The following is a 63,230-nucleotide window of genomic DNA, read 5'->3' on the forward strand; positions in this document are numbered from 1 at the left end:
GTTCAAACTCTGTTCGCCATGCACCCCGGAGGGTATGGGGAACAAACTCCCTCAAAAACATCTTTGAAATCTGAGCCCAAGTGGGTGGCATTGCATCGGCTGGTCTACCCTATTCATAAACTTGCCACCATTGATACGCTGCTCCTGACGACTGAAATGTAGTAAAGGCAACTCCGCTCACTTTCACAATGCCCATGGTGCGGAGAATACGATGACACTTTTCTAGAAATCCCTGAGCATCCTCGGTAGTTGTGCCACTAAAGGTAGGTGAACTATACCTTTTGAACCTTTCAAGCCTCTTTTGTTCCTTTTCTGATGCCCTTGCCTAGCCTCGGGCTGAACCGGAATAACAGGCTGTACCGGTACTACACCTGGAACCTAACTAATGTGAACTCGTTGCTCTGGAGTACATGCGGTAGTAGTATGATCTCCTCCCCCTATATGCGAAGTAGTTGGTGCAACAAAGATCAATCCCGCCTGAGCCAATGTGCCAAATATGCTCAGGTACTGTGTTAAAGTCTCCTGAAGTCCGAGGGTAACAACAGGTGCCTCCGGTACCTGTCCCCAATTGGAGCTACTAGCGGCTCCTCAACTATTTCTCTGACAGCTGTCATGCTCCTTGGATTATTTACAAGTGGTATTCAAGCTCTTATTTTGGCAAGATGATCTAGCTGCGACACGTGTCCTTCTTCGGCCTCTACCTCAGTCCCGACCTCTCGCGACTCTAGCAAGGTGTCCGAGTGTCTACTCAACTGACCCCGTAACGCGTGTCCTCACCATCTGTGGGAGAATAAAGACACAAAGGCTCAACTCTAAAATCAACAAATTCGCACAATAGGAATGAAAGTAGTGAAAATTTTCCTAATAGTTCTGTAGCCTCTCATAGATAAGTACAGACGTCTCCGTACTGATCCGCAAGACTCTACTAAACTCGTTCGTGACTCGTAGAACCATGAACCTATAACTTTGATACCAACTTGTCATGACACAAAATCCCACCACAAGCGTCGTGATGGCACTTAGTATCTAAGACTAGGTAAGCTCATTACAATAACATTTCAAGCCATTTTTTTTAAAACAATGGTATAATACAAGTGACGAAACCAAAAGCGGAAACAATTATAACAACCTCCCAAGCCTGGTAATACAGAGTTACGAACTCTAACTGAATATATGGAATGATATCAAGGATCGAAATACAATACTGTTCAAATAATAGATGACAGTACAATATAAGGAAAGACTCCAAGGGACTACGACGACCAAGCAGCTCTACCTTGAATCCTTGCAATCAACAAAATAACTCTGCCCGAGTCCGATATCTCCAATACCTGGCTCTGCACAAAAATGTGCAGAAGTGTAGTATGAATACACCACGGTTTGTACCCAATAAGTATCAACACTAACCTCGATGGACTAGTGATAAGGTACAGTCAAGACACTCACTAGTCAAATATCCTGTACAGTATAACAATATACAACTAATAATGGAAAATGGGAAGCAGTGGATGGCAACAAGAATCAACCAGTGATATAAACAATAAAGCAATAAGAACACCGTTAAGTATCTTTCTAACCAAATAAGGAACACAAGGATAGACAATTAATCAAGTCTTTCTAACACAAGTTTTCACAACAAAGTCACTCTGTGGTACCTCATCTCATATTTACAAATCACGAGCCTCAACCCACCATCATATACTCACGGCACCTTGTGCCCACATCTCAAATCACAACCGCATGGACAACTCACGTGCCAATAATATCAATATGTGAATCCGCACGGATAACTCACGTGCTGCATGGATAACTCACGTGCTGCATGGACAACTCACGTGCCAATAATACAAATATATGGATCCTCACGGATAACTCTTGTGCCAATAAAACATCGACTTTAAATTGCTTTCTTCCATTAAATTCGCAATAAATAATGAATATAACCATGGAATTATGAAATATAATCCCTTTCGGATATAGAATACTTACCCTAATCAAGCTCGTGAAGATCCCCTCCAAATATTTCCAAAGCCGAAACTTTCAATCTCAAAAGATATGAAGAAACATGGCCAATTTTGACCCCTTAACATTATGCCATAATCGCACCTGCGACGTCGCTTTTGTGACCACATTTGCGCATCTGCGAAGAAGCACTAGAGACAGCCCTTCACACCTGCAGACAGAGCTTCGTTTCTGCGAAATCGCATGTGCCAGCCAAACTGCTGCTTTTGTGATGCCTTTTGTGCCTGTGTTCAACTTTTCGCTCCTGCAGATGCGCATGTGTGCCCAGTGTTCCGCTTGTGCGGCTTCCTTCCTTCTAGTTCAATGTCGCATCTGTGACTACAGTGTCGCACCTGCGACCAGTGGTTCGCAGGTCTGACCACACCACAACTCAGCCAACCAGCCTTAACAAAAAATGATCCAAACGATCTAAACCTCGACTGAAACTCATCTAAGCCACTCCGGACCTTGTCCGAATATACCAACAAGTCCCAAAACCCAAAACGGACCTACTCGAGGTCTCAAATCACATCAAACAATATCGAAATTACGAATTGCACCTCGAATCGAACTTATGAATTTTCAAATCTTCCAACTTCTATAATTTACGCCGAAACATATCAAATCAATCCGGAACGACTTCAAATTTTGCACACTCATAAATGACATAATGGACCTGTTCCAATTTCCGAAATCGAAATCCAAACCCAATATCCACAAAGTCAACTCTCCGTCAAACCTCTAAATCTTTCAAAACTTCAACTTTTCAATTTTCACCAAAATGAGTCGAATTATCCTACGGATTTCCAAATCTAAATCCGGACGTATGCCTAAGTCCAAAATCACCATATGAAGCTATTGGAATCCTCAAAACACCATTCCGAAGTCGTCTACACAAAAGTCAAACTCCGGTCAACTCCTTTAACTTAAGCTTCTAAAATAAGAATTCGTTCTTCCAAATTTATCCTGAATCACCCAAAAACCAAACTCGATCACACACGAAAGTCATAATACATACTGCGAAACTACTCGAGGTCTTAAACCGTTGAGCGTGTCGCTAATTCTCAAAATGACAAGTCGGGTCATTATATTCTCCCCCTCTTAAACAAATATTCGTCCTCAAACGTGCGAAGAACCATTTTGAGGACATCAAATTACTGAGTGTATTCATCATACATATACTTGCAGGTGATCCCACGTTACCGCAATCGACATAAGTACGACAACTCCATCTCAATTGATGATTATTTCTCTAGTCCGCACTTATAAACCTTAAAACTAAATTTCTTACACTCCAATCATTTTCAAAAGGACCGATTCTCACATCAACACAGGGTATCAGCCTCATCCGGCTGTAGCAACTCGGGCTTACACTCATCATAAATAACCACACGATGTAACACATTATACATAGGTCCATAATAATAACTCTGGTCATCATGGCTATCCATAATCGATTACAGCACCACCAATGAACCTCATATAAGTTAAAACCTCATTTCAAACCTTCACAACACTGGAAACAACGCAAGGAACATGAAGACCTCATAACTATTCAACCGAATCATCAGTTCATATTTAACGCCACCCGGGCACACACCTCGTAAGCTAAAACCCAATAAATAGTATGTGATTATGGCTAAATATGCAAAGAGAAACACATAAGAAAACTATCAAATAAGCCCAGCAGGCATAACTCCTTATTAGTACTATAATACAAACTAATTTTACAAGGGAATCAAAACACATGAATTTACCACAAGGATCTTATCCTGATATAACTTCCACCGCGGCACGTAGCCCTGTTTTAACATATTAAACCCATGGAACGCGAGGATCCCATCCTCCATTCTGAATCACAAGTAATATACACATCATGCCAACCGAAACCTTCATTTTTCTTCTTTTAAATAAATTTCGTTAAGCAAAATCACAACACATAATGAACCTCTATATCGGTAGGGCATCTAATTCACAAATTGTAACCAAACTATCCCGAAATTACATCAAAACTCATTATACTAAGTAATAGAAAGCTATTTTTAACCTCATAGCTCTCAATATTGAACAAAACAAAAATGATAGACACTGGCTAACACCATAGAATCTCCCAATAGGGATAAACACATAAGCGGAGTACAAAATCACGAAGCTCCCCATATATGAAGCATGATAGAAGGTCTCACCTCAATAAGCGAAACCGAATCAAAATAGGGATAATGTTCCTCTATAACTAATCAAAATCATACCTGTAATGACACCATCGGTGTAACGGCCTCAGTCAAACCATTGCAAATTCATCAACGGGCCAGGCCTCCACCTCTAGGCACCATCTACCCGCCTGTCCTCCACCCCTAACTCGCTGTGCAGGTGGAGTAGTAACTAGAATAGAGCCTGTAGCTTGAGTGCTCTGATGAAATCCGCCTCTACCTTGAATCCTTGCGATCAACAAATTAACTCTGCCCGAGTTCGATATCTCCAATACCTGACTCTGCACAAAAATATGCAGAAGTGTAGTATGAGTACACCACGGTCTGTACCCAATAAATATCAACACTAACTTCGATGGAGTAGTGACGAGGTACAGTCAAGACACACACTAGTCAAATATCCTATACATTATAAAAATATACAATTAATAATAGAAAACAGAAAGTAGTAGATGGCAACAAGAATCAACCAGTGATATAAACAATAAAACAATAAGAACACCGTAAAGTATCGTTCAAACCAAATAAGGAACACAAAGATAGCCAATTAATCAAGTCTTTCTAACACGAGTTTTCACAATAAAGTCACTCTGTGGTACCTCATCTCATATTTACAAATCACATGCCTCAACCCACCATCATATACTCACGGCACCTTGTGCCCACATCTTAAATCACATGCTGCACGGACAACTTACGTGCCAATAATATCAATATGTGGATCCGCACAGACAACTCACGTACTGTACGGATAACTCACATGATGCACGGATAACTCATGTGCCAATAATATCAATATGTGTATCCATACAGACAACTCACGTGCTGCACGAATAACTCACGTGCCAATAATATTAATATGTGTATCCATACGGACAACTCACGTGCCAATAATAACAATATGTGGATCCACACGGACAATACGTGCCAATAATGTCAATTTATAAATCCGCACGGACAACTCACATGCTAAACAGACAAATCACGTGCTAATAATATCAATATGTGGATCTGCATGGACAGCTCGCGTGCCAATAATATAATCCGTCCGGCATAGTCACAGGCTCACAATTTCAAATTGAAACGGATAATACCAGAGTACATGGACATAATTAATAAATGTCAAGTTTTGTACTCATGAGCTAGTATAAGTTATGTTACAGTGTATGTATGTTCAAGTGTACTACTGCAGCCTAAATCAACAAGAAATGTTAAGTACATCAAATAGCTCATCAAAACAACAAGGCAAGTTACTCAAATATATAACAAACACAATGAACATGCATTTCATAAAAATAATTCCAATACCACAACCACACCAAGCCTTCGGATCAACCACACTAATTACAACAACAATAAAAATGACAACAATAGGAATGAGACGATTAAAAAAATACACCAAGAATAGCTACACCGAACTAAGGCAATTAATGCATCATAGAAGAAAACAAGGGATATTATAACACGGAAAAAAACAACCAAACACAAGTGCACCAATAGAGAAATATCAACAAGAGTCACTTCCAATCGCCTCGTAGTCTCAAATCATAAATAAATTCACAATCTTTCCTTATATCAACGTGGGAGCCTTCATATTTAGTTTTAAAAAATATTTTTTCCGAAATAGCATCTCACATTTTAGCGCACCTTATCACACTACATGGCTTCTAGTAGTTCCCCTACTAGCCACACGTATCAAGCTCACTTTATCTCACCACATCCATTTCAACATCCAGACCTTATACCACCGCATGCGTATCAATATCACAACGTATCACAAGTCGCACCTCAAGTGCCCAATATCATAATTTGCCAGAGAAACCAAATAATAGATTTTCACAATAAGGAGCCAACGGCTCAGCCACAATGTACTCAAAGTCCCAATAATAATAACATGAATGGAGAAGTAACTCAGCAAGGAACAACATCTCTTTTAAACATAACTTCAAGTAAAATAAGTCAATGCCTCTTGATAACTTAAATTCCTATTTAAATATTTAAGATAAAATCAATAATGAAAGTGTCTCCACGAAATGGCAAGGTAACAATAAAAGAATTCACGAAATGGTTAAAGGTAATAATTCCAAATAAGCATATAAGACATTTCGGCAAGTAAAGAATATGACATAAAACAACAATTTCCAACAAGGCATGTAATGGTGAACATGGAGAATAAAGATATAACAATGTGCCAATAATTTCCAATTAAATACATAAAGATGCCTTAGATTTTAAACCTATAGAATTTTCTACATATAAGTCCGAGTACGTATTCATCACCTCGCGTACACGGCTTTCACATTATACAATTTTTACATTCAATGCCTAAGGGGTAATTCCCCTACACAAGGTTAGGGAAGATACTTACCTTAACGAAGATAGGCCGATACTCTAAAATTGCTTTCTCGCGTGACACGACCTCCGGACGACTCAAATCTAGCCAAAATAATTTCATAACATCATTAAAATTTATCAAAAATAAATTTCGGATAATAAAACGTCTATTTTAAATTATACATTAAAAAGTCAACCCGAAAAGTCAACGCGGGGCCCGCACCTCGAAACCTGATAAAATTTTACGAAATCCGAACACCCATTCCAATACGAGTCCAACCATACCAAAATTATCAAATTTCGATAACGAATCATCCTCCAATTCTCCATTTTACATTTTTGAAAGATTTCACAATTTTTCTCTATTTCTTCCATTAAATTCACAATAAATGATGAATATAACCATGTAATTATGAAATATAATTATTTTCAGATATAGAACACTTATCCCAATCAAGCGAGTGAAGAACCCCTCCAAATTTGCTCAAAATCGAGGATTTTGAACAGTATTTTTGTTCAAATTTATTCTTACTTAAAAAAATGGTTAAATTCCGATTAATTTTAAAATTGTGGCTATTTTTTCAATTACTACTTGTAAATATGATTTTTTAATTTCACCCCAAAATAAGCTTTCCAAATTGGTTCACAATTTTAAATGGGCTAGGGTTAATTCCAAATTAATCCCTAAGATCTTTATATAAATAGTTAATCCAATTATTTGTTTGCTTAAATAGCTGGACGGAATAAATATCTAACCTTTACAAGTCATCCACGGAATCACAAGAAACGAGGAGACTAAAGTCGCCAAAAGTCTATTCCCGTCGGCAAGTTTCTTCTTTCTCTTCAACATGGCGCCGATTTCTCAGAAAGGTGATGGTTTAACTTCTTTAAAATAATACAGTATTTTGTTTGTCATATGATTTTCTTTCTTGTTCTTCTTCTATATGTTGGATTGTAACGTTGTCCTTTATGTTCAAAACGGGCAGAAGTTAGCGTTGGAAATAGAGATGCATCAACAGCTCGTTACTTGTTGAAGTTTGAATCTTTTTCTGTACTCTCAACGAATGGTATAAACAAATATGAATCAAGTGTGTTCGAGTCCTGCGGCTACAAATGGTACTGCTTATCATTAGCTTCTCAAATTTGTTAAAATCATATTTTATATTTATTTTTGAGGTTTTGGTGTGAATAATCTTCACTGGGTACCTTGACATATGGTGTCAATGTACTGAATATGGGTATGGTGTTTCTTGAGCACAATGACATGCAGAGGTAGATTTTACGGAATATACGTATGGGTTTAATCTTTAAGATATTTAAATTGAACTTATTACACTTTTGATCGATGCATAGTTGAGGAGACCAATCACGAACACTACATGTTTGGGAGCGACACTGGTCAGGGAAGGCTAAGACGTGCCTCTCATATGGGTAACAAGAGGGCTCTTATGCCCTGACAGTGGGGCCTTATGGGGAATGGCCTAGCCCAATAGGGACAGCACATCCCCACTTCAAACGAACCTTTGTATCGACTGAATCACTCTTTTGGTCTAGTCGGTGGAACCGGTGAACCACCACACGCGAGATATCAAAGTTAACTAGTTACTAAATATAAAAAGGTGGTTAATGATACGAAAAATAAAAAATAGGAAGTCGCTAATCTTTTTAGGAAGGACATAAAGGAGGAAATAGTGCTTACCAAATTGGCGCGGAGAGGTATCTCAGTAATGTCCTTATGGGGAAGGGCCTAGCCCAATAGGGACAGCACATCCCCACTTCAAACGAACCTTTGTATCGACTGAATCACTCTTTTGGTCTAGTCGGTGGAACCGGTGAACCACCACACGCGAGATATCAAAGTTAACTAGTTACTAAATATAAAAAGGTGGTTAATGATACGAAAAATAAAAAATAGGAAGTCGCTAATCTTTTTAGGAAGGACATAAAGGAGGAAATAGTGCTTACCAAATTGGCGCGGAGAGGTATCTCAGTAATGTTTTATTCTAAATGAATAAAAAGTACAAATAATTTGAAAAGACTGATAATCCCGCACATTCTGTTGTAGTTATGAATTTAACTATTCACTACATTTTGGACAGGAAAATGATCATCTATCTAATTGATGGAGATGGAAGTGAAGATACTTTTACACAAGTGCTTAAGTTCCCTCCAAAGAATACTAAAGTTGTTTTGTCTAACATAGCGTATTCAAAATTCTTTGAATTAAAGTATAAATTGGCTGATGCATAATTGTATACACACACGTATATAGTTGTCCTTGAATCCATGTTTACCAAGAGTTTAGGTTACACGACAAGAATATAGATGTTGTTTTCCAAAGAAAACATCTAACCGTATATAGTTGTCCTTGAATCCTTGAAATGCTAGTAACATTCTTATATTTTAAGGACCTTTATGAGGTTTCCCAGGCTACAACTTGTTCTGCATCCTCCTATCTTAGCTTCTTATTCTAATTTAATTAGCTTTCTGGGGAAAATAAGCTGGAGGCATTGCCCTTCAGAAGAACTTAAGAACTAGTACAGTTACAACATCTACTCCTATTGTTTGACATAGTTTCATTGGACATAGGGTTTAAGAACAAAGAATTATACTTTATAACACGTACGATAAATATGGATAACATATCAAAAGTACTGTTGTACCAAATAATTTTGTTTGTATTCATTGAGGCCTAAAACGATTATGTCAATGGTGAAATGGGAATATCGAAGCTAACTGGTTACTAAATAAAAAGAGGTGCTTAATGATACAAGAAAAATTATAAGGAAGTCGCTAATCTTCTTAGAACGGACAAAAAGGAGCATAGTGCCTAACAAATTGGCGTGGAGTGGGTATCTCAGTTATATTTTTCTCTAAATGAATTAGAAATACATAAGTATAAAAAGACTGATTTTTTTCATTGCATTTTGGACAGGAAACTGATCATATATCCTGATGGAGATGTAGAAGATGGATATGATCATATTTCTGTATACTTGGCCATTGCCGAGACAAGCTCTTTACAGGCTGGTTGGGAGGTGAATGCCACATTTAGCTTCTTGATATTTGATCAAATTCATGACAAGTATATTGTAATGAGAGGTATAGTTTTCCATTCTCTGGAAATTTTCTTCTTTGAAGTTTTTTGAAGTTCTCAAAACATGAAAGTAAAATAAATAAATACTTAATTTCAACTTTTCCAAAAATAAAATATAAAAGTAAATCGATCATTTCAGTTTTAAATGAGAAATTCTTAGTGCATCTGTTTTTTGTGGTTGTTGTTGTTAAGACCGAGCACCTAGGCTTTCACTTCCTGTGGTGCTGGGGTTTTTGGCGTTGACCCTTACCTTATTTATTAAGATAGGGAGAAATTACAACAAGGAGGGGACATAAACCTTACCTCTGGAGTCCTAGCATAACTAAGGACACGGAAGCACCTACTAAACAAAATACAATGAAGATGGTCTTCTTATGCATGTAGGTATGGACTAACTTAGAGAGCACCATTTGAAATAGAATGGGTGGAAAGAGGCACTTAATTTTGATAGCTTTGTAGAGGCTAGAACCGGCCCCCTAAAAGCAAATCTTAATGTATCTTAAAAGGACTTTCTAAGACAGTACTTTATTGCAGGAATGGCTCAACGATTTCACAATATCAAGACTGAATGGGGTTTCTCGAAATGTATATCTCATGAAACATTCAAAGAGCCCTCTAACGGCTACCTTGTTAATGACAAATGTGTATTTGGAGTAGATGTATCTGTTATCAAGAACCAAGGATTAGGTGAATGTGTGTCCTTGTTGAATGAGACCAAGTCTTATAAGCACGAATGGAAGATTTCTGGATTCTCAAAATTAAAGGATAAGTTGTATTCTGAAGAATTTCTTGTAGGTGTTTACAAGTGGTATGTTATTCTTGTCTTCTTATACGTAACACGTATATTATATTTTCACATTTCCATTTTCTGTTTCTCTTTGTAATGCAAATTAAATTTCTTAATTATGTTGGATGTAGGAAGCTTTTGTTTTATACTACAGGTAATGCTGATCAAAGGAACAATAGCATATCAATTTACCTTGTATCAGTTGATGCTGGAAGTTTTGATCGCCAAAAGAGGGTGAAGGCAAAATTTAGCATTTCTGTTAAAGACCAGATTAGTGGTGCACGTAATAAGCGCGGTGGTACATTCTTTTGTTCCTTAATTAATTTGTTCAACTTTTGTTAATTCCTGTATTGGTAGGTAATATCTTTTATAGAAGGAGCGTTATTTACCTTATGAGTTCATCTTGGAGGAACTTCCACAAGTTCCTTATTTTGTTCAGGAAATGAAAAATAAAACGTGTACGCACAATTAATGAAGTATTTATTTTCAGGGTTGAGTTTGATTGAATGATTTTAATCACTATACTCAAACTTTTGTAAGGATTCAGGCTCATCTAGTAATAGCTAACAACTTTTCTACTTGTACTGGTTTAGTTTTCGTCGATTATTTAGGTAACTGGTTTATGAATGATCAGAAGCTCTTCTCTTTTTCTCTTTTGAGTAGTTTGACGTTTTTTTGCAGATTCATCACATTGGTTTTTGGCTGCTGAAGTCGACTGGGGTTGGGCAGCATTCATGCCGCTACATGAATTCAAGAATCCTAAAAAAGGCTACCTTGTTGAGGACTGCTGCATTGTGGAAGCAGATGTTTCTATAATTGGTGCTGTCAATAGTTTAACCTAATCCTTGATTTATGATCCAAAAATGCTCCTATCTTGTGAAACATCTGTTGGATTCCTTGGGATGCATGCAATTAATTTCTTTCTTGGATTATTCAACTCATTGGTGCCGTTCTTTAAATTTCCACAGCAAGTTGATATTAACTTGTTAAGCTGCATAAATGGTCAAATCTTGTACTATAAGAAGAGGGTTGTCTATTCGAGGGTCTATCAGAAACAACCTTTAGGTAGGGGTAAGGTTTGCGTACACATTACCCTCCCTAAACCCACGTGTGGGATTTCACCGAGTTTGTTGTTTTCTTAAGAAAGGGTTGTCTATTCGAGGGTCTATCGGAAATAACCTTCCCATCTTCATAAAGTAGGGGTAAGGTCTGCGTACACATTACTTTTTCTAGACTCCACGTGTGAGATTTCATTGGATTTGGTGAAAGGATGGCAGGAACTTGGCCTAAGCATCTGATATACATGCAGTTTGGCTATTCTCTGCGTAAAAACTTTTGACCCTTTAAGCCAACGACCTTAAAGTAATAGGTGGGGGTAAATCTGTATCATTATAAACTCCTTTGAAATTTTTTACACAATCAACATGTGATATACTCTCCAACTTTATGTGTCATTTCATTGTCTATAATATATGTTCTGAGTTTGATTTATGACACCTTTGTTACCTGTCTCACTCAAAGTTTTTCCTTTTAGATTTTAAAGCATTTTAACCAAATTGATACTAATAGATAATTTTCAACTATAATATCGTCAGTAGAATTTTTCCAATATTTTTATCATACTATGAAGATCAAAAGTACTTGCAAGAATTGGATGATGAAGATTTGCCTCTTGTATTAGTGATAATTAGTATTAGAACCCATGCGACGTGCGGTCAATATCAAAAGTAACTAATTGTAGTATATTTGTCACGATCCAATTCCCACTATAGGTTGTGATGACGCCTAACGTCGCCGCTAGGCAAGCCAACGGTGAACAATCCATTTAATTGTTCATTTTAATATTTTTAAAGTTGTTGATTTTATTTAATAACGAAATAATTAGTAGGTGATTGTAGTAATGTAAAGCATAAACTAAACATGAGAGTAAAGTAATGAATTTAATAATTAAAAAACCATGAGTATCTACTAGAATTTCTCAAAATCCGGTGTCACAGGTACACGAGCATCTAGTTGAATATACAAAACTCTCTACAACTACTGTCTAAAACAAAATAGACAAGAAATAATAAATACGACAAGACGATGCTCCGCGTGCTGCAGAACATAGCATGGAAAGCAACTCAACACTAGGCCTCCGGATAATGCGGATGCATGCTTGGACGAACACTAGATGCGCCTGCCTCAGAGCCTGCGCAATTTGTGCAGAAGTATAGTGAGAGTACGTGAACAACGTGTACCTAGTAAGTATCTAGTCTAATCTCGAAGAAGTAGTGACGAGGGGTCGACATCGACACTTACTAGTGGTCAATATACATAATGTGCAAGAATTATAAATAGGCATGAAATACAACAGTAATACTGGAATAAGAGTCAATAAATAAGTGATGCTTTAACCAAATAACAAATTAAAAGTCCCCAAATATCACATGTTAATCTCAACAAGTAAGGGCCAACAAGTAATTACAACTTCTAGACTCATGAATAATATATCGAGAATAATCGGACTCCTAGAGACAACACGCACGAGTTATGCCGAGGTCGTACGGACCGATCCATAACAATCGTGTACATACACTATCGAGGTCGTATGACCCGATCCATGATGTATCACATTATATATAAATATTGCCGAGGCGTTCGGCCCGATCCATAGGAAAAGGGAAACTCTCCGAACTACGAATTAAGTGTTTGCAACTCCAAGGTAAGTCCATGGAAGAATATAAATTTCCATAAATAATTAAACATTCTGCCAAATCTCTAAGTAATGAAGCTCGGTCTAACATAATCTTTAACCAAATTTTACTTATTAATACAAGTAATTAAACTAGCAAGTTGAGTTCAAATAGTGTAAGTATTGCTTAATAAAGTCCTATGTCTATCCGTACATAACATGAATTGTAGTTCCGTACGGACTCTTGTCACTTCATGTGTAGGTAACACCCATAATTAGTAGCAAATAACAATTTAAACACCTAGGGGGTTAATTCCCTCTTACAAGGTTAGGCAAGAGACTTATTAATTCCTTCTTACAATGTTAGGAAAGAGACTTACCTCGTTCTCAAGTCCACTTTCCGGTCCACAAATCACACTAAAAGCCTCAAGTCGGTGCCGAGCAATCCGAAATTAGACAAAGATTGTGCAAACTAATCAATATTTGCTCAAAAGTTCATAATTTAACTATTAGAGTAATTATCCCACCCAATTTGGAAGGTTCCTAAAATTCACCCCCGGGCCCAAATTTTTGCAAATAATTGTTGCCCATAACCTCACGAGCACAAATATATAAAATCAATTCCATAACCATTTTCGTAGCCTAATCCCATTTTTATCAAAACCTATGTTTTTCAACAAAATACTAAAATTTCCATAATTTACATGTTAAAATCTACTCATAATCTATGTATTAAACTCACATTGGGTAGGAATTACTTACCTTATGATGTTAGATGAAAACCCCCCTTCCAAGAGCTCCAAAATCGGCCAAGGGAAATGAAAATGAGAGAAAATAGCCTAAGTCCCATTTTTAATAAAGACACTGCCCGGATTTTCCTCCTTCGCGATCGCTGAGGCAAAATTGTTCAGGCCCCTAAAAATCTTCTTCACGATCGCGAGAAGACACACACAAACGTGATGCACTGAGCCACCATCTCATCGTGAACGTGAGCCTCCCTTCGTGAACGCGAAGGGCAACAGACTTGCCCAACCCAGACTCAGGCCTTCTATGCGAACGCGAGGAGGCCATCGCGAAAGCGAGGGCCACTGGTCCCAAGCCTTCGCGAACGCGAAGAACAAAATACTCAGTCCCCAAATCCTTCATCACGAACGCGAGAGTCCTTCTGCATTCGCGAAGAAGGAAACCAAAATAGCATATAACAGAATTTTAAACTCAGCTTTGGGTGGTCCGAATCTCACCCGAGCCACTCCGGACCCCATCCAACTGTACCAGCAAGTCCATAAACATAATACGGACCTGCTCGAATCCTCGGAACACGTAAAATAACATTGAAACTAAGAATTGCACCCTAAAACCAAATTGATCAACTTATGAACTTTAAACTTTTCAACTAGCTACGTCGAATCATACCTAGACAACTCGGAATGACACCAAATTTTGCGTACAAGTCATAAATCACCATACGGATCTATTATCAGGCTCGAAATCCCAAATGGACCTCGATAACACCAAAGTCTAATCCAAACCAAATTTAAAGCACTAGAAAACCTTAAATGTGCCAACTTTCAACATTAAGCGCCGAAACGCTCCAAGATCACCCGAAACCCGATTCGAGTACACGCCCAAGTCCAAAATCATCATACAAACCTATTGAAACCGTCAAATCCCGATTCTGAGGTCGCTTACTAAAAATGTTGACTCAAGTCAAACTTGGCCATCTTAGGCTACTATTAAGGAACTAAGTATTTCGATTTTAACCCGAACCCTTCCAAACCTAAACCAACCATCCCCGAAAGTCATAAAATAGTAAAAGCACATATGGAGAGTCTTACTTTGGAGAACAGGGATCTAGAAAGCAAAATGACAGGTCGGGTCGTTACATTCTCCACCTTTAAAATAAACGTTCGTCGTTGAACGAGTCTAGAATCATACATGGAGTGCTGATTAAGTGTGGATATCTGCTCTGCATGTCCTCCTCGGTCTCCCAAGTCGCTTCCTCAACTGGTTGACCCCTCCACTGGACCTTTACCACAGAAATCTTCTTAGACCTCAACTGGCGAACCTGTCTGTCAACAATGGCAACTGGATTCTCTTCATAACCAAACTCTCATCTTGCTAAACCGTGCTGTAATCTAATACATGCGACCTGTAGGCATGGTTCCTTCGGAGCATAGACACATGGAAGACCAGATGAACACCCGATAAACTGGGAGGCAAAGCAAGCTCATAAGCAACCTCCCCAACTCGCCTCAACACCTCAAATGGGCCAATAAACCTCGGACTCAGCTTACCCTTCTTTCCGAACCTCATGATACCCTTCATCGGCGAGACTTTCAAGAGAACCTTCTTGCCTACCATAAATGATAAATCATGCGCCTTCTGATCCGCGTAACACTTATGTTTGGACTGTGTTGTGCGAAGTCAAACCTGAATCAACTTTACCTTCTCCAAGGATATTTCGGTACCCTAAAGAGTAACTACGAGCTATTCCGATCATTCGTGATTTGAAGCATGAAATAGAGGTGCACAATAATGCAGTTGTCACGACTCGAAATTCCCACCTTCGGACCGTGATGGCGCCTAACATTTCACTTGCTAGGCAAGCCAACGTTAGAATAATATTATTCATTTTTAAAACAATTTTTAAATTTATTAATAACAGAGAACAATTGCGGAAGTAACGTCTGAAATATAGTGAATAATCCATAAAAATAACGGTGTCTAAATACCATCCCAGAATTGGTGTCACAAGTGCACGAGCTTCTAGAATTATACAAATAAAGGTCTGAAATAAAATAAAGTTATCTGAAAATAAACACACAGCTAAAGTAAAATAGACGGGGACTTCAAAACTGTGAACGCCGTGCAGTTATACCTCAAGTCTCCTCTGAGTAGCTGAAATTCGAGCAAGTCTATGGTACGTCGCTGGGACCAACTCCAAAATCTGCACAAGAAGTGCAGAGTGTAGTATCGGTACAACCGACCCCATGTACTGATAAGTGCTGAGCCTAACCTCGACGAAGTAGTGACGAGGCTAAGGCGGGTCATTTACATTACCTGTACGCAATATTAGTAACAAAAACAATAATAGAAATAAATCAGGTAATTCATTTACAAATATTTGAAGCCAACTCAGCATTCATAACCAATTGTCATTTCCATCAATTCTATTGCAGCGTGCAACCTGCTCTCACAATATATTCACATTCAATTCTGTTGCAGCGTGCAACTCACTCTCACAATATATTCATTTTTAATCAAGTCAGTTGCGGCGTGCAACCCGATCCCCCAATATATATATAATATGGACTTTTAATAAGTCTGTTGTGGCGTACAACCCGATCCTCCAATATGGACTTTTAATAAGTCTGTTGCGGCGTGCAACCCGATCCTCCAATATAGACTTTTAATAAGTATGTTGCGGCGTGCAACCCAATCCTCCAATATAGACTTTTAATAAGTCTGTTGCGGCGTGCAACCCGATCCTCCAATATATTTATTATAATTAATTTTTTTGCGGCATGCAACCCGCTCCTCCAGTATATTCATGTACCAATTCTTATAGAAGGAATTTTTCCAATAAATGCAACAATTAATATAAAATTATAAGATAACAAGCACACAATAATTATGATTTAATTATGAAACAGACAATGCCAAATAGCAAATTATTATAGAAATCAGGGAGAAAATAGGCAGTTTAATATTTAATATGCTAAATGTCAAATAACAATTAAAATACATAATCTAAATAGCATGTAACAATTAATGCAGGAATTCAAGAATTAATATTTGGCAAAGAATAAGAGAGACATAATTATTATAATAATTAATTCATGATTTAAAATAATTTATGATTTTTCAAGTAATTATGCAAACAATTAATTTGACGACGTATAGACACTCGTCACCTCGCCTATACGTCGTTCACGTGCATTTTACATAGCAAATAATTTAAGGGTTCTATTCCCTCAAGTCAAGGTTAACCACGACACTTACCTCACTTTGCAAATTTCAATCAATTACTCAACCACAACTTTTCCTTTTAAATTTACCTATGAAGGCTTCAAATCTATTCACAAACAATTCAATATATTCAATACTAATCATAGGAATTAATTCCATATGAATTTACATATTTTCTGGATAAAAATCTAAAATTCATTAAAATATTCGACAGTGGAACCCACGTCTCAAATCCTGAAAAAACTCACGAAATCCGAATACCGGTTCCGATACGAGTTCAACCATACAAAATTTATCCAATTCCGATATCAAATGGACCTTCAAATCTTAATTTTTCGTTTTTGGAAGATTTTATAAAAAAATTCCGATTTCTTCCATCTAAATCCGAAATAAATGATGAATATAGGCTTAGATTTATGAAATACAATCACTATATGATAAGGAACACTTACCCAGTTTGAAATCGTGAAAAACTCCTTTAAAATCGCCCCTAAGCCGAGTTATAATTGAGGGTTTGTAAAAAATGGAAAAAATCCCGTTTTGGTTTTATTTTAAGTCACAGGGGTCAGGCCTTTTTCGCGTTCGCAATGAGTAGCAGCCCGTGGCTTTCGCATTCGCGAGTCCTCCTTCGCGTTCGCGAAGGCTTTTTTCCCCTGGCCTTCGCGTGCCAGTGTTCGAGTTCGCGTAGAAGGACAACTGACCCCTCCCTACGCCTCTAAAGCTTCGCGTTCGCGAAGAAGGAAAATGCGGCCAGCTCAGTTTGCTCTTCGCGTTCGTGAGAGTACATTCGCGAACGCGATGAAGAAAATACCAGAAGCCCAAATTCTGCAGAAAACCAGATTTCTTAAGTCCAAAATCATCCTGTAGTCTACCCGAAACTCACCCGAGCCCTCAGGGCTCCAAACCAAACATGCACACAAGTTCTAAAACATCATACGAACTTGTTTGCGTGATCAAATCGCCAAAATAATACCTAGAACTACGAATCAGACATCAAATCAAAGGAAGTTTTCAAGAAAACTTTAAAACTTATATTTTTACAACCGGACGTCCGAATCACGTCAAATCAACTCCAATTCTCACCAAATTCGGCAGACAAGTCATAAATATTATAGTGGACCTACACCGGACTTCGGAACCAAAATACGGACCCGAGGTTAATAAATCCAATATCAGTAATTTCTTAAAAATCATTAAGCTTTCAAGCTTTTAATTTTTCTTCAAAATTCCATATCTCGAGGTAGGGGCCTCGGAATTCGATTCCGGGCATACGCTCAAGTCCCAAATCACGATACGGACCTGCCGGAATTATTAAAATACCGATCCTGGTCCGTTTGCTCAAAATGTTGACCAAAGTCAACTCAGTTGAGTTTTAAAACTCTATTTTACATTTTAATCCATTTTTCACATAAAAACTTTCCGAAAAATTTTACGGACTGCGCACACAAGTCGAGGAATGATAAATGGTGCTTTTTGAGGTCTTAGAACACAGAATTACTTATTATATTTAAAGATGACTTTTTGGGTCATCACAGCATCTGAGTTCGATTATGTGGATAGTATGCATTTTCATGATGATCCACCCATCGGAGGGTTTTGGGAGGTTGATATCTCTCATGTTGTTCACGAAGATGTGCTTCAAGATATCTATTCTAGTGGCAATCTTGTTTATCTAGGCAAGAGGAATTCATGTCCAAGGTTTTTTTTGGTTATCTACTACGCTGGTAGGTCTCGTCCTGAAATTACTAATCATGTGTACTGTACATGCACATTTGACTTGGAAGTGAAACGAGATAAAGTAGCTCAAGTTGGAGAGAGTTCAATTGTATCATTTAGTGCCAAACCAATTTCCTGCAAGTCCCACCATATAAATGTGGGTATATGCATGTTTTCCTGCAAGGAGTTATGTGAAGTCAAAGATAATTGAACAGTCGTCTAATTTGCGGCAAAAATCTATCATCTATTTGATGGCAAGAATTATCCATGTCTAGGCTAACAGAATGTCTGAAAAGAAGACAAGTACATGAGCACCTAAGAACAAATATCTAAGTATTTTCTTTTTGTGACTTTACTCTAATCTCCCCATTTGTTATACTGGGTCGTTTCTACTTTCACTGAATTCTAGCTCCCTTTGAAGTATTTATTCAGTGGTATTTACTTAGGTTTGTATGCGGTCAAAATCGAGTTTGCCGTTCGTATGACTAATCGAGATTGGAACATGATGGTCTGAGATTCGTCGTTGTAATATCGAGCCATGATACGAAGTTAGGTTATCGAGCTTGAGCCACAAAGACCAATCAAGATCGAGATCGAGCCAAGAAATAAAAAGCCGTTATAGCCGCAATTAGGGGGAGAATTTCGGCGAAAATCACGGCGAAAATCAAGGAGAGACTAATTAATTAATCTGTCATGGGATCCCCACTATATATTTTTAATTATATTCGAAATAAAATTTTCCCACTATATTAAGGGATTGTTATCATTTGTAGAGGGGAGGACAGATTCAGTGAGATTTGTAGAACATAAAGCAAATACTATGCTTTACTGGGCTTTGATATTTAGTGGAATTGCTCCTCTATCAATCTCTCTCCATTCAATTCGAAGGTGATAAAACTCGAAGGCTTAGGCTAACTAATTTATTCGGTTTGCATTCATTTTTCTTTTACAGCTAATTTCGATATTCATTTACTTATTTTTCCCAATTTGTACCAAGTTATACCACGTATCCTTAGAACTACGTATAAATTCAATTGCTATCAGTTTTTCGGATAAACAGTTTGGCGCCCACCGTGGGGCTAAGGATAATAGTGGTTATTTGATACAAATCTCTGTAAAACACACTATTTTACACTTGCTCTTGAGGCTAAAAATGACGAACTCTCAATTAATGGCCCTACCTATCGATAACGAATCTGGCCATCAAGATGATAATAACAATGTGACGCCCGTGGATGAAAGGCCACCCATTGACCCCGTTGGGACTCGGGTCATGTATCCAATTGACGTTAATTCGCATATGGCCATTGACGCGAACCAACATTTCGGCCCCGAAAACAGCATTCATGGTGGAACTCGATCTGCAGTTTGAAATACCCAAAATATTGGAGAAGACGGGATCAGCCTCTGATTTTTGAAATGTTGCAAGCTCAACATGTAGTGATAGCTCAGTTGCAGAGCCAAACCCATGTACCGAGCATGCCTGAGCCCGGTCAACCCCAAGAATTCACCCACAGAACGGGGCCAGCTATAGTAAGGTCAAATGAATAGTCTCCCCGAAATTATAAAGATGCTCGAGGAACTGACAAAACGGATAGAATCAGGAGAAAAGAGGATTGAAGCAAATGACAAGAAAGTAGAAACTTATAACTCCATGGTTGATCAGATCCAGGGGGCACCACAAATATTGAAGGGTTTGGATTCCAAAAAGTTCGTACAAAAGCCTTTCCCCCCGAGCGCAGCTCCCAAACCAACCCCAAGAAGTTCTGCATGCCCGAGATTCCTAAATATAATGGAACGACCGACCCCAACGAACATGTCACCTCTTACATGTGTTCCATTAAAGGGAACGATCTAGAGGACGACGAGATTGAATCCGTATTAGTAAAAACATTCGAGAAAACCCTGTCAAATGGAGCAATGATATGGTGTCATAATTTACCACCTAACTCTATCGATTCTTTTGCCATGCTTGCAGATTGTTTTGTAAAAGCACACGCCGGAGCCATAAAGGTCGAGACTAGGAAGTTGAACCTTTTCAAGGTTAGGTAAAAAGAGAACGAGATGCTAAGAGAATTTGTATCTCGTTTCCAAATGGAATGAATGGATCTACCAGCGGTCACAGACGATTGGGCCGTTCAAGCTTTCACCCAAGGACCGAATAAACGAAGCTCAGTGGCTTCACAACAGTTGAAGCAAAACTTGATTGAGTACCCGACTGCTACCTGAGCCGATGTACATAATCGATATCAATCGAAGATTAGAGTCAAAGACGACAAGTTGGGGGGCCCTTCAGGATCCGTTACCAAAAGGGACACCGACTGAGAATCGAGGTTGAACAGGGACCGATACCAACCGTATAATAGAGATCGTAGGGGTAGCGGACCAGGGCACAACTCCATACGAGGTGAAAGGAGAAGTGATCGAGGCCAAGGGTCTTGAGGGTTGATGATCAAGAATGGTTTCGACAGGCATACCGGGCCTAAGGAAGCACCGCGATTGTCAAAGTATAACTTCAACATTGATGCATCCGCCATTATATCGGCTATCGGACGCATCAAAGATACTAAATGGCCTCGACCTCTGCAATCCGATACAGCCCAGAGAAATCCCAATCAAATGTGCAAGTATCATGGCACCCATAGCCACAGAACGGAAGATTGCAGGCAGTTGAGAGAAGAAGTATCCCGGTTGTTCAATGAAGGGCACCTTTGAGAGTTTTTAAGTGATCGGGCCAAGAATCACTTGAAAAACAGAGAGCTCAATAGACAACGAGCAAGAAGAGCCGCAACACATTATTCACATGATTATCAGAGGGATCGATGTTCCCCAAAGGCAAGTGTTTAAATGCACTAAGGTGTCAATTATAGGAGAGAAGTGATCTCGGGCTCAGGATTACATACCAAAAGGAACCTTGTCCTTCAATGACGAAGACGCAAAAGGAATCATACAGCCCCATAATGATGCACGGTAATATCTGTACTCATGAATAAAACTCAAGTTAAGCATGTGTTGATTGATCCAGGTAGTTCGGCCAACATCATTCGATCGAGGGTCATAGAGCAACTCGGTCTACAGGACCAGGTCGTGCCCGCGGCCCTGGTACTGAACGGATTCAACATGGCATGTGAAACTACTAAAGGTAAGATAACTCTGCCAGTAAACGTGGCCGGGACCATCCAAGAAATGAAGTTATACGTGATCGAGGGTGACATGAGGTATAACGCCCTATTCGGGAGACCATGGATCTACAACATGTGAGCAGTACCCTCAAACCTACACTAGGTTCTAAAATTCCCGACACCAAAGGGAATCAAAACAATCTACGGGGAATAACCCGCATCAAAGGAAATGTTTGCCGTTGACGAAGTGACTCCGATATGGTCACTCTCATTGGCAAAGGGGTCAGATTCGAAGGGAAAACAAGAAACCAAATAGCAATCACAAATGCCGGCCTCGGCCCAACTAGAGAAGCATGAGATTGATGAAGATGATGCTTATGGGGTCCCTCGATACTTCATAACCCCCAATGATTCTGACACTACCAAATCAACGGTAGAAGAACTAGAGCAAATCACACTAATCGAATATCTGCCCGAACAAAAGGTATACCTGGGCACGGGGTTAAATCCTGAGCTCAGGAAAAAGCTCATTCAACTTCTTATAGCTAACATGGATTGTTTCGCTTGGTCCCATCTTGACATGACATGGATCCCACCAGAAATCACCACCCATAGACTAAGCTTGGATCTGAAGTTCCATCCGGTGAAGCAAAAAAGAAGACCCTAGTCCGAGGTCAAACATGCTTTCGTCAAAGGCGAGGTAACCAAGTTTCTTAAAATAGGGTCAATTTGTGAGGTAAAATACCCTGAATGGTTAGCAAACGTAGTAGTAGTCCCTAAAAAATGAAACAAGCTTAGAATGTGTGTAGGTTACAAAGATCTGAATAAAGCATGCCCCAAGGATTCTTTTCCTTTGCCTAATAACGATCGCATGATCGATGCTACAGCCGGTCACGAGATTCTCAGTTTTCTCGATGTCTATTCCGGGTACAATCAGATACAAATGAGCCTGAATGATCAAGAAAAGACCTCATTCATCACTAAATACGGTACCTAATGCTACAATGTAATGCCATTTAGATTAAAAAATGCTGGTGCCACTTATCAACGCCTAGTAAACCGGATGTTCGAAGATCAAATAGGAAAATCTATGGAAGTTTACATTGATGACATGCTAGTTAAGTCCCTGCGAGCAGAGGACCATTTAAAGTACTTGCAGGAAACTCTCAGTATATTGAAGAAGTACAATATGAAGCTAACCCCAGAAAAATATGCATTCGGGGTCGGGCCAGGAAAAATATGAATTCCGGGTCGGGTCAGGCAAACCTAGAAAATATGCTATCGATGGCATCACGGTGGTAGACAACGTAAAGGTCGTACAGAGGTTAACCGGGCACATGGCCGCCCTGGGGCGATTCATATCAAGGTCCTCAGATAATGGCCACCGATTTTTCTCGTTGCTAAAAAAGAAAAATAATTTCACATGGATCTCGGAATGCCAGCAGGCCTTGGAAAAGCTTAAACGATACTTATCGATCCCGACGCTGCTTCACACACCAAAGGCGGACGAACAACTTTACTTATATTTGGAAGTATCGGAGGTAGCGGTAAGTGGAGTACTAGTCTGGGAAGAATGAGGTACACAGTTTCCCATTTATTATGTCAGCCGAACCTTAGGCGAGGCCGAAACTGGATATCCCCCCCTAGAAAAATTGGCGCTCGCTTTGATAAGCGCCACTAGGAAACTAAAATCATACTTTCAATCTCACCCCATATGTGTCTGTAATAACTTACCCACTTTGAAATATTTTGCATAAACCCGAACTTTCGGGATGGTTAGCCAAATGGGCCATAGAAATCAGCGGGTATGATATCAAATATCGACCCCGAACAACAATTAAGTCTCAAATTTTGGCAGATTTTGTGGCTGACTTTACGCCGGCACTAGCACCCGAGGTCGAAAGAGAACTATTGATAAATTCGGGTACGTCCTCAAGAATCTGGGCCCTCTTCACGGACGGTGCTTCGAAACACAAAAGGGTCCGAGCTCGGCATCGTATTAAAATCAGCCATAGGTAATATAGTTAGACAGTCTATCAGAACTACAAAATTAACTAACAATGAGGCCGAGTATGAGGCCATGATTGCAGGTCTCGAACTAGCTAGAAGCTTGGGAGTGGAGGTCATAGAGGCTAAGTGTCATTCCCTCCTCATGGTAAACCAAGTTAACGGAACTTTTGAAGTCCGAGAAGACCGAATGCATAGGTACTTGGATAAACTACATGTAACTCTACATCGATTTAAGGAATGGACCTTGAAACATGTACCTCGAGAACAGAAAAACAAGGTTGACGCTCTTGCAAACTTAGGTTTATCGGTCGAAGATGAGGAACTCAACTCAGGGACCGTCGTATAACTCATGAGATGGGTAATTAAAGAAGGTCATGCCGAGATAAACTCCACAAGTTTATCCTAGGATTGGAGAAACAAATATATAGAATACTTAAAGAACGGGAAACTTCCATCAGATCCAATGGAGTCGAGATCTCTGCGCACAAAGGCAGCACGGTTCACTTTGTCCGAAGACAGAATGCTATTTAGAAGTACGTTTGATGAACCATTGGCAATATGTTTGGGACCGGGAGATACCGACTACATCCTACGGGAAATTATCGAGGGCACTTGTGGAAATAATTCCGGTACCGATTCGCTGGTCCACAAAGTAATCAGAGCAGGGTACTATTGGACTGAATGGGCAAGGATACAAGAGAGTTCGTTCGAAAATGAGACAAATGCCAAAGGCATGCGCCCATGATTCATCAACCCAGGGAACTACTCCACTCGGTCCTGTCCCCATGGCCCTTCGTAAAATAGGGAATGGACATAGTTGGCCTTCTCCCGTCGACCCCAGGTAAGGTTCAGTTTATTTTGTTTATGACTGATTATTTCTCTAAATGGGTTGAAGCACAAGCTTTCAGGAAAGTCAGAGAAAAGAAAGTGATAGACTTCATTTGGGACCACATCATATGTCGATTTGGGATGACTTCCGAGATTGTATGTGATAATGGAAAACAATTCATCGGTAGCAAAGTAACTAAATTTCTCGAGGATCACAAGATAAAAAGGATCCTATCAACACCTTATCATCCCAGCAGGAACGGACAAGCCGAATCGGCTAACAAAACCATAATCCAAAATCTTAAGAAGAGATTGACCGACGCCAAAGGAAAATGGAGAGAAATACTACACGAGGTTCTATGGGCATACCGCACAACATCGAAATCCAGTACCGGAGCAACACCGTTATCATTAGTTTATGGCGCCGAAGCTCTGATTCCGGTCGAGGTCGGAGAACCTAGCGTTAGGTTTCGATATAAAACAGAGGAGTCGAATAACGAGACCATGAATACGAGCCTAGAATTGTTGGACGAAAGACGCAAAGCCGCTCTCGTCTGATTGGCCGTCCAAAAATAGCGGATCGGAAGGTACTACAATCGAAGAGCCAATCATCGATATTTTAACATCAGGGACTTGGTGCTAAGAAAAGTCACCCTCAACACCCAAAATTCGAATGAAGGGAAACTGGGTCCGAACTGGGAAGGATCGTAGGTGTTCGACCAGAAACAACGATGGATTCTTCGACACGAAGGCTCTAGGTCTGAAAGCATGCGTTGCACTCTTTTTCCCTTAAACCAATTTTGTCCCAAATGGGTTTTCCGGCGAGGTTTTTAATGAGGCAACCATTGATCGTACTAACTTAGAAAAATTCAACAGTATCCGAGGCCCCTTTACAATCAGCCTCGAATACTGGGGGTCATTGCCTTCGAATATCAACTTTGATGCGAGGAAGTCTTCATGGCAACAGGGTCTCGATAGGAAAAATTTGTAAGGGCCAAACGGTCAAACGAACCATGCCCCCGTAGTTTGCTCGAGCCCTGGCACAGAACATGTACGCATGTATAATCATTTATAAAGAGAAGTATTTTTCTTTACCGATATCTCGTGCCTTAGAATTTGTTTTTCTACTTTACAATTTCATACTCTCGATCTATTATGTAAACAGGCTTAAGGGCCGACCATGACCAGAGTTCGGATGATTACCCCCACGCTCGGGGAATGTCGTCCGAAAAATAAACAAGATCAAATTATTAAAATTCCGAGATCATAAGACCTTTTAGGCAACCCTCGATTTCTATTGGCCACGGCCACCCCACTCGGGGACTGATACTTCGGGCAAGCTCGAAGTAAAACAGGAAAATAAGCCTAAGGGGCAAATCCCGAACTAAAGAGTCTACGACCGAATTAACACGGGTCGGAGACGTTCGAATTCCGTAACAAAACAGGCCTTCGAATTCTTTCAAAAATCGGTTAAAAAGGCTACCCCGACAAAATCATAAAAGGCTTCGATAATATCAAGCCTCGAAAACTCTAATGAGTACAAAATTGTTCGAAGTCTCGAACAATTCCTTATTTCATGCTAAGGCATTACAAATGTTTTGCAAATACAAATGATAAAAAACTTTTTCAGGCCTAAAAGGGGAGAAAGTCATAAACAATCTTTTTACAAAAGCCTAAGGGCTGCTTTTTTTTTTTGCTTTAAGTTCGAGAGACCATCCTCGCTCAAATAAAAAATTTGAGGGCTACCTTACTTTGAGTTCGAGCAAGCACTCACTCGATCAAAAACCCTAAGGATTATACTAGTTCGGTTCCAATCAAATTCTCTAAACCTCGAACATAATTTTATGTTAAGGCATTTTCAACCTTTGTAAAATACAGAAAAGCAAAGGAAAAACACAAGAGCCAAAAGGGCAAGAAAAGCCTTATATATATTCAAAAGTTTTTATAAAAGTCTGAATCGGCCCCAGAATAGATACAAAAGAAAAACAAGAAACCTAATATCCTAAGTGGTTTGGTCTTCATCGGAGGTTGCGTCCTCGGGATTTTCTCCGTCCTCAGATTCGCTCGAGCTCTCGGAGTCTTCCTTAGGGAAGGCCAGCCTTCGGGCTCTAGTTTCCTCTGCCTTGGCCTTTTCAATTTCGGCCGCAACATCGAAGCCCTGAGCACTGACCCCCTCGAGAGCTTCCCTCCAAGCCTACGATTTAGCATGTTCGACCATGCTCTTGGCCTAGGCCTGGTTGACCTCAACATCGATCCTGAACTAGGCCACTTTAGCGTCAACTCTTTTATTAGCCTCGGCCACCTCAGATCTGGCTACGACCACTCCAGATCTGGCTATGGCCACCTCGGATCTGGCCACTTCGAGTTCATCATCCAAGCTTGCCTTATCAGAAGTGGCCAAATCCAACCGATGCTGAAGCTCCTTAATATTATCGATCTGCATCGAGGCATTTTCTTTTGCAACCCGAAGCTGGGCCTTAGTCAACTCTAATTGCACTTGAACGACCTCCTTTTTCGAGGCGAGGATGTCCATATTCTTTTTGAATTTTTCCGCCTAGGCCAGTAGCTTATCTACCTGCGAATTGAGCCATCTGATCTATTCGAGCCTTTCCGAACCTGCAGAATCGGATCATTAGTGGTTATCTCCATTTCATCTTCACTATCGTAAAGAATTCAGAATTCCTGCTCAGCCATCTCCTCGTGCTCATCTCGAGCCATTGCCAAATCTGCCCGAAGCTTCTCACTAAGAAGTTTGTAGGAGTCACTCTTCTAATGCTCCTCCCGGATTCGGAGGAAACCTCGTGATGAAACACCGAAGCCTACAAACATGGAAAAAGATGTTAGAATTATCTACAACTATAAATGTTAAAGAAACAATAGAGATACCATCGAAGTTACCCGATTCAGAGCAGGTTGGGCCTCGTTGAAAAGGCAAGGAGGTCCTACCGCATTCATCACGGTTTGATCCTCTTCGGTCACCAAGGACCGAAGGTAACTAGAAATCCCCATGAGGGGAGAGAAAACTCGGGCAACCTCCGGGATGGAGAGTACTATTTTCTGCCTGCGATCGGGGTCAACACTCGGGGTCGGGAATTAGTCCACCAATTTTGGTCCCGATGAGGATTCGACAGCACCCTACCATGATGTTTTCTTCGGTACTAGTAATCTACCGAACCTAGTAATATCCTCTGAAGCAGCGGACTCGAGCCCATGCAAAAAGCCATGGATATCAGTCGGCTCCTGAATACTATCGTAAGATCGACCTTCCAACATGTTGGCCTCACGGATCATAACATCCAAAAACTGAGGGGATCTAGTAATATCGATTATCCTCGAGCTCGTCCCTCGAAATATCTTCTGCTGCCCGAGAAGTATTGCCCTCGGTCTCTCCTTCAACCATCTCAGCTCGAGACGGGAGTCTCGGCCTTTCCTTGTTTAGGAATTATGGCCAGGGTTCCCTTATCTACCTCTGCCGATTTGGAGGATTGTTGTATCATAACATTAGCCCGTACATAGGCTAATTCCTCTTCTCCTTCTTCGAGCTTATCCCTTAATCGGCGGATCGAGTCCGGAGGCATGATACCGGAGCCCCCCTTGGGCTTGCGAGATTGCTTCACCGATTTTTTCCTTTCCGAGATTGGATAACTCGGAGCATCTTTTCTCTTCTTCTCTTTAACCTGCTTCGGGGCAGGGACCTCTTCATCACCAGATGGGGGCCTCATGGAAACATCCTTCCCAAGTCCTACAAAGGAAAAAAGGGGGGTAAGCAAGTGAAGAAGATAAAATGACAAACAAACTAAGAAAGAGACTTACCATGACTATGTGTCTCTCATCGACCCTTTGATAGTTCCATCCAAGCACGCTTGAAGTACGGTCTCTGCAACACTAGACCTTCAACCCATCGCTTAAGTTCCGAAATCGGTTCCGACATCCAAGCCACAGCTGTAACAAGAAAGAAAAAGTGGATCAAGAAAATGAAAGGCAATCACAAATTAAACGCTCGAAGGGAAATAGTACTCACAGTTCATATTCCATTTCTCAGGAAATGGAATATATTATCAGCAGGGATCAGGTCCAAGGTTTTTACTCGAACAAATCGGCCCATCCAACCTCGATCACGAGTCTCGTCTATACTCGGGAACGACGCTTTGGTGGCTCGGCGAGCAAGCATGATTAACCCTTCTCGATAGAGTCGAGGACTATAAAGGTAAAATGATCGAGGGTGAAAAGACACCCCTCGATTTTGCTTGAGAAGAATCAGAGGAGAATCACTATTCTCTAAAAAGAAGGGTGGATCTGGCCAAGGGTCACGTCGTATCTCTTGCAAAAGGCAACGACGACAGGATCTAATTAACCCAACGTAAAAGGATAAGTGTAAACACTTAAGAACCCTTCCACATGGGTAGAAATCGACTCTTCAGGCGATGGGACTACCACGTGCTTGTCGCCCCAGTTGCATTCCTGTTTTACTTTATCGAGAATTTTCTCAGTAATTGTATATTGGTACCTCAAAATCGGCTCACATCGGCCCGGTACCGAAGAAGGTTTTTCAACCTTAAAATCGATGACATTTGAGAACCCTACCGGAATAAATTCCTCGGGGCGAGGCTCCACCGCATCCTCGCCGCCGGCGGGTCGTGATGAAGAAGCGGCCTCTTTTAGCGGCACTATTGTAGAGGTTGTCTCCATTGATGAACAAAGGAAAAAATAATTAGGGTCGTATGTGATGTAAAATGTATGAATCAAAAAGATTTTCTGAAGAGGATGCAAGAGTAGAGAAGAAGCGTTTGAGCAAAAAGTTTGGATGAGTTTGAATATTTATAGCCTGGTGATGACGGTTCAGAACCAGTAATGGCCGACCAATGACAGACATGCATTTAATGCCTTGATAACTGGACCGACGGGACATTTTGTCACATACGTCATAATCGGGCTCATCGCTGACATCACCATCCACCAAGTCGGAGTTCGGAAATTCATATTGTTTCTCGTCATCTTCTTTCCGAGAAACGAGGGGACTATCTGTATACGGTCAAAACCGAGTTTGCCCTTCGTATGACTAATCGAGATTGGAACATGATGGTCCGAGGTTCGTCGTTGTAATATCGAGCCATGATATGAAGTTAGGTTGTCGAGCTCGAACCCAGAGACCGATCAAGATCGAGATCGGCCAAGATCGAGATCGAGCCAAGAAACAAAAAAGCCGTTATAGCCGTAATTAGGGAGAGAATCTCGGCAGAAATCACGGCGCAAATCAAGGAGAGACTAATTAATTAATCTGTCATGGGATCCCTACTATGTATTTTTAATTATATCCATAATAGAATTTCTCCACTATATTAAGGGATTGTTATCATTTGTAGATGGGTGCAGATTGAATGAGATTTATAGAACATAAAGCAAATACTATCCTTTGCTGGGCTTTGATATTTAGTGATATTGTTCCTCTATCAATCCCTCTCCATTCAATTCGAAGGTGATAAAACTTGAAATCTTAGGCTAACTAATTCATTCGGTTTGCATTTATTTTTCTTTTACAGCTAATTTCGATATTCATTTACTTATTTTTTCCAATTTATACCAAATTATACCACATATCCTTAGAACTACGTATAAATTCAATTGCTATCCGTTTTTCGGTAAATAAGCTTGTTGAAAAAGAAAAAACAAATAGCGGACCTGGAATAACTGAAATAAAAGAAAAGAAAAGGACCATATCCAATTTATATATAATCACTTCAATTTCCTTCTTTCTTAAAAAAGAAATATTTACCCAAATGTTAGCCATATTCATTATTTACTTTTCTTAGCCATCATGAGCCGATCCGATAGTTTCATTCTGGGTTCAATTAAACCCATAACTTTTATTTTAGACCTGAATTTTTATTATAAAATTTACTAAAATTATTGAAATATTAAGCTATGAACTCATAATTCAAACAAAGTGATGAGTTCAGTAGTTGAAACTGGAATCTTGAACTCATATAATTAAAATTTTGGATCCACCTCAGCTAGCCTGTGTACATGGATTATACATTAATTATACACAATCATATACATATTACGCATAAATTATAAATACATGTGACTATTTATGTTAATTCTTCCTTGTATATCTAAAACTAAGGATTAAGTCAAATTGAAATTTGGTAAAAATTGAATTGGACTGAACAATGAATATCATGTTATAAATGAGATGAATGCATGTAATTGAGATGAATGCATTTATCTGTCCATTTAGCGTACTTTGTATTCATATACTCAATTAATGTCACGACCCAAAATTTCACATGTCGTGATGACGCCTATCAATACTAGGCAAGCCGACAATCTCAATAAAACACTATATCTTTTAAATTTGAAAACATAATAATTAAATTCAGCAGAAGAAATCTCACAAATATAGATATAAACACTCCCAAAACTCGGTGTCACTAAGTACATGAGCATCTAATATGAATACAAAGTTTGATTGATAAAACATTGTCTGAAAGTATAGAACAGTATAATAACTGAAGGAAAGAGAGTCAAGGTCAGCACACGCCAGACAACTACCTTGATAGTCTCCAACTGGTAATACACTGAGGTCTAACAACTGCCGTGTCCGGAAGCACCTGGATATGCACAGGAGGTGTAGAGTGTAGTATGAGTACAATCAACTCAATAAGTAACAAGACTAACCTCTGGGCTGAAAGTAGTGACGAGCTTCGCAGGTACAGTCCAGTACATAAATAATGGTATAGAAATGTAGGCATGCTTTCAAGTTCAACAGTTAAACTCAGTACAAGCAAAATAGATCAATATTGCATGATATGAGGAATGTGACATCTCAGTGGAAAGACCTCATGTACTACTGGTCACTAATCATTCGGTCACTCAGTACTGTTTATGGCCAATCCAGCCCAGGGATATTCCATCCCGTATATATATATATATATATATATATATATATATATATATATATATATATATATATATATATATATATACACACACACACACACACACATACACACACATACATCGATTGACAGTTAGTCACTCAGTATCGTATACGGCCAATCCAGCCCTGGGGTAATTTATCCCCAAATGCAAATGATACGAACAAGATCCATGTCCAGGAAATATTCATCACAATATAAATAAGTAAGGCAAGTCCATGCCCTGGGAAGTCCATCTTGAATATATAATCATCTATGCTCACTGGGGGTGTGTACAAACTCCGGAGGGGCTACTTCAGCCCAAGCATAATATAAAGCCGATATGGCCTACAGTAGGCGGGCAGTCCCGATCCGTATAATAATAAAGCCTATAAGGCCTGCTGCAGGCGGGCAACCCCGTTCCATATAGTAATAATATATATAAAGTCAATATGGCCTGCTGCAGGCGGGCAACCCCGATCCCATAAATATACTCACAATGGATGAACATGACTGAGTATGAAATATACATTTTTAAAACAATTAAATTCAACAGCAACACGACCCTGTGGGTCTCAAAGTATCGGCACGTAGCCCAATCATGATCTTTAATACGAGTCTCATCTCAGTTTTCCTAACACATGAAAAATGTTCGGATAATAACATGATTTTTTAATTTTAGAACTACACAGAATTTGTTCAAGTCACAATTTCTATGGTGCACGTCCACACGCTCATCAAATATCGTGTGTGTCACCTCCAAACAATTTATATAACACCAAATTCGGGAATTCATACCCTCACAACCAAGTTTAGAAGTGTTACTTACCTCAAACCGTGTAATCTCTTACTCCGCTATGCCTTTGCCTCGCGAATTGGCCTCTGAACACCTCGAATCTAGTCACAATTAATTCGTTTCAGACAAAAAAAATTATTGAAATTAATTTCATATGAAAATACTAATTTTCCAACAAAATCCGAAATTTAACTCAAAAATCGCCAGTGGGACCCACATCTCGGAACCCCACAAAAATTATAAAATATGAACGCCCGTTCAACCATGAGTCTAACCATACAAATTTTACCAAATTCCGACATCAACTCGACCTCCAAATCATCAAGTCGTATTTCCAATTCCCTAGGTCCAAATTCCCGATTTACATCTCTAAAACACGTAATCTAGTCGGATTATTCGCTGATAATTTAATATTATCGAGTAGAAATGATAAAAAGTGACTTACCTCAAGTTTTCCGTGAATTTTCTCTGAAAATCGCCCCCCAAATAACCGTGTTTGAAGGTCCAAAAATGGCAAAACTCGGAACCCCTTCAAAATGTATACTGCCCAGGGGTTCTGTATCTGCGGTATTTTAACCGCTTTAGCGCAACCACTTCTGCGGTTTTGGCATCCGCTTCTCCGAAGAAGTTGGCCGCTTCTGCGGCGAGTCCAAACTGCCCCTTCCGCTTCTGCGGACAATCAACCGCATCTGCGACCTCGCAGGTGCGGCAAAAAATCTCCGCACTTGCGCAACCTGCCATGCCCTTCACTCCTAGCCGCTTCTGCGATGGTCCTTGCGCACCCGCGGTGTCGCTGCGATCAAAGCTTCGCAGGTGTGGTTACACCAGTAGCAAAATTTTTAGATTTTCTTAAGTCCAAATTTTCGATCCGTTAACCATCCGAAAGTCAACTCCCCGGTCAAACTTCCAAACTTAAATTTTTTATTTTCGCTATTTCAAGCCTAATCTAACTACGGACTTCCAAATAATTTTTCGGACACACTCCGAAGTCCAAAATTATCATACAGAGCTATTGGAATCATCAAAACTCTATTTAGGGATCGTTTACACATAACTCAACATTCGGTCAACCTTTTCAACTTAAGTTTTCATCCTTGAGACTAAGTGTCTCAGTTCATTCTGAAACCTTACCGGACTCGAACCAATTACTCCGGTAAGTCACATAACAATTGTAAAGCACTAAATGATTATTAAATAGGGAACGAGACTATAATACTCAAAACGACACCGGATCGTTACAAAGATTAAGAGCACAATTTCCAAATTATGTAATTAAGACACTCCGTCTTGATAATGCTGGTGAATTTACGTCCCAAGCCTTTAATAATTATTGTAAATTAACTGGGATAATAATTGAACATCCGATTGCATATGTCCATACTCAAAATGGTCTAGTAGAATCATTAATCAAACGTCTCCAAAGAATTGCTAGACCAATATTTATGAAAATAAAATTCTCATCTCGTATGTGGTCATGCTCTTTTGCATGCAACAACTCTTGTGTGGATCAGGCTGCAAGTTATCATAAAGTTTTCCCATTACAATTGGCTTATGATCAGAAGCTAAATATTTCTCATCTTAGAATATTTGAATATGTGGTATATATTCTAATTGCCCTACCACAATGCACAAAGATGAGTCCTCAAAAAAGATCCAACATTAATTAGGAGGAGAAAATAAGCGGTTGGAAAAAGAGATTAATTGAAATGCATAGTCTCCGAGATATCAAGTAAAGTTTTCAACATGGCAGAAATATATGATGTACTCTTTTTTTCTTAACTAAGGTTTGATCCCAATTGGGTTTTCCTAGTAAGGTTTTTAATGAGGCAACACTCAATGCGTATTACGAGATGTGTGTATTCTTTTTACTTCACTATATTTTTTTTCACTAGGCTTTTCCTAGTAAGGTTATGACGAGACACATTACCTTTTAAATAGACATTCAAGGGGAGTGTTATAAATGAGATGAATGCATTTGTCTGTCCATTTAACGTACTTTGTATTAATGTACTCAATTAAGAAGTATATTAACTTATAACTTTTGAATGTATTTGTATTTTGTACCTTTATAAATAAAAAACTTTTGACCATATGAAAAACACATCAAGAACAAAAATAACAAAATCATTCCCCTTCTATATCTTGTCTTTATTGCTTGTTCAATATTATTATATTTATCTCTTATTTTATGGAGTAACACATCACTGCTTGCGTTGGTAGATAGCATTATTGGTTCGTACACCAGTCAAAGCGACATACTCACGAATCAAGAGTCACGTGAGAAAATGAGAAGTAGGCATTCAAACATGAATGTAGGCACAAAACCAAATAACATGCATATTCCTTGTGGGAAAACGATGCTTCCTTTTTGGGGCGGCTGAGATGGAGAAACCGAAACCCCAGCTGCTATGTGGACCATTTACACTCGTTACTTTTCTGCTTTGCTATACATATCAATAGCTGATTAGAGAGACATACAAGTTCTTTTTGATAAAGCAAGAAAGTACTGTGACAAAAAGCAAGAAAAGCCCAAAATGGAAAACAATGCTGCTGAATTTCCTGATGGCAAACAACAACACATTCCTCTACTGACCCCTTATAAAATGGGAATTTTTCAGTTATCCCATAGGTATTCTTCCTCAGATCCATTTCACATTTTCTTTTTCAAAACTGCTGTGATTATGCTTTTCTTGAGCAGGGTCTATCTAAACAGTAATATTAAGGTACCTCCACAAGATTTGCGTATATACTACCTTCCCAAACTTCACATGTGCGATTACACTGGGTATATGTTGTTTGACATTTGATGTTTGATTCTTCCTGTTTATTCAAATTTGATCTTGGTGGTTACCTTTCTTAAAATGTTCGGTTTGCCCTTTTGTTTTTTCTTTCTTATTTTCATTCCTATGATTTCTGATTTGTGCAAAGTATAAGTAAAAACAATTTCTCAAATATACATCTTTTTTCTTTACTTTTTTTTAGTGATGAGTTTTATATTTGCTTAGCTGATATTCCCAACTAATTCAAGTTCTTGATGACCTAATGGAAAATACATGCGGTTGCAGTTTTGTCTTCCAGCCATCATCTAAATCTTCAAGGGAATTGAAATTTACTGTGTCACTATTGATAATTGAGTTAACTATGTAATCCTTATTTGCAAGGGCAATTATTTTTGAGCATTGAGTTTTGACCATCCTATTATTGCATAGCCCTATGAATTTGATGAATAAAGATGCAAACTGGTTCTTATTGCACTCTTAATGTTTTTCAGGGTTGTATTGGCGCCATTGACGAGGCAGAGATCTTATGGCAATGTTCCTCAGCCACATGCTATCCTTTATTACTCTCAACGAACCACAAAAGGTGGTCTTCTAATAGCAGAGGCCACAGGAGTTTCTGACACTGCCCAAGGGTAACTTCAGTTCCCACAATTTTCCAAGTTAATAATTGCAGTTTAATACACTTTCTAAATACTGCTAAAATGTCTTTTTATTGAAGGTACAAAGATACACCTGGTATATGGACAAAGGAGCAAGTTGAGGCCTGGAAACCAATTGTTAATGCAGTCCATGCCAAAGGAGGAGTCTTCTTTTGCCAAATTTGGCATGTAGGGAGAGTTTCCCACAAAGGCAATTGACTTTGCTACCATAATTTTAATCATTTTTATCAAATTATTTGAAGCTTTGAGATAACTGTCTCACTAAATGTAAACTTCTGTGCTTCTTAACTTGACTCTTTTTGTTCAGATTTTCAGCCCAATGGACAGGCTCCTATCTCCTGCACAGACAAGCCATTAACACCTCAAATTCGTGCCAATGGCGTGGATGTTGCACAATTTACACCACCACGGCGTCTGACGACAGATGAAATTCCTCAGATTGTTAATGATTTTCGGCTTGCTGCTAGAAATGCCATTGAAGCTGGTAAGACTTTCTTGTCAAGTTTCCTGCTTTAATGGAAAGCTGCTTCAGTCTGAAATTCTAGACTAGAAAATCATTGTTACATATTTTGCTATATGTGTAAGATGAATAGTATTTTGAAAGAAAAGACGACAAAAGAAACAAAGTCAGTAAGTGGTAAAATGGATACCGAGTTCCCAAGAATTAGAAGTATATGCATAAGCTGAGCTGAATGTGTCACTATTTGAATAATTCAGGACTCATATGATGCTTCTTATAATGTTTATCTCAATCATTTGGCAAACTTGATAGTATAGGATAACCTTTTAGTATGTACTATGTAAGAAGAGGTTAACTTGTTTTTCAAATAAGCATATTTGTTTTATGTTGTGTATATATTGAGTGTGCTTCCCCATCTTTCAGCTGGAGCAACTGCCGGATCTGAACAGTGGGTTAAAACTTAGGCTGTAAGCAATATAACAGAGAAATAAGGAAAATTTTGAACTGACTGCAACATAATGCGTGTGAATAGTGTGACACGTGCCGTCTAAGTGGCATTAATGAGTCACTTTTCAGTTATCTCCACTATGGTTTACTAGGAATCAAGAAAAGAAATTTAGATATAGACCTTTCAAGGAAATTTCAAATCTTGCAGAACATTTTCGGATATAGGTGCTTTGTTAGATTGATTACATGGTGAGTTGATTAGTAGTGATGTATAATCCTTGCTTTGAATATCTGTCCATGTGCTGTCACGTCAGTATTGCCGTCAAATTAACACCCTCCCTCAAGCTAACTTCACTTAATGTTTGTAGGATTTGATGGGGTTGAGATCCATGGAGCTCATGGCTATCTAATCGACCAGTTTATGAAAGACCAAGTCAATGATCGAACGGACCATTATGGAGGGTCTTTAGAGAACCGTTGTAGATTTGCACTCGAAATAGTTGAAGCAGTTGTAAACGAGATAGGAGCTGACAGAGTTGGAATAAGGCTTTCCCCATTTGCAAGCTACATGGAATCAGGAGACTCAAACCCGGGCGCTTTGGGACTTTACATGGCTGAATCCTTAAATAAGTATGGCATTGCTTACAGCCACATGGTTGAGCCGAGGATGAAAACAGTTGGAGAGAAAACTGAATGTCCTGAAAGCCTTGTGCCCATGAGGAAGGCATTTAAAGGTACTTTTATGGTAGCTGGTGGTTATGATAGAGGAGATGGAAACGAAGCTGTGGTTGAAGACCGAGCTGATGTTGTTGCGTATGGACGTCTATTCTTAGCCAATCCAGATTTACCAACGCGATTTGAACTCGATGCATCTCTCAATAAGTATAACAGGGATACATTCTATACATCTGATCCTGTTGTTGGCTATACTGACTATCCATTTCTGGAAACCACAGCATGATGTCAAGGAAGCATCGGATACGTTCTTTCTTTCTTTCATGTAGGGGGAGAGGGGATTGCCATATACTTCAAATGTCTCACGAAAGAAGTAATCTATTGATAAAGATCACTAGCATTTTCTGCACTTATATTAAGTATGTCTTTTTTTTTAATTGATTTATTGTTTTACTGATAATAGTCATGCTCCTCATACTAGAAGCCCCTTTGATGCATAAATCCATTGCCTACCTTATCTGTCACTTTGAGTAACTTCTTAGTTGTAATAAAGGCTTTTTGTGAAAAATTTAAAGTTGGATCTCTTCTCGTATCTTTAAATTTTAAGAGAAAATTATTTTAAGAAATTGTCTGTATTATGCACCCCAATGGTGTAGCCTAGTCGTCTATAAAGTGGCAGGAGAATAATGAGGCCTTAGGGTTCATATTCCAATGGAGGCAAAAGAAAAATCCGGTGATTTCACTCCATCTGCCTAAACCTTGGGGAGCAAAGTTAATCTGATAATATGTTATTGGAAAGTAGTAGGTACCAGGTGAAATAGTTTCGGTGTGCTGTGTACACAATCTGGCACGGACACTATTGTCAAAAACAACCAAACAAAAAAATGTCTCTATCCATAACTCAAGTAGCAGAATGTGACCGGCTTATAGAATAGTATACAATCTTCCCGGCAAGCCTGACCTATTAATAGGAATTTCATTAAAGTTTCTCCTAAACTTGGGATTAACTCTACCTCGTAATCCTATTACTCCAATAGCATCCAAAGTTTCTCCTAAAGAAGGCTTTGCTAGCATGGGACAGGATATGCTACCCTAGAATTGCAGGAGGATTTAATATTTTGGATATTACAACTTGGAACAAAGGTGCAATAAGCAAGCTATTATGGAACCTTTGTAAGAAGGCAGATAAATTATGGGTGAGGTGGATTCACCGTTATTATGGGAAGAACAGGAACATCTTTGAAGATGTGCCTAAGCAGGCTTCTTGGATTGTTCAGAAGATACTGAAGGCCACCAAATACTTTGATGAGGCAGGTTACACGATGGCAGAGGTGCAGAATATGGAGCGTTTCTCCACTACGCATTTCTACATAAAGCTAAGAGATGAGTTCCAAAAAGTGATATGGAGGAAACTAGTGTGTAACAACATAGGTCTACCTAGATGGATCTTTACTCTAAGAATGGCTGCACATGGGAGGCTCTATACTAGAGATAGGTTGTTCAAGTTGGGGGTGACTACAAACCAAGTATGTCCTCTGTGTGATCAAGATGATGAGTACATATCACATTTGTTTTTCATATGTGGGGTGTCTGCAACAATATGGAAGAAGCTGCTCATGTGGTTAGGAATCAGAAGACCTCCAATGAACTGGGAGGATGAGCTACAATGGGCTAAACTAAATGCTAGGGGTAGGAGCCCTAAAGCTGAAGTTTTCAGAATAATGCTAGCTGCTGTAGTATACCATGTGTGGAAGGAAAGGAACTATAAAGTTTTTCGGGGCACAAAGCAAAATACTGAGATTCTAATTAGGCAGATTATCCAGGAGATCCATTACAGAGGTGCCATAAAAATATAAATTGCAAAGTGGTTTGAGGGGTTCAATTGTTATCCACAGTAGTTTGGTTTTGGAGTAGTTTTTGTTTGTTTGGCTTGTTGCTTATTTTGAGCTATGACTGACTGTTGGGACATGATGTCCAACAAGCAGTTTTTTTGTGTACTGTACATATATTTCAATTGGTAATAAAGTTAATTAGTTATCAAATAAATAGCATTCTAGCATATTTTAAACCAATCAATCCCCTATTCTATCTGCAGAGGTGTACCTTCCTGATCATGTTCGTATCATATCAATCTCGAAAACAACGTAAACATATTGGTCTCTACAACATCAAACATAAAGATATTGGTCCACGCACCAGGGTGGATCTATGGCTTTACGTGAATTCAGTAGCTTTTACTCATATCCCTGATGGGAAAGAATACCATGCACATGTAAAAGAAAGAAAGAAAAGTCAAAGAAAGAAGACAAAAGAAGTATAAAACAGACAGAGAGTTAAAGCAAATTATATGTTTGTCTGCAAAGGAAAAAAAGTAGTATGAAGTAGAATGTTAGACGGAAGAATTCATCTTCGAATTCTTTTCTTATTTCTCTATTTATATCAATAAAGTTATTCTCTATGTGGCCGTGGAGTAGACAAAAATTGCCGAACAACATAAATCTTGTCTTGTCCTATCTTATACAATTTATTGCTTTTCTGCTTTAAATATTTTTCCCTTCTATTAGCCTAACACGTTTTCCAACAACTAATATTAGACCACAACCAGTGCAATTCTGGTAGAAAAGTACGGTATTGGTGCAGTTTACTATTCATAAGAATAGTGCGACACTATTGCTCATTAATACTAACACTATTCACAATAGTGCAACACTATTATTCATCAATAATGAGTATTGTCTACCTTATACGGCTGGAACATTTTTCCTATACATTAGTACTATTCGTGATTACTATTCACAGACACTATTCATATAAAAAAAATTGTGAAGAAACGGCATCGGAAGAAGGGAATGTTAAGATTGATAAGTTCAATGACAAAGATTTTGGATTCTGAAAAATGCAGAGAGAAGATTATTTGTACCATAAGAAATTACACTTACCTATGATCGGGGGTAAAACCAAAGAATATGGCCAAAACAGATTGGGATATATTAGATTGCCAAGCTCTTGGTGTGATTCGTTTGATGCTAACACAAAATGTGGCATTCAACATCATTAACGGGAAGACCACTGCATGACTGATGAAGGCATTATCAAATATATACGAGAAGCCATCTGCTTCAAATAAAGTCTATTTGATGCGTCGATTGTTCAACTTGAAGATGACAGAAGATGGATCTGTTACGGAACATATCAATGAGTTTAATCTTATATTAACTCAGTTGAGTTTTATTAATATAACATTTGATGACGAAGTCAGGGCATTGATTTTACTATCATCTCTACCGGAGAGTTGGTCTTCAACAGTAACTGCAGTTAGCAGTTTATCGGGAAGTACCAAACTCAAATTAGATGATATCAGAGACTTGGTTCTAAGTGAAAATATTTGCCGGAGAGAATCAAGTGATTCCCTAGGATCTACTTTTAATACCGAAGGTAGGGGGAGAAGTAGCCTAAGAGGACAAAGTCATGGTCATTGCAGATCAAAGTCAAGGAGAAGAGGGCAATCCAAAAATCACAAAGACATTACTTGTTGGAATTACGATAAAAAGGGTACTACAGTAGTCAGTTTAGAGAGCCAAAGAAGAAGAACAATAATCAATACAAGGATGATAATTCAACAAATGCAATCGCTGAACAAGTCAGTGATGTACTAATTTATTGTACAGATAGTCTAGTCGAATCTTAGATTATGGACTCAGGTGCATCATTTCACTCTACCTCATGCAAAGAATTATTGCATAATTATATTGCTGGAAAATTCGAGAAGGTTTATCTAGCAGACGGCGAACCTCTGGATATTGTCGGGAAAGGTGAAGTTCACATAAAGACTTTACAAGGAACGCTATGGAAATTGTAAAATCTCCGACATGTTCCTGGCTTCAAGAAAAATCTGATACTCATGGGTCAGATTGACAATAAAGGATACATAATAGTATTCGGTAACAGATCGTGGAAAATAACCAAAGGAAATTTGGTTGTGGCATGAGGCTCTAGAAAGCAACATTGTATGCAAATGCAATACAAAGAGATACTATAGCAACAGTTGACCATGGTCGTGATACACCATTGCGGTACCGGAGGCTCGGGCATATGAGTGAAAAGGGAATAAAGTTGTTGGTATCCAAAAATAAGTTGTCAAACCTCAAGCATGTTAAATTAGGTTTGTGCGAAGATTGCATTTACGGAAAACAAAAGAGAGTTAGTTTCTCAAAGACGGGAAGGACACTAAAGAAAGAGAAGCCGGAACTAATGCATACGGATGTGTGGGCACCAACTCCTGTAACATTTTTGGGAGACTCATGCTATTATGTCACATTCATTGATGATTCCATGAGAAAGGTATAGGTTTATTTTCTGAAAAATAAATCTGATGTGTTTGTCACCTTTAAAATATAGAAAACTGAAATTGAAAATCAAACAAGCCTAAAGTTAAAATGTCTGAAGTCTGACAATGGAGGAAAGTACGATAGTCAAGTCCTGTTTTGAGAATGGGATCCGAATGATCAAGACAGCTTCTGGAATACCAAAACAAAATGTTGTTGCTGAAAGGATGAACATAACCCTAAATAAACGAGCCAGAAGTATGAGAATACATTTTGGATTGTCGAAGTATATTTGGGTCGAGGTTGTTCATATGTCAACTTATCTCATAAATAAGGCACCATTTGTACCACTGAATTTTGAAATTCCTGAGGAGGTATGGACAGGAAAGGAGGTAACTCTCTCATATTTGAAAATCTTTGGTTGTGTTGCTTATGTGCATGTAAACTCCAATGATAGAGATAAGCTTGATCCTAAAGCCAAGAAATACTTCTTTATTGGCTATGGTGATGATAATTTTGGTTGTCGATTTTGGGATGCTCAGAATAGAAAGATCATACGACACAAGAACGTCACATTCAATGAAAATACGATGTACAACATAAACAGACAGAAATTCAAAATAGTTGTGTTGGAAGAAATATCAGAAAATGAAGTGACTAGAGAGATTATAACTGATTCGGAGATTGAATATGCAAAACCAAGAGTTGAATCTGGATCAGAATCAGAATCAGAATCTGTAACAAGCCGTCCGGTCGTTTTGAGTATTGTAGATCTGTTCCCCCATTTATTGTTTATTCTATGTTCGTTTGTTGTTATATGACTTGCCGGAGTGGTTGGTTTAGTTCCGAGGATGTTTCGGAATGAATTGGGACACTTAGTCCCAAGGTTGGAAGCCTAAGTTGAAAAAGTTGACCGGATATTGACTTATGAGTAAATGACTCCGGAATGGAGTTTTTATGATTGCGATAGCTTCGTATGGTTATTTTGGAATTAGGAGTGTGTTCGGATATTGATTTGGAGGTATGTAGGTCGTTTTAACTTGAATTGGCGAAAGTTGAGAAGTTTGACCGAGATGTGTTTCAGCATTGATTTTAGAAGTTGGAAGTTCAATAGTTCATTAGGCTAGAATTGGGGTGCGATTTATGTTTTCAATGTTGTTTGATGTGATTTCAGGCCTTGACTAAGTTCGTACGATATTTTAGGATATGTTGGTATGTTTGGATGGGGTCCCGGGGTCCTCGAGTGTGATTTAGATCATGTTCGACTCATTTTTAGACTTGTTGGACTGTCGTTTTGTCTGGTTCTAATTTTCTTATATATGATCGCAAGTGAAGGTCCGCGATCGCGAAGGGTTGTTTGGGTGACAGGTGAAGTTTGTCTACACGTTCGTGAGAATTGGTCTGTGATTGCGAAGCTTGGGGAGTTAGTTCTACGCGAACACATGAGAGTTGCCGCATTCGCGAAGAAGGAAGAGGAGGCCTAGGATGTCAGACGCGTTGTTCTACGCGGTCGCATGTGTGTGTGTCCGCAATCGCGTTGAGGGCAGCCTTTTTTTTTCTTCGCGATCGCGTAGAGGAGAAACTAGGCAGACTATTTAATTTCAAAAATAAGGGTTAGAGTATTATTTCACATTTGGACTTAGGGAGCTCGGCTAGGGGCGATTGTTGAAGAGATTTTCAAGGAGTTGATTGGGGTAAGTGATTCTAACTCGGATTTTAATATTATACATGAATCCATCATTGTTTATACCATTTAATTAGTGTTTTGGGTTGGAAAAATTTGGAGAAACTTCATAAGCTATATTTTGGGGATTTGAAAACCAATTTGAGGTCGGAATTGGATGATTTTGGTATGGTTAGACTCGTTATTGAATGGGTGTTCAGATTTTGTGAATTTTGTCGGGTTCTGAGACATGGGACCATGGTTGACTTTTTGACTTTGGTTAAAGAACTTAGCTTTATCGTATGAAATCGATTCTTATAGCTTGTATTGATTGTATTAAGTTGCTTGTGGCTAGATTCGGGTCGTTCGGAGGCCGATTCGCCAGGCAAGGGCTTGTTGGAGTTGTGATTTACGTGGTTTGAGGTAAGTAACACTTCTGAACTTGATACTAAGGGTATGAATCCTTGAAATATGTGTTATGTGATTGGTGTTGAGGTGATACACATGCTAGGTGACGGGCATGTGGGCGTGTACCGTGGTAATTGTAACTCAATTGATTTTATAGTACTGTGTAGTTATCTAAGCTTGTTTCTATCCATAAAATTCCTATGTGTTAGAGTAATTGAGATGTGATCCATGTTAGAAATCTTGTTAGGCTATATACTTATTCTCTTGGGACACTCTGTTTAACCCAAAAATAGATTTCGCGGTCAAAATCAATATGAAGAAGACATCGAGTTACTGATAACCAAAATTACTTCACTTTCTTAGAGATCTAAATAATAAAAAGAATAATGAAAATAATAAACTAGGAAAGAGAACTCAAAATAGATCGCTAATCTCTCCAGAATAAGTAAAAGAATAATTTCATATATTGATCAAGATTTCAAATACCGTTACAAAAGAGGATCGGACCCTTATATATAGGTACATAATTATAACGGTTTTCCCACTTAATTTTCGCTTGTTAATGGCATTAATTGCCTTGATTTTCTGTTACCATATATAATTGTAACGACAACATTAATGACTGAAAATTCCCCGTAACCATAATCAATGTCGATTTCCCTTCCTAATTTATAAAAGATTCATGTATCTTCCCTCTTTACAGTCTTTATCCATTCCGTTCCTATTTCTTCTTTTTCAGCTGGCAGGACCAGTATCTTTTCTAGAGAAACATCGAGGGTGTTTCTATCACGCCTTCTTTAATTCGCTTGATTGGAAGTGCCACTTGTCACCTTGATAGTTGTCCACATGTCATCCCTTTTTTACACCAATACAGATAGTCCCCCCACTTTCTGAATATTTGGAAAGTGGTAAGTATTTATGGCAGGAATTCCTAGCCGCCTTTCCCGAGTAACATAATGTCTTGTTCATAACCGATGTGACATACATCATATCCATCTAATGCTTAAGACACGTGTCTCATTGTAATTCGTTCTGCGATTTTCAATGCCTTTTTTAGGTTTTTCTGAGGCTGCATTAGTCACGAAGTGACGATTCCATGATGAAAGTTCATAATGACCAACTCTGATGACAGTTGCTTTCCCCTATAAATACCTCATCTCACTCAATTTTGAAAGTCTCCTTTCTTCTTCCTTGCATTATCTTCCTAACTTTTCTTGTATTTCTTCATCTTTTTCCCGTATTTCCTCCATTAAAAATGTCTTCACGTTCTCAAAATCCTTCTTCATCATCAGACCCACGTAAAGTAGTGATCGTTGATGAACTTCCTTTTTCTATTACCCCTACCAGGAGTAGGAGAGGTGGCAGACTCTATATTTTAGGTTCACTATCCACTCGTAGTTATACTCCTCAAAGTAGTACCGCTAAGCCATCTTCTTCTAGGGCTAGAACTCCCTTAACTCCCAGATCTTCTTCTAGAGGAAAAGATCAAAACGAACCCATGCGATAACCTACAGTTTCTGAGATTTTCCCCTAAGAGTTTTCTTTTGTATCAGATCGTGAAGCTATGAAAAAATAAGTTTCTTTCATAGCTTCTCTTAAACCTGTTGATCATTACCCTAGCTTGATTACCCCAGACCTTCTTTCCTTAGTTCGATGTGAATGCCATTGGAAACCTAATTTTCCAGTGATGACTCCTAGTTCTAACCAAAGAATCGCCTCTTACCATGCTGGTTATTCCTTTGTTTACAATCTATCCTTTTACTTTAGGGTTTAATCCTCACATTGATCCCGTGATTATTGAGTTCTGCCGCTACTTTAATGTTTGCCTCGGTCAAATAGGTCCCATCATATAGAGGGCAGTTGTTTGCCTTCGCTACTTGTTGGGTTTAGTTTTTGCCCCTTTTACCTCCCGTCACTTGCTTCACTTATATTCTCCAAAACTGTTTCGTGAAGGTGTCTTTTCCCTCGTGGCTAGAAGCAAAAGGGTTTTAGTTAGCCCCGAGGATAATCGTGACCGTGGCTGGTATGCTCGATTTGTTGCTGCCCCCACTTGCGGGTTAGTGGGTGATGAAAACATGCCCTTCCCTGAAAAGTGGAACTTTGCACGTAAGTGTTTTTTTCTTCTATTTCCTTACTTTTCTTGATGTTTTGATTTTCTTTACATGAGTGTATGTTCATTTTTCAGTAACCATGGAATTTTTTAAATAAATTCCTGACTTTCATATTTGGGTAGAAAAATGTTGACCGTTGCTCCCATGGATAAGAGATCCTGGAAATTTCTTTCACAAAAATTTGGATGGAAAGTGAAGACTCACAGTAAATTTTTATTCCTTTGGTTCCCCCTTTCTTTGTTTGTTCCTTCCTTTTAATGCATATACCTTTTCCCTTTTTTTAGGGTTTGCCATTCGTGGCATCAGCCCCGCTTCTGTTCCTTCTGCGAGGCTTTTTGTAAGCTCAACAAGAACAAATTTAAAGTGTGTCTTCCTCCAAGAGGAAGAACATTGAAGCCCGCAAATCTAAAGATGAAGAGGATACTGAGGACAATTCCCTAGTGAGGAAACCATGAGTCAGAAAGCGCGTGGTTTTATATGCTGAAGCCCATGTCTCTCAAGATCCCCCTTTAAGTTCAATTCCTTTTAGTCTTATTGATAAGGTAGAGAATGTCCATTTGGACATCTCTGATGAAGATGCTGGTAATTTGGTAACCCCCATCCCTCCTCAAGTCCCATTGACAGGTTCTTTGCCCAAGGTTTTGAGGGTGAAGAAGAATTTAGTCCTGTCTCAGAAGAGCCGCCACTCGCCTCTCTTCTGATGACATCAGTTTCTCCCGCTGTTAATCCCCATATTTCTTCGCCTACAGTCATTCCAGTAGGTTCCCCCACTAGTACTTCTCATGAAGAAGTTGAGCCTTCTAGCGGTATGAAGAAAGTTCTAATTGAAGTCCCCGATAGTGGGAATCTTTTGAAGAAGTCTAGATGAGTTGCGATATGGTTAAAACCATTGCTTGGTCCCGTCGAAAGGAAAAGGCTAGAGTCACACAGTTCTTTGACCCTGATGAATGACAACATCCATTCTTCACTCAAGGTATATCTTTACTCTTTTACCTTCCTCTCCTTCTTTTGATGTTCATAACTCCCCTTCTCTTGTCTTTTTATAGATCAATTTGACAGGTATGGAGTTATGAGAAGAATTTCTTGGACAAATCAGCAGGTGATTGAGTTGCGCACCGAGGCTGATAATTGGAAAGAGCAATTCGAAGGACTTCAACTAGAGAAAGATGTTCTTGTTGAGGAGAAATGAGCTTTAGAACAACAACTGAGGATGATCACCGTCGAACTAGCAATTTTAAAAGCTTCCTCCAATCAAGTTGAAAAAGACAAGGACATATTGGAATCCTACTTCGCCGAATAACACTCCAAGGCAACTGAAGAAATAAGAAGCTTGAAAGAGCTTCTTAACCAAAAAGAGATATATGCGGGTTATCTAGTACAAATGCTCACCCAGGATCAAGAAGACATTCGTGCCTCAACAGACAAGATTCAGTTCTTTGAGAGTTCTCTTACTCCTTTAAAGGCATCTTATGAAGCCCCTGAAGTAGAAAAAGAAGGGTTCAAAGCTGAAATTGAGCAATGGGAGAAGGATTATGAGGCCCTTGAAGACAAGTTAACACTTGTTGTTAGTTGGGCTTTATTTAACACTCGTTTTGAGACTCTAACTGAAGCTAGCCATGACGGTTTTGACTTTAACGCTGAGATTGCAAAATCTAAAGAGATTAAACAGACTCAGCAGCGTCAAAGATTTTCAACACCTGAGGATGTAGGTTCCAAAGGTGATGGTGATGGAGTTACTCCTGGTGAAGCTGATGCTCAACCCTCCCCCCCCCCCCCCCCCGGTTTTGGGGTGATGATACAAATATATCTTTGTTGCATATTATGTTTTCTGCTCTTTGAGTTTTTGAGCTTATACTTACATTAAAAATGCTTTAGTAGATCGCATCTTCAATATGCACGAGTTTTTTTTTTATAACAGAGGGCCCTTTTATATTAACAACACTAAAGAAGATGATGTCTTATCTACATATTGGTGAAAAGATATGAAATATAAAGTAATTTGAAGAAGTTTTATTTTTGAACTTTCAAATAAATAAGTTTGTACAACATTTTCATAACTGCTTTCTTTGTAGCAGGTTTACAAATACGGGTGTATTTTCCTGTGATTAAACTTATGGCCTTAAACTAGAAGCTCGTAGGAGTATTTTATACTTTCTACTTCCCATCCTTTCCGCGAGCTTGAATGCCTTTGAAATTTTTTCTTCAAGGTTTTAATTCTGGCTGAATTATGCTCTTGTGGTATACAACTTCTTTCCTTGTGTATCCTTCTATATGCATAGTATCCCCAGTGTTAGAGCATTGGAGCATGAGATCTCAAACACTGGATCAGCTCCTTACTTTTGGTCCTTTTCCTGAAAAAAGAAATACATACGGGACTTGGAGGTAAACTTTTAGATGTTGAATGCATAACCCTTTTGCCATAAGAAATGTTGTAACCTAGACCGAAAATAATTAAGTATTTTGCATGTCTTTCTGGTCTAATATCATCATTTGGTACGAGCCAGTTTGTTTCCTATAATCTAACATGGTTAGTAAAATTTAAATGAACAAAATAAAATTAAACTTGCAAGATACTTGACCGTAGGTATTAACCTCTTTTAGAAGTAATACTTCTTCAAATGGATTGTATTCCAATGTGATGGAAATACCTTGCCGTCCATGGTTTCCAATTTGTATGCTCCTTTTCCAGCAATGCCTCTTAACTCTATATGGGTCTTCCCAGTTTGGACTCAACTTTCCTGCATTCAGCGCTTTTGTTGACCGAAAACCCTTTTTGAGGACAAGTCCCCAATTTTGAAGTACCTTAGGTTTGCCTTCATGTTATAATATCGTTCAATCATCTGCTTTTGAGCAGCCATCCAAATTAATGTTGCTTCTCTCCTTTCTTCCGTCAAATCCAAATTTACTCATAACTCCTCTTCATTTATTGCCTCATTAGTATGTGTATATCTCGTGCTTGGTTCGCCTATCTCCACTGGAATTAGAGCTTTTGTTCCATACACAAGCAAAAATGAGGTTTCTCTCGTGCTAGTCTTTGCCGTTGTTCGGTAATCCCATAACACACCTGGTAATACTTCTGGCCATTTGCCTTTTGACTCTTCCAATTGCTTTTTTATGTTATTGATGATAACCTTATTTGTCGACTCAGCTTTCCCGTTAGCCATTAAGTCGTAAGTTGCAGAAGGTATCCCTTTAATCTGCCAGCTTTGGAAAAAGTCAGTAACTTTCACACCTATGAATTGCGGCCCATTATCACAAATGATTTCCTTTGGGACTCCAAATCGACATATTATATTTCTCCAAATGAAATCCATAACTTCCTTTTACCGCACTTGTTTAAAGGCACATGCTTCTGCCCATTTTGAGAAATAATCCATTAGAATTAAAACAAACTGTACCTTTCCCTTGGCTTGAGGCAATGGTCCTACGATATCCATCTCCCATTTCATGAAGGGCCATGGTGATATGACTGAATGCAACTATTTCGCCGGTCGATGCATATTATTAGCGTATCGTTGGCATTTATCACACCTTGTAACAAAGTTTTCTGCCTCCTCTTCCATTTTTGGCCAATAGTATCCCGCTCTTATTAGTGTCTTCACCAACGATCTCCCCCGACATGATTGCCATAATGCCCTTCGTGTACTTCTCTCTTCACATATTCCGTTTGTGATGGTCCAAGGCATCGTGCTAAAGGTCCACCAAACATTTTGCGATATAAAATCCCATGAATTAAGCAATACTGAGCAGCCTTCAACCGTAATAATCGAGATTTCTTTTTATCCTCAGGCAAAATACCATACTGCAGAAAGTTTACAAATTTGTTTCTCCAATCCCATGATTTAGAGTTGGCATCCATCGTTCACGCATTGAAAATTTGGAGGCATTATCTTTACGGCGTGTCTGGTGAGGTATTTATAGGTCATCGGAGTCCGGGAAGGCCAATGTGGTGGCCGATGCCTTAAGTAGAAAGGCGGTGAGTATGGGCAACCTTCCATATATTCCTGTTGGTGAGAGACCGCTTGCATTAGATGTTCAGGCCTTGGCCAATCAGTTTGTGAGGTTAGATGTTTCGGAGCCTAGTCGGGTTCTAGCTTGCGTGGTTTCTCGATCTTCTTTATATGATCGCATCAGAGAGCGTCATTATGACGAAGCCCATTTGCTCATTCTTAAGGACACAGTTGAACATGGTGATGCCAAGGAAGTTTCTATTAGAGATGATGGGGTGTTGCAAATGCAAGGTCAGATTTGTGTGCCCAATGTGGATGGGCTACGTGAGTTGATTCTTGAGGAGGCCCATAGTTCGTGGTGTTCCATTCATCCGTGTGCCACGAAGATGTATCAGGACTTGAGGCAGCACTATTGGTGGAGTAGAATGAAGAAAGATATAGTGGAGTCTGTAGCTTGGTGCTTGAATTATCAGCAGGTGAAATACGAGCATCAGAGGCCGGGTGGTTTGCTTTAGAGGCTTAAGATTCCTGAGTAGAAATGGGAGCGCATCACCATGGACTTCGTAGTTAGGTTTCCATGGAATTTGAAGAAATTTGATGCTATTTGGGTGATTATGGACCGGTTAACTAAGTCCGCGCACTTCATTTCAGTTGGGACTACCTATTCTACCGAGCGGTTGGCTGAGATCTATATCTGTGAGATTTTTCGCCTTCACGGTGTGCCCGTGTCCATTATTTTAGATCGGGGCACGCAGTTCACATTGCAGTTTTGAATAGCAGTGCATCAAGAGTTAGGCACACGGGTTGAGTTGAGTACATCATTCCACCCTCAGACGGACGGACAATCTGAGCGCACCATTAAGATATTGGAGGATATGCTACACACTTATGTCATGGATTTCAAGGATTCTTGGGATCAGTTTCTACCACTTGCAGATTTTTCCTACAACAACAGCTACCAATCAAGTATTTATATGGCTCCACATGAGGCCTTGTCTGGGAGGCGGTGTCGGTCTCTGGTTGGTTGGTTTGAGCCGAGTGAAGCTAGGCTATTGGGTACTGACTTGGTTCAGGATGCTTTGGAAAAGGTTAAGTTGATTCAGGATCGACTTAGCATGGCAGACACAGTCTAGACATAAGAGTTATGTCGATCAGAAGGTTCGTGATATTGCCTATATGGTGGGAGAGAAGGTATTGCTTAGGGTTTCACCCATGAAGGGTGTTATGAGTTTCGGGAAGAAGGGAAAGTTGATTGGGGAGGTGGCATACAAGTTTTCATTGCACCTAATCTATCGAGTGTCCATCCAGTATTTCATGTTTCCATGCTCCAGAAGTATTTCGGTGATTCGTCTTATGTTTTGGACTTCAGCACGGTTTAGTTAGGTGGGAACTTGACTTATGATGTAGAGCAGTGGCTATTTTGGAATGGCAGGTTCAAAAGTTAAGATCAAAGAATATAGCTTCAGTGAAAGTACAGTGGAGAGGTCAGCCAGTCGAGGAGGCTACTTGGGAGACCAAGAGGAGATATGGAGCAGCTATCCACACCTATTTGAGGCTCCAGGTATGATTCTAGACCCGTTCGAGAATGAACATTTATTTAAGAGGGGAAGAATGTGACGGCCCAGCCAGTCGTTTTTAGTACCATAGCCTCGTTCCCCTATTTATTGCTTATTTTATGTTCGTTTGTTGTTATGTGACTTGCCAGGGTGGTTGGTTTGGTTCCGGGGACGTTTCAAAATGAATTGGGATACTTAGTCCCAAGGTTGGAAGCCTAAGTTGAAAGAGTTGACCAAATGTTGACTTATGAGTAAATGACTCCAAAATGGAGTTTTGATGGTTCTGATAACTCCGTATGGTGATTTTGGACTTAGGAGTGTGTCCAAATATTGATTTGGAGGTCCGTAGGTCGTTTTGGCTTGAATTGGCAAAAGTGTTGAAGGGTTAGAAAGTTAACAAGTTTGACTGGGAGTTGACTTTGTTGTTACTGGGCTCGGATTTTGGTTTCGGGAATTGGAATAGGTCTATTGTGTCATTTATGACTTGTGTAAAAAATTTGAGGTCAATCAAAGCTGATTTGGTGTGTTTCGGCATTAGTTTTAGAAGTTAGATGTTCAATAGTTCATTAGGCTTGAGTTGGTTGCGATTTGTGTTTTCGGTGTTGTTTGATGTGATATGAGACCTCAACTAAGTTCGTACGATGTTTTAGGATATGTTGGAATGTTTGGATGGGGTCCGGGGGGCCTTGGGTGTGATTCGGATTATTTTTAGTTCATTTTTGAACTTGTTGGACTACTGTTATGTCTGGTTCTGGTTTTCTTATACGCGATCGTGAGTGAAGGTCCACGATCACGAAGCTTGGGGAGTTAGTGCTACGCGAACGCGTGAGATTTGTCGTGTTCGCGAAGAAGGAAGAAGAGGCCTGGGATGTCAGACGCGTTGTTCTACGCGGTAGCATGTGTGTGTCCACGATCGCGTACCTTTGGTGGAATTAGTCACCGCGTTTCATGATGGATTCTTCGCATTCGCAAAGAGTATTTTGAGGGCATCATTTTTTTTGTTCTTTATGATGCGAGGGACTTTTCGCAATCGCGAAGAGGAACAACTAGGCAAACTATTTAATTTCAAAAATATGGGTTAGAGTATTATTTCACATTTGGACATGGGGAGCTCGGCTGGGGGCGATGTTTAAGGATATTTTTAAGGAGTTGATTGGGGTAAGTGATTTTAACTCGGATTTATTATTATATATGAATCCATCATTATTTTTACCATTTAATTAGTGTTTTGGGTTGGAAAATTTGGGGAAACTTCATAAACTATATTTTGGGGATTTGAAAGGCGATTTGAGGTCAGAATTGGATGATTTTGGTATGGTTGGACTCGTTATTAAATGGATGTTCGAATTTTATGATTTTTGTCGGGTTTCGAGACATGGGCCCGGGGATGACTTTTTTACTTTGGTTAATGAACATAACTTTATCTTATGGAATTGATTCCTATAACTTGTACTAATTGTATTAAGTTATTTGTGGCTAGATTCGAGTCGTTCAGAGGCCGATTCGCGAGGCAAGGGCTTGTTGGAGTTTTGACTTGCGCGTTTTGAGGTCAATAACACTTCTAAACTTGGTACTGAGGGTACCAATCCCTGAAATACGTATTATGTGATTGTTGTTGAGGTGGCACACATGATAGGTGATGGGCGTGTAGGTGTGCACTGCGATAATTATAACACGGTTGATTTTGTGGTACTGTGTAGTTATCTAACCTTGTTTTTATCCATGAAATTCCTACGCGTTAGAGTAATTGAGTTGTGATCCATGTTAAAAATCATGTTTGGCTATATACTTATTCTGTTGGGACTCACTGAGGTCATTTCTGATGTTGAGTTATTTGCTTAAGTTGCACTTATGTACTCAGTCATATACGTTCATTTGCATATCATGTCTCAAACTCTATTATCATATACTGTTGCATCATGTTATCATTGTTCGGGCCGAGTGGTATGAGATTTGTGAGCCCGTGAGACTGGAGAGATTGATGACTGAGTTGGGGCCTGAGAGGCAGATTGTGAGTGATATTTATGGGATCGAGCTGCACGTCGCATTGTGAGTGATATTTATGGGATCGGGAGGCACGCTGCAACAGGTTTTATTGATTCATTATGGGATCAGGCTGCACGCTACAACATGTCATGTTGCCTCATATTAGTGCGGGCTACATGTCGCAGCAGGTTTTATTGATTCATTATGGGATCGGGCTGCACGACGCAGTAGGCCATGTTGGTTTATATTAGCGCATGGGCAGGATCCACCCCTTATGAGTCGCCATACCAGTAGTGAGCGCAGGTACCATATAGTGCTGAGTGATTCAGTGTGATGAGTGAGAGTTGAGACAGTTAGATTGAGTACTCTGAGAGCGTGAATACCTGGGAGTATCATTGTGATGAATTGCATTTGACTTGAATATTTGATATGTAGACATAGATATGTAACATTTCTCATGCTAGCTATACTTGGCATATTTTACCAGTATTGAGCTTAATTGTTGAATTTGAAGGCATGTCTCATTCATGTACTCTGTACAAACCGATTATGGAATTCTCTAAGTTATTACTATCATTTTCCTATTTTATTTGTACTATTATTATCTGGATTTGGATTGTACCTTTCTGAGCTCGTCACTGCTTTCAGCCCAAGGTTAGTCTTGTTAATTATTTTGTACGTTGGGTCGGTTGTACTCATACTATACTCTACACTTTGTGTACAGATCCAAGTACATCTAAAACCGGTGATTGCTAGACTTGGAGCAGTATCTGCTTAGAGACTATAGAGGTAGTTGCTATGGTATCCGTAGACCTCGACTCTCCTTCTTTTCAGTTTATTTAGCATTGTTCTATCTTTCCAGACATTTGTATTAGAAGTTTTTACTGTGTTGACACTTAGTAGCTCATGTAGTCGATGACACCTGGATTTTGGGAGATTTTATAGTTGAGTCCCAGTTGTTCTTATCGGTTATTTATGAGATTTTCACTGTTAAACTTATTACATCATGTTTTTAATTTATATGCATAGTTATTTTGTGATTGTCGGTTTTTCTAGTACTGTGATAGGCGCCATCATGACATGTTGAGATTTGGGTCATGACAGAATCAGAAACAAAACCAGAGATAAAATCAGACGGAGAACCAGATCTGGAGCCAGAACTTCAATCAAATCCGGGATCAGTTAATCCTGGACCTACATTAGGGAGATCTAAAAGAGTCACGAATGCTCCTCTCTCTCTCTCTCTCTCTCTCTCTCTCTCTCTCTCTCTCTCTCTCTCTCTCTCTACCATTTTCGTTTTAATGAGTGTTCCAGAGTATTTTATTGAAGCAATACAGGAGATAAACTCTGATAAGTGGAAGCTAGCCATGAAAGAAGAGATGAGTTCTCTTCAAAAGAATAACACAAGGATACTTATAGAGTTACCAAAAGGAAAGAAAGTCATTGCAGAACAAGTGGGTGTATAGGGTCAAAGAAGAGCATGATGGTAAGAAGAGATACAAAGTACGATTAGTAGTAAAAGGCTTTCAGTAGAAGGAAGGAATTGACTATACCGAGATCTTCTCTCTTATAGTCAAATTAACTACTATCAGGTTGGTGCTAAGTATCGTAGCTGCAGAAAATTTGTATTCGGAGCAGCTAGATGTTAAAACTGCTTTCTTGCATGGTGGCCTTGAAGAAGACATCTACATGAAGCAACCTGAAGGTTTTTAAGTTTCTGGTAAAGAAAACCTTGTGTGTAAGCTGAAGAAGAGTTTGGTTTGAAACAAACTCCTCGACAATGGCGCAAGAAATTTGATGGATTCATGCATAACAATGGGTTCACGAGATGTGAGATGGACCATTATTTTTATATCAAAAATCTTGATGAATCCTATATTATTTTACTATTGTATGTTGATGATATGCTAATTGCAGGATCTAGCATAAATGAGATCAATAGGGTTAAGCAACAACTGTCGGAGGAGTTTGAAATAAAAGACTTAGGACCAGCAAAACAAATGCTTAGGATGAGGATTAACAGAAACAGGTTGGAAGGAACCTTAAAGTTGTCTCAAGAAAAGTACATACAGAAGGTACTAAGCAGGTTCACTCTTCATGATGCAAAGACCAGAAGCACTCCACTAGGAAGCCATCTTAATATGTCAAAGGACGAATCACCAAAGACAGATGAAAAAAGGAAGTACATGTGCAAAGTTCCATATGCTTTAGCAGTTGAAAGTTTGATGTACAGTATGGTTTGTACTAGACCTGACATAGCCCATGAAGTTGGAGTTGTTAGTAGATACATGTCAGATACGGGAAAAGGAGCATTGGGAGGGTGTAAAATGGATATTGCGCTCAAAGGCACCTCGAGTATGAAACGTTATTTTAAAAAGAGCAATATTATCTTACAAAGTTTTGCTGATGCAAATTTAGGCGGCGATATGGGTAGTCAAAAAGTACCACAGGCTACGTATTCTCCTTGGGCAGTACTGCTGTTAGATGGATGTGGTCACGACCCAAAACCACGTGACCGACATCCGACACACTATCCGATCCGGATGAACAAAACCATACAAGAATGCCCATCTATATGCAAGATAGATACATGCGTAAGCCTTTTTGAAAAACAATCATTTTAAATAATAAAAACCATACATGAAACAAAATCTTTAAATCCATTGTTTTTTAATAATTGAAAGATACAAAAGAATAACAACATTTCTTTCATGCATGTTATATGAATAACTCTCGATTATAATTCCAAAATAATAAAAACTGTCTATAGAATCTCTAAGATACAAGGATGAAATAAATACTTGGGACAAACCCCAACCAAAAGTAAGTAAGATCAATATGAATGCTACTACAAAATAGAAGTGGCACCTTGGTATATGCCTCAGAAAGAGAGTCATCCTAGCATCTTCCGCTCATCACATACCACGTTTCATCTTTAAAATATGTAAAGTAAGCAGGACCCTGAAGAGGGAGTCCTGAGGGCTGAGTACACCATCACAGTACTCAAGTTCTTAGGACAAGGCTACACAAAAATAATGCAACCAATATTTGATATAAAACAATAATAATTATATCAAGTCATGTTCTTTAACATTTCAAATGAAAAGACTTGAAAAATGTAAATCATGATACAAACTTTTAAAACATTTACATCGACCCATGATTCTAATAAGAATCATGCAAAACCATTTCAACTTCATTAAGTCATTGAAATCCCTTTCGACTCCTTAGGCCTAAACATAATAAAATTATCTTTTACCTTTCAACAGGAGTACAATACCATCACCAACACAAGAAGGTCAACTAGGTATGTACCTAGCGGCAAGTATCATATACCCTACTTGCGCAAGTCGTCTCATCGCAGTGTCGTACGAATCGACTTGGCGATGCTATTAATAGCACAAAATAGAAACCTCTCAAAGAGAATATTTTGCCGTAGTCTATACCATAAAGTGTCCATCTACGCCTACACCGGTACGTGCAGTTTCATGAAGACGAACACGATATATCCAAAGACAATCTTGGTGAATACAAGTAACTCCCAAAATATTTGATACCCAAAAATAAATTCATAAGAAATAACCCTAAAGAATCTATTTTATCAATCATGATATTTTTAGTCAATCCCAATCGTTTGAACAAAATAAAATGAAATTATTTTTTATTTCATATTAAGCAATTAACAAAATAAAATTCCAATCCTTAAAGATTTGACAAGTGGTACTTCTAAATATAAAGAATATTTTCTCATTTCATAAAATAAAGGTAACAATAAAAGTCAAATGTTTAATCTCTTTATCACCAACATAAGTTCTTTAATAAAACTTATAACGTTAGTTTCAAGTGTCATTTTACCAACCAATATTAAAACAAGATTTTTAAAAAATAACATGACACTTCATATGCAGTATACTATTTTAGTATACAGAGATATTCACACCCGCTTGTCACCATAAGTACGGACACACTCATCTATAATTAACTCACATCGTAACCCAAATCATGCTCATAGAGAAAGTCCCTCGAAAAAAGAAAGTTTAATCAACTTACCTCAATTCCAAGATCTAAATTGACTAAAATTCTCAAATAATGCCAAACAAGCCGATATCTACATAATGAACTCATATACATCAACGACGCATGACAACAATACCAACTAAGTCACCTAAGTGTCCAACACTTAAGGTCCCACTTCACAAGTCTAGTAAAAATTCATATTCTCATCATAGACATTTTGAGGTCAACAACAATATTCAATAGTGAATTGCTCACAAGTTTATAAAGAATAGTATTTAAATTATTTTCATCAAATCAATACTATTCATCGTCTTCTTCGCGTAGCTCAACAATGGTGAAGAATTTTATATTTTAGGTCTTGTTCAATCCATGGAATACTCTAGTATTTTTAACTAAAGAACCACCAAACAACTTAACAAAGTTCACAATTCTATTATTCACCATCTTCCTCTTTCAAGAACCCTAACTTACAATACCCATTTTCAAGACTCGTGTAATACTCCAAACAAATAGCATTTCCTAAACCACAATCTCATGTACATACTTAATCCATAATTGTATGCAAGTATAGAGTGGAAAAATTACCTCTTGAAGTCAAAATCCTAACTAGGATTCACTTGGTGTTCTTGTAGATTTGGACCAATTCCTATCAATTTCAATCCATGTTGATATTAATACTAGCATTAATCAATGTTAATCCATCATAAAAATATCATGAAACTCACCTTTGAAGTGTATTTTGGTTGGGGATGCTCCACCTTCTCTCTAGAACCCAAAACTTAGCCAAAAATATCATCTCTTTCTCTCTCTCTCTCTCTCTCTCTCTCTCTCTCTCTCTCTCTCTCTCTCTCTCTCTCTCTCTCGAACTTACCCTGTTATATAGCACAAGGGTCTGCATGAGTGGCTGTGTAGGCCACGCATCCTAGTCACGTAGCCTGCGTGGGCCACGTAACCTGGCCACGCAGCTTGAGCCCTTTCTTCTCCTCTTCCTCCCTTCTTTTGGAATGGGCCATCTAGCATGCGTGGGTCACACAGGGCTTTAGTGATTTTTCTAATCTTCTCATTTCAATTTTTCAAAGTTATTTTCTTAGACACTTAACTTAGGGACCTACGGCCCTCATGACCTTCATAGCTGATTATTTCAATGAACTTGTTCCACTTGTGCTAGTATCGCGTTATATCTAAATTATATTCTTTAAGCTTGAAATCAACCCGAGTCATTTGCACAAACTTACGGGGATTCACAAATGTCTAGACTTCAGAAGAATGTTGCTCTATCTACCACTGAAGCAGAGTACATGGCATTCTCAGAAGCTAAAAAAAGATGATCCAGCTCAAGAACTTTCTTAAAGAGTTAGGTAAAGACCAGGACAATTGTGAGCTTTTCACCGATAGCCAGAGTGCAATTCATCTTGCCAAGAATTCAGTATTTTATGCAAGATCAAAGCACATCCAGCAGAGATATCATCATATCCGAGAGTTGATAAATGATAGAACTCTTTCCCTGCAGAAGATACCGGGATCGAAGAATCCATCAGACATGTTGACCAAAGTTATCGGTGTTGACAAACTGAGGTTGTGCACTGCCTCAGTTGGACTTCAAAACTAATAATGTGAAGGCGTCACATTATAAAATTGTTATTTTTTTGATGTACATGGGTCAGGGAGATTGATGGGAAAGAAAACCCAGCACATGTAAAAGAAAGAAAGAAAAGTCAAAGAAAGAAGTCAAAAGAAGTGTAAAACAGACAAAGAGAAAAAGCAAATTATATGTTTGTCTGCAAAGGAGAAAAAGTAATATGAAGCAGAATATTAGGCGGAAGAATTCTTCTTCGACTTCTTTTCTTATGACATAAGTGATTACTTCAGCGGGACATTCAGATGCCTATAAAAGGGGTATCTTCCTTTTTATTTGCACATCATCATCACACACATTCTTCTTTCTCTCTCAATATCAATAAATCTCTTCTCTATGTGGCCGTGGAGTAGCAAAAATTGTCGGACCATCTGGCAATACTGCTATCATCCCTCCTTACTGAACGGTAGAAACATGTTGGCCTGGATTTGAGTTACAAAGGTTAGAACCAAATATATCAATGAGAATAAGATATATGTCATATGTACTTGAAATTGCACTTTTGGTACTTTATTTATAATGGTCGTGGTTTTTTATTTTTCGTACCCTATTGAAATATACATATAATACTCTTGACTTATATGGTTGGTTGTCTTTTCTTTCGAATTAAAGTTTGTTCCTCGTTATGTGCCCATAACCTGATTTTTTCCCCATCTCCTACTGATTGTTGTATCAGTACTATATAAAATGAAAATAATTACAACCATCTGTCAATAATGCTATCATCTCGGGTCCCTGACTGAAGGGTAGAAACATGTTGGCCTGGATTTGAGTTACAAAGTTTAGAACCAAATATATGAATGAGAATAAGATGTCATATATATATATATATACATACACACACTTGAAACTGCATTTTTGACACTTCATCTATAAAGGTCGTGCGTTGTTTTTTTCCCCGTACCCTATTGGAATGTGCATATAATAGTCTTGAAGAATATGGGCAGGTCGAAAACGGGTAATGCAAAAACGGATAAATTATCCGACCCGACCCATATTTAATAATACAGAAAGAAAATGGGTTAACCGACGGATAACCATATTATCCGTGATTTTAGAATATGATCACTTTTGGGAGAATTCCTAGTGTCCTAAGCTTGAAGAATCCCCAATTTGAGTATTTATAAATGTAAAAGTTAAACCTATTAGTTATATGTTGGTTATCCATTTTCTAAGTGAATAATATTGATGCAAGTATAAGATTGTGGGAGAAATAAGCATTGCAGTTAGTATCGTGTTAGTTAGCATCACGTCAGTTACAGTTGTCAGAAGAGTTATTTATAATTGGTTCCGAGTTAGTTGAAAGTTAGTTAAAACGATTAGGGGGAAACAGCACTGTAGAAAGACTATAATCGGTATGGTTGCTTATTAGATGGTGATATAAATACACTGATACATTGTAATTGAAGTCATTCATGAAATAAGATCATTCTACTCTGCTCTCTTCTCATTTCTCTTCTAGCTAATTTTCTCGGTTTTACCCTGATCTAGCTGCCATCTTCTTCGAGCATTAGCTCCTAGATTAACGAAATTCCGCTGCGATCTTCACTGATTGCATCAATTGGTATCAGAGCTTTCGATTCTCAGATTAATCAACATGACTCGAAGCAAAAAATCAAGATAAACCAGTCGAGGAAATGAAGGACAAGCTATCTCAGATTCAAGAGCAGTTGCAGAAGGTGATAGATGGCATGGTAAGCATGAGTGAGAGGAATTCACAAGCTGATAAGGAACTGCTAGGCCTTAAGGAAGCCATTGGAATCATCACTCAAAGAGGAAAGGAACAAATTGTGGTTGAGTCTTCGATTAATAGAGGAGATCCCATGGAGGCCAGAAACAAGGAAGCATACAGTGGTTCTGCTCATCAAGGAAATGGTAACTCCTTTACTCGATTCTCAAAACTAGATTTTTCTCGATTCTCTGGTGAAGATTTGCGTATATGGCTATATAAGGTTGATCAATACTTCTCCATGGATGAGGTTCCATTTGAACAAAGGATGAAGGTAGCCTCTATTCATATGGGTGGGGATGCCATTGCGTGGCATAGATCTTATGTGAAGTCTAGGCCTTCTACCCTAGACTTATCGTGGACTAAGTATGTACTAGCCTTGGGGATAATTTTGAGGATCCTATGGAGGTTTTGAAGAATTTAAGCCAAACTGCTGGGGTTAAGGAATACCAAACAGAGTTTGACAGATTGTTAACTATTGTTAATCTGACTACTGAGAATGCCATTAGTTGTTTCTTTGGGGAACTTAAATCATAGTTGAATAAAGCCGTCAAAATCCAAGCACCACGAACCTTAATGCAAGCATATAAGATTGTCAGATTACAAGAGGAAGTTTTTGATGCTCAAGCCAAAACTTGGGGATTGAAACTTGTTTCTAGATACTTTTATTCTAACTCCAATCCTATTCTACCCACTCCAATTGCATACAGATCACAAAACAACCAGAAAACCTTCGCACCAAACCTTACTCACCAAAGAAATACTGATATCAGCTCAAACAAACCAAAAGGCTGGGAAGGAGGCTGACTGCCGCTGAAATGGATGATAAAAGGGCTAAGGGTCTGTACTTTTTTTGTGATGAAAAATATGAGATAGGGCACAAATGCAAGTCGAGGAAGCAATTGTATATGGTGGAGGTGTGTGAAGAGGAAATGACCACAACAATCGAGGTGGAAGAGGAGGTATTGATCCAAGAAGTTGTAGAGCCTGGGAATGAATTTATGACTATATCCTTGCAAGCTTTTACTAGTGTGTCTGGTTACCAGACAATTAGAGTCATGGGTTATCATGAAAAAAGGCCATTACAAGTTTTTATTGATACTGGGAGTACACACAAATTTATTGATCAGGAAGTTGCCAAGAAACTAGGGTGCCAATTTAGCTCTATAGTGGAGCAATCTATCAGTGTAGCCGATGGTAGAAAAGTGCAGACTGCTGCTGTGTGCAAGAACCTACAGTGGCTACTGCAAGGAACAACTTTCTCATCAAATTTCCTACTGTTACCATTAGAAAATGTGGATATAGTGTTAGGAGTGCAATGGCTCAGCACCTTAGGAAGAATCCTGTTTGATTTCAGGAACAAGACTATTGAGTTTGTGCACCAAGGCAAGAAGCATGTACTGAGGGGTGCTAATAACCAATGGAAGTCAACTAAAGCTACTTCTCTACCCAAACTAAATGACTCAGAGGCCCAGTTCTTCATGATGTCATTGATGGACAAAGATGCAAATGGAAAGCAGTGCCACAACTATACAAGCAACACAGGAGGCTACACTTACACCTGCTTTGTCTGCTATTATCAAGCAGTACTCATGTATTTTTGAAGTACCTACAACCTTCCCCCCCCCCCCCTCATCGAGGCTTTTTTGATCACAGAATACCTTTAATAAAATCTGCAAGTCCGGTGAACAAAAGACCATATAGATATCCTGGGATAAAGAAGGATATCATTGAGAAGTTAGTTCAAGAAATGATGGACCAAGGGGTAATCCAGCACAGTACTAGTCCTTATGCATCACCTGTTGTATTGGTAGTAAAAAGTGATAGTTGGAGGTTGTGTATTGACTATAGGGAGTTGAACCATATGACAGTTAAGGATAAGTTCCCTATACCCATTATTGAAAATTTGCTTGATGAATTAGGTGGTGCAGTTGTGTTCTCTAAGATAGATCTTAGAGCAGGGTACCACCAACTGAGAATGGCAAAGGAAGACACCCACAAAACAGCTTTCAAAACTCATGAAGGTCACTATGAGTTCTTAAGTATGCCTTTTGGGCTAACTAATACTCCTTCATCATTCCAAAGCCTTATGAATTCTATTTTTAAACCATTATTGAGGAAGTCAGTCTTAGTATTTTTTGATGAAATTTTGATTTATAGTAAAAGCATGTTTGCTCATGTTGGGCATGTGAAGGTTGTCTTTGAATTGATGCAACACTATCAGTTGTATGCTACGATGTCTAAGTGAGCATTTGGTGTGTCGAAGGTGAAGTACTTAGGTCATTTTATCAGTGCTGGAGGGGTTTCAACTGATCCAAAGAAAATACTGGTTTTACAGAGTTGGCTTATTCCTAGCAATATTAA

At 38.9% G+C, this 63,230-nt stretch overlaps 3 protein-coding genes across 4 annotated transcripts; all 3 read left to right on the plus strand.

Moving 5' to 3' along the window:
• The first annotated feature begins 7,259 nt into the window (after positions 1–7,259).
• Positions 7,260–11,366, plus strand: LOC107766921 (uncharacterized). Its single transcript, XM_016585820.2, has 6 exons — positions 7,260–7,415; positions 7,532–7,661; positions 9,481–9,647; positions 10,177–10,450; positions 10,561–10,727; positions 11,111–11,366. The coding sequence occupies exons 1-6, from the start codon at positions 7,394–7,396 to the stop codon at positions 11,269–11,271; spliced, it is 921 nt and encodes a 306-aa protein (XP_016441306.1). The 5' UTR covers positions 7,260–7,393; the 3' UTR covers positions 11,272–11,366.
• Positions 11,367–34,783: 23,417 nt separating this feature from the next.
• On the plus strand, positions 34,784–37,874 carry LOC107766920 (12-oxophytodienoate reductase 1). 2 transcript variants are annotated; one of them, XM_016585819.2, is made up of 5 exons: positions 34,784–35,093; positions 35,736–35,876; positions 35,963–36,093; positions 36,211–36,387; positions 37,179–37,874. In XM_016585819.2, the coding sequence occupies exons 1-5, from the start codon at positions 34,999–35,001 to the stop codon at positions 37,769–37,771; spliced, it is 1,137 nt and encodes a 378-aa protein (XP_016441305.2). In that variant the 5' UTR covers positions 34,784–34,998; the 3' UTR covers positions 37,772–37,874. The 2 variants fall into 2 exon arrangements, with proteins under 2 accessions (XP_016441305.2, XP_075108641.1); XM_075252540.1 differs by lacking the exon at positions 34,784–35,093 and adding an exon at positions 35,110–35,249.
• A 495-nt stretch (positions 37,875–38,369) lies between these two features.
• LOC107766925 (uncharacterized) lies at positions 38,370–39,341 on the plus strand. The gene is made up of 2 exons (XM_075251078.1): positions 38,370–38,390; positions 38,523–39,341. The coding sequence occupies exons 1-2, from the start codon at positions 38,370–38,372 to the stop codon at positions 39,339–39,341; spliced, it is 840 nt and encodes a 279-aa protein (XP_075107179.1).
• The last annotated feature ends 23,889 nt before the right edge of the window (positions 39,342–63,230 follow it).

Source organism: Nicotiana tabacum, chromosome 4 (assembly GCF_000715075.1).
Source record: "Nicotiana tabacum cultivar K326 chromosome 4, ASM71507v2, whole genome shotgun sequence".
Lineage (NCBI taxonomy): Eukaryota > Viridiplantae > Streptophyta > Magnoliopsida > Solanales > Solanaceae > Nicotiana > Nicotiana tabacum.

Excerpts from the sequence above, each read along its gene's own strand:
- LOC107766921 (XM_016585820.2), top strand. The coding sequence starts at position 7,394 with ATGGCGCCGATTTCTCAGAAAG. Across the intron at positions 7,662-9,480 it reads GAGTCCTGCGGCTACAAATG|GAAACTGATCATATATCCTG; the intron begins GTACTGCTTATC and ends CATTTTGGACAG. Across the intron at positions 10,728-11,110 it reads TGCACGTAATAAGCGCGGTG|ATTCATCACATTGGTTTTTG; the intron begins GTACATTCTTTT and ends GTTTTTTTGCAG.
- LOC107766920 (XM_075252540.1), top strand. The coding sequence starts at position 35,146 with ATGCTTTTCTTGAGCAGGGTCTATCTAAACAGTAATATTAAGGTACCT. Across the intron at positions 35,877-35,962 it reads GTTTCTGACACTGCCCAAGG|GTACAAAGATACACCTGGTA; the intron begins GTAACTTCAGTT and ends TTTTTATTGAAG. Across the intron at positions 36,094-36,210 it reads AGGGAGAGTTTCCCACAAAG|ATTTTCAGCCCAATGGACAG; the intron begins GCAATTGACTTT and ends CTTTTTGTTCAG.
- LOC107766925 (XM_075251078.1), top strand. The coding sequence starts at position 38,370 with ATGTCTCTATCCATAACTCAA. Across the intron at positions 38,391-38,522 it reads TGTCTCTATCCATAACTCAA|CATCCAAAGTTTCTCCTAAA; the intron begins GTAGCAGAATGT and ends TTACTCCAATAG.